General features: G+C 34.8%; 2 pseudogenes; both read left to right on the top strand.

The window, feature by feature from the left end:
* The first annotated feature begins 230 nt into the window (after positions 1-230).
* LOC120201042 lies at positions 231-28921 on the top strand (annotated as a pseudogene).
* A 24827-nt stretch (positions 28922-53748) lies between these two features.
* On the top strand, positions 53749-56632 carry LOC120201025 (annotated as a pseudogene).
* Positions 56633-72089: the final 15457 nt, after the last annotated feature.

Consider the following 72089-nt stretch of genomic DNA (forward strand, 5'->3'; position numbering starts at 1 on the left):
TGAAAGCAGTGAAGCACTAAGAAAACAAATTTGATTTTTCATTACTTCTAAAACCCTAAACAATCTCCTTTTCTTTTTCCCCAACCTCCAACTCCAGTCGCTGAGGTAATCACTTTCCATTTCGAAGTCCAATGTTTTTTTTATTATTATACCGTGATTTTCCAACCAGTGGCTGACGCTTTTTTTTGTGTTATTGTTTTGCTGGTGGAATCCGTATTTCCTTTTCGAAGTAATTCATGGCTAGGAAGATGTTAGTTGATGAAGAAATGGCCCAAACGAATCAAGAGGAGGCTCATTGTGATTTCGACTTGTTTGTTATCGGTGCCGGTCCGGTAGCGGTAGCGTTCGTGCTGCCAGATTCTCCGCTAACTTTGGAGCTAAGGTATCTCAAGTTTTTAGCTTCTCTTACTCTAAGAAAATCGGATTTGTTCGAAAATTTATCAATTTCTTGATCTGTTTGCTTCGTAAATAATGGTTTTCATATATTCCACATGATGATCGATTCTAATTGGGACGTTTTTCCGCGACTTGGACTAATATATTCCTTAAATTAGCAACACTGAAGAATACATGATTTAAAGGGGATTTTGTTTTGGGTCACTGTGATAAATTGAATAGATATTAAGTGTAAGCTAAAGTTCTAAAATATATAAAATGCGAAAGAAAAAATGTAACCATCTTTACTTGTGTTTAATTGCTTACTACAAAACACTGGAGAATGGAAATATATGCATATATGTCAGGGTGTTTTTCCGTTATGTTCTTGTATTTTTCTGGTGCTGTTGTAGGTTCAGCTTAATTGAAATTTTTTAATGGGATGGATTACTTAAACCTAAATATTTTTGCTTTGAATTTCTCAAAATATGTCACTGATTTGTCATTCTTTAAACCTAAATAGTTATTTACTATAAACCATAGATCATTTTGTTGCTCATTTTCTTTTTCATTATTTAAAAAAAATATTAATTGCTTCATTTGTTCTTCCATTTAATTTGATAACCAAACTATTTGTGCATTTTCATTTTTGCTGTGAATTGTGATGGAGTGTTGGTCATTAGCTTCTTGCTCTTGTTCACATTGTTTTCTTGAATTTAGTTCGATCTTTTTATTACTGTTTTCTATAATTTTCTTCTTAAACATTTGTTTTTCCGGTTATGAATTCAATTTCTATATGCCTATGTATCTATTAATTAAACAAATTTCATGTTTTAAGGTTGGGATTTGCGAGCTCCCATTTCATCCAATCAGTTCAGAAGTCATTGGAGGAGTTGGTGGGACGTAAGTTGATCAATTTTTTAACTCTGCATATTTATGCTGCTATGTTTGCATATAATTTTCTCTCAATTTTGTTTATAGGTGTGTTATTCGTGGTTGTGTTCCCAAAAAGATTTTGGTCTATGGAGCAGCATTTGGAGGTGAACTTGAGGTTGAGACTTTGCCACTTATTTCCTTAAAACTAGAGCCAACTCCATAGGTATATAAGAATTATAGTGACTGGAGTGGCAATGGGCAGAAGCTATATTTTCCCCCTGGTCCAACCATTACATAAAAAGTCAGTAAACAGATGGAATAGATTGATGCTTATAGAAAGATGCTAACATTCTTGAATCTTGTACAAATTAATAAGCTGATCTCTCGATTTATCAAGACTGACAAAGCGCATAATAAATTTTCGAAAAATTATCATTTATTTACATTTTTTCAATCAAATATGATTCCAAAAAAATCAGTCTCATGGGCAAACTAGATTTGTTTCAGGCTATAACTTCTCCAATAGGAATATATCCACTTTTCCATGTGCCCTTTGTGTTTCAATCTATAACATCTCCCATAGGAATATATTCACTTTTCCTTGAGCCCTCTTGAGAATTCCTTTCTGGTTTGATGGTTCTCCTTCCTGTTATTGCTCTAATTTTATTTTTGTTGAAAATAAATAAAAATGTCGGAGACAGCAGTAGTAGTCCATTTTATATCGGGTGTTTGTATTTATCATGAAAATATTGTTATTTTGCCATTAATATCTCTTGATTAATATGTTCAGTTAGTCCCCCCCCTTCCGTCCATTAGATTCTCCTTTTGAACATGTTATCTAAATTCTGATGTTTCTGGCATGGAGAAATCTAAGGTATCTAGTCAAGCCAAATTGGAAAAGTTTGATAAATGTATGTTATTTTCTTTCTAGGATGCCCGGAATTATGGATGGGAGTTGAATGAGAAGCTCAATTTTAATTGGAAGAAGCTTCTTCATAAGAAGGTTCTTTGTATCATCCTTCTATTCCATTTATATATACACATGTATTGTCTTTTTCTAATTTTCTTTCACCGTTTGAACTTTTAGACTGATGAAATAATCAGATTAAATGGAATATACAAGCGGTTATTGTCAAATGCTGGTGCTAAGTTGTTTGAAGGAGAGGGAAAGATTGTAGGTCCAAATGAAGTTGAGGTGACACAACTGGATGGCACTAAACTATCTTATTCAGCTAAGCATATACTTATTGCAACCGGCAGCAGGGCACATCGTCCTCCTATTCCTGGGCAGGTTAACACACCAATTCCCTTCTAGAATGATTTTTTATTTTTGATAAGTGTAGAAAACAGACTGTAGAAAACAGAATAGTCTGTTATGTTTTCTTATTTCATTCAGTAGAGTATATTACATATTTATATACAAATAATGCCTCTAAACTAGGAAACTCTAAGTTAGGAAATATACTAATCCTAGAAGATGCAATCCCTTGAAACAAGGAATTGAAAAAACAAAGCATAATTACAGAATCTCTTAATTTAAGGAATTGAACAACTCATTTCTATAATTCCTACAACTTTACATAACCTACACTCCCCCTCAAACTGGTGTATATATGTTGTATATACCCAGTTTGAATGACAACTCATCAAAAGTCACTCGTGGAAGGGCTTTGGTGAAGATATCTGCCAGCTGTTTCTTCGTCGGAATGTATTGTAGTTTGCTCCATTGTTGACCTTCTCGTAAATAAAATGTCTGTCTATCTCAATGTATTTTGTTCTATCATGCTGCACTGGGTTTTTTGCTATACTCATAGCTGATTGACTGTCACTAAAAATCTCAAAATTCTTCTTGTCATCTAAGTCCAGTTCTGTGAGCAGTCTTTTAATCCACATTCCTTCACATATTCCGAGAGCCATTGCTCTAAACTCTGACTCAGCACTACTTCGAGAGACAACAACTTGTTTCTTACTTCTCCAAGTCACCAAGTTACCCCAAACGTAGGTACAATAGCCACTAACTGACCTTCTATCAGTTAATTCACCTCCCCAGCTTGCATCCGTATAAACCTTCACTGTTCTGTCTTGATTTTTTCTAAATATAAGTCCAGCTCCTGGGGTAAACTTCAAGAACCTTAGGATTCTGTTAACAGCTTCCAAATGTTTTTCTCGAGGATCACTCATATGTTGGCTGACAATACTCACTGAGTATGCAATATCAGGCCTAGTCAGTGAAAGGTAGATCAACTTCCCAACTAACCTTTGGTAGGTCTCCTTGTTTACTGGATTTCTAGTCTTTCCTTGCAAAATTTCAAGCCTGACTCCATTGGAGTTTCAACTGGTTTGTAGTCGATCATCCCAGTTTCTGCAAGAAGATCTAAAACTTACTTGCGCTGGTTTATGACCAGCCCTTCCTCGGACCTTGCAACTTCCATACCCAGGAAATACCTCATACTCCCTAAATCCTTGGTTTCAAACTCTTTTGCAAGGTTCATCTTTAGCTTTTCTATTTCTTCTATATCACTGCCAGTTATAATCATATCATCTACATAGACAATTAGGAGGGTTATCTTACCACTCAGTGTAATTTTTCTGAATAATGTGTGATCCGCTTGGCTTTGTTTGAAACCATTCTGTGTCATGGCCTTAGCAAATCGATCAAACCAAGCCATGGGAGACTGTTTTAAGCCATATAAGGATTTATTGAGCTTGCACACAGTTTTCTTAGTGACCTTTCCTTCTAATCCGGGGGGGACCTCTATGTATACCTCTTCTTCAAGGTTCCCATTCAGAAAAGCATTCTTTATATCCAGCTGATGTAATTTCCAATCCATGTTAACAGCTACTGATAACAATATTCTGATGGTATTCAATTTTGCAACCGGTGCAAAAGTCTCCTGGTAGTCGATGCCATAGGACTGAGAAAAACCTTTAGCAACCAGCCTTGCCTTGTATCTTTCCACACTCCCATCCGAATGATATTTGACTGTGAATATCCACCTGCATCCAACAGCTCTCTTCCCTTCTGGCAAATCTGTCAAACTCCATGTCTTATTCTTTTGCAACGCTTTTATCTCCTCTTCCACGGCATTTTTCCACTCAGGAGATTGAAATGCTTCTGTCACATTTCTTGGGATTTTCACACTGTTAATGCTGGCAGTGAAGGCCCTGAAATTAGACTGTAATTTCCCATATGCAACATACTTATTTATGGGATGAGCAGTGCATTTTCTTACCCCCTTCCTAATAGCAATAGGAAAATCATCAAGATCAACAGTAGTAGCATCTTGGGAACCATCATTATCTTCTGTTCCAGCTGCAACAGGATCCGAATCTGGTTCTTGGCAAATGCTAGGCTGACTAATTTCTTCAGCAACATCTTTCCTTCTTCTTGAGTAAACACTGAGTTGTTTCGGTTGGGGAGTTATGGTTTCAGGGTCATTGTTAGGAGCATTTTTGGTAGTGGTGGAAGGTGTTTTACACGGACTAGAGTGTTGAGATAAGGAGGAAGGTAATTCATCAGAGTTATTTAGGTTATTCCCATCATCCTCACTAGGAATTGGGACAGTGCTAGCCGGCTTTGGAGAGACAGTAATAGGTAAAGAAAGGATAGGCTGTAAAGGAATATCGGTTTGGACAGGCTGAAATTCCTTGTAACTCTCCCCCTGAATTTCTGTTCCTGAAAAATAAGGTTGGTTTTCAAAAAATGTAACATCAAAGGAGACATAGGTCTTTTTTGTGGAAGGTGAGTAACACTTTTTACCCTTCTGACTCGAAGAATAGCCCAAGAAAACACACTTGATGGACCTAGGATCTAATTTCCCTCTGTTGTGGATATGAACAAAGGCTGTACACCCAAACACCCGTGGAGAAAGACTTGAGTTTAAATGTTTAAAATGGGGATAAAGCTGAAACAAAACCTTAGTAGGAATTTTGAAATCTAAGGTCTTACTTGGCATTCTATTGATGAGGTAAGTGGCTGTAAGAAGAGCTTCCCCCCAAAGATACTTAGGAGCATTAGCAGCAAACATAAGAGATCGAGTAACCTCTAGAAGATGTCTATTTTTCCTTTCTGCTACCCCATTTTGTTGAGGTGTGTTGACACAAGAAGTAAGGTGAACAATGCCTTTTTCCTAAAGAAGTACCCAAGGGTTTTATTCAAGTACTCACTCCCATTGTCACTCCTTAGAATTTTGATTTTTGAGTCAAATTGGGTTTCAACTTTTTGATAAAAACTTTTAAAAAGAGACTCAACCTCAGACTTTTCTCTCATTAAGAATACCCATGTTGTCCTAGAGTAATCATCTATAAAAGATACAAACCACTTATACCCAGAAATACTTTTGACAGGAGAAAGGCCCCAAATGTCACTATGGATGATGGAAAAAGGTGTTGTTGGTTCAAATTTGGCTGCAATATATGGTTTTCTGGTGTGTTTGGCTATTTGACAAATTTCACAGGAAAACAAAGAAGGATCTTTATTTATAAATAAGTTTGGTAACATTTTGGAAAGATAGAAAAAACTAGGATGACCTAATCTAGAGTGCCATAACATAATTTTATTGGTATTGAGATTAGAAGATAAAACTGGTTTTCTAAGAGCACTGGATAAGGCATGATTTTGAGATGCTTGACCTCCAACGGTGTACAATCCTTTGCCCAGCCTAGCACTGCCAATCACCCTCTTCGAGTTCTGTGCCTGAAAAATACAACCACCAGTACCAAACACAACATTACAACCATAATCTTGAATTAATTTGCTGACTGACAACAGATTGCATGCAAGTTTAGGAACATAGAGGACATTATGAAGTAGTAGATTTTTGTTTAATGTAACAGAACCACTCCCTTTGACTGTAGTGAGAGAGCCATCTGCTATTTTTATAGAGGCTGGTAAGCTGCTTTCACTATATTCCTCCAAGAGATCAACGTTTCCTGTCATATGATCTGATGCACCCGAGTCTATTATCCATTGTACTGAGGAAGTATATGAATGATTACCTTCAGTAGCAGTATAAGCCACATTGGTAGGTTTGGCTATCATACTGCTCAAAATCTGTTGCAGCTCCTCTATTGTTTCTTGCTAAAACTGCTGGAGGAATCATCTTGAGAGGCAATATGGGCCTCTTTTTGAAACCTGGACCATGTGAGCTGCCGATCGGCTGGTTTTCAGTGCAACTTCCAACATTGATCTATCATATGGCCTGGTTTCTTACAATGTTCACACCAGGGGTGATTTTTCCTCTGTTGGTTCCTAGAGGTGGAACTAGTGACAAGTGCAGAAGCATCTGTTCGCTGAACTGGTGGCACCATCAGAGATCGTTGGCTTTCCTCCCTCCGAATCTCTGAAAAAACTTCTCGGACCAAAGGAAGGGGTTTGGTGGCAAGAATCCTTCCTCTTGCTCCATCGAACTCTCCATTCAGTCCAGATAGAAACTGAAAAACTCTCCTCTGATTTGTCTGCCTGTTGTAGAAGTTGCTGTCTTCCTGGCACTTCCATTCATTCTTTTCATATAAGTCGATTTGCTGCCAATACTTGTTGAGAATTCCGAAGTACTGTGCGACAGTAAGGTCTCCTTGTCTGAGATCTTTAATGTGATTCTCAATCCCAAAGAGCTCCGATGTATTGTCAGCACTGGAATAAGTATCTCGCGCTGCATTCCAAATTTCTGCAGCAGTTTGGTATAGCATGAAATTCTCCCCTACTTCAGGAATCATGGAATTTATTAACCATGACATTATCATGGTATTTTCACTCTGCCATGTGTTGTACTTTGGGTCTGTCTCTTCTGAAATCGACATTGAGTCAGAAAGATAGGCGATTTTCCTTCTTCCTGTGATATATAGCCGTACGGACTGGGACCATGGTAGGTAGTTGTTTCCATTTTATCGGTGAAAGAGAGGAATCTGAAAATCAGATTGATAGGGGCTGATCTGGGAAGTGATTTCAGATGCTGAGGGATCCGGATTAGCCATGAAAAAAAAAAATAGAATTGAACAGGAACTGATTTAAAGAGAAGCGGAATTCGGATTGATCGTTCTAACCTGATACCATGTAGAAAACAGACTGTAGAAAACAGAATAGTCTGTTATGTTTTCTTATTTCATTCAGTAGAGTATATTACATATTTATATACAAATAATGCCTCTAAACTAGGAAACTCTAAGTTAGGAAATATACTAATCCTAGGAGATGCAATCCCTTGAAACAAGGAATTGAAAAAATAAAGCATAATTACAGAATCTCTTAATTTAAGGAATTGAACAGCTCATTTCTATAATTCCTACAACTTTACATAACCTACAATAAGAACTTTTTTTTTGATAGGAATGGAAGGCCTCGTTAAAAACCCCCCTTCTTGATTAAAGGAGCTTAGGGGTAAGCTCCTTAATCAGCGGAAGGAGGAAAAGAGTGCCTTAAAAACTTTATTGATAATACAAACTTACATAATATTTAAACACTACACCACAATACATCCCATAAAACTTAACAACAATTTTCTAATAGACCGTCTCGTTGGACCAGAAAATCCAGTGACAGGGCTTTAGAGTCAACCTATCCCTTTCTTAGCTAAGCTATCAGCCTCCCCATTGCTCGCTCTTGGAATCCACCTCACTGAATGAACCTTGCCATTTGAAAGTGTCAAAATCTGATTAACCAAAGACGAGTAGAAAACAGGAGCCAAAGCCGGTGATTTAATCCATTCCACTACCGACTTGCAATCACTCTCAACAATCAATCTCCCAACAGAAACCCAAACTGAAGCCAGAAAAATTTCAATACCCCTTTTAATAGCCTTTAATTCAGCTAGAGGAGGAGTACCTTGGTCAACTTTCTCTGAAAAAGTCAAAAGTGTGCGACACTCCCAATCTCTCAATATACCTCCTATACCTCCACCCGAGCCTCCAAGCCTAATTGCTCCATCAACGTTCATCTTAAGAAAATCAACAGGGGGGGAATCCAACGCAGGTTATGACCAACTTTTGCTAAAGTTAGAGAAAACCCATCTGCTAGAGATGGATTACCAATCAGCAAATCCTCCTGAATATTAACCGTAGGAAACTTGGCTAAAAACCATTTTGATAGCCTGAATCTAACTGTAAAGAACAGAGACATGCTGTCCAGGTTAGAACCTTCGAACACTATAGCATTCCTGGCTTTCCAGATTGTCCAGAAGATAACACCCGGAATAAACTTCCATATCGTCGAGTTTCCCCTCAACTCACCCCAGGAACTAAACAAAGCAGGAGGGTCTTGAGGAAGAACAAGCGAAATATCCCAGAAGCTAGCTATTTTATTCCACAAATTCCAAGCAACAATACATGAAATAAATAAGTGTTGAACTGTTTCCTCCTGAATCTTGCAAAAAGGACACTGTATATCTTCCCCTAAAGAAACTCCTCTCTTAACCAACTCAGCCTTAATTGCCAATTTCTGATGTGCAAGTTGTCATAGAAAAGCTTTCACTCTCGGTGGAGCAAAACCCTTCCAAACTCCTTGTAGCCACAAATCATTACTCCCGACCTCTGAGCCAAAGGTTTTCCTGCATGATTTAACCGAAAACAATCCATCACCGCTAGCAGACCAAGAAAGGGAATCCTCCACCAGCTCTGACAGTTTGACATCCTTAAGTTTTGTCATCAAAGCCAACCACTAGTCCAATTCCCAATCACTCAGATTCCTTCTAGTTTGGACATTCCACTCCCAACCACTCGGTCCATAGCTGCCAAACTCAACAATCTCCCCCCCCTTTATTAATGGAAAGCACATAGATTCTAGGAAAAATTATTTTAAGAGGGACCTCATCATCCCAAACATCATTCCAAAAAGAAATTGATATCCCATTACCTACTTGCAGCTTCGAATTCGATCTAAGAAAGTTCCCTACCGAATCATTCTTAGAAAAATTATTAGCAATGCCTCTCAAGATCCATGAAGATTTCGGAGAAGTAACCTTTCCAATAGACATAGTGTTCCAGCTGACCTTTTGCTTACTACACAACACAGATTTCCAGAGAGAGTTTTTGTCATTGGCAAATTTCCACACCCACTTGCCTAGTAAAGCCCGGTTAGTAAGATTCAAATCAAGGACACCTAGTCCACCACAGTTCATAGGCCTGCAGACCGTGTTTCATGCAATGGTTGATTTGATGCAATGGATTTGGTACTCTACAGTACTATGTAGCATTATGATGAAATTAGTGTTTCATTTATTGCAGAAAATACTTGTATAAACAGATGAAATTAGCGTTTCATTTATTGCAGCAAATACTTGTATAAACAAACATTTCATAGCCGATATACCTGTGATTTAGGATTGAAAATTTATTGTAATTGCTTTTAATTTGTACTCTCTACTGGAAGCCAATTACATCGATGTTAAGTTGGTAGCAAAATATGCCATAGATGCAATATTTAAACTTATGGTGTGTGTAGCTTGAAAGGTAGTATGATTTTCGATAGTGGAGTGTGTGTGGACCTAATTATGATGTTTTGTTTCTCTTATCAAAACCAGCAATTTTGTTTATGGATTGCATATCATTGCAGGGATTCAGATTTGGTTCATTATTTATGAACTTTAGCATTTTGTTTTCAGTTGTTCACAATCTTTCTATTGTTACAGGAATATTGGATTTTTGTTTCTCTGGCTGTCTTCTTGCGCTTCATTGTTTTTTGCTTGCAACTTGCGTTAGAAATATGTCCAAACTTAGTTTATGGACTATTCTGAATAGTTAATAGATTGAGTGTTTTATTAAAGCATAACTGTTAACATTCTCCCTTCTTGTTTCTTAATTCTCCCTGTTTCATGTTTTAGTAGTTGGGCATAACTTCTGATGAAGCATTGAGTTTGGAGGACTTACCTAAGCGTGCTGTCATATTTGGAGGAGGGTATGATAGATTCCTGTTTCCATGTTTGTTCTTGTCATTTATTTAGATTGGTAACATCTCAAGATGATTTATACTCGTCTAGGTACATTGCTGTTGAGTTTGCAACAATCTGGAGAGGGTTGGGTGCTGATGTAGATCTTTTTTTCAGAAAGGAGCTTCCTTTGAGGTAGTTATTCAGTTTGATTTTATTTATTAGTGCCAGATTTTTCTTGTATTTCATAAGAACTCCCAGATCTGATCTACAGTTTCATTTTTTTTGATGTTTTTTTAACAAGTACTATAGTGATTGCCATTGCTTTACATGTGTAGACATGAAGTGTAAAGAAATTTCTGCTTCACACTTTATTTGTACCTCTGATGTTTTCATGGGCATTTAATTTGGAACTTAACATTATTTTAACCTGCGCTTTTGTGTAATTTCTTAAAAGGATTTAAAGATATTCATAATAAAATAATCAAGACTGTTATGAAATAGGAATATAGGATGAAATGGGCTTTACTTTATGTTTATACTTGAGAGTAATAATTTTTTTGTCTATGCTGCAGAGGGTTTGATGATGAAATGAGGGCAGTGGTTGCAAGAAATATGGAAGCAAGGGGAATTAATTTGCATCCACAGACGAATTTGACTGAGGTACTCATTTGTCAATTTTATCAAGGTTTTCTTTTATTCTCCATCACTATCTTCTGCTTCCTACAAATATATGTCCTTATATCTGTGAATTCAGTTGGTTAAAACCAATAATGGCATAGAAGTTATTACAGATCATGGTGAAGAGTTGATAGCAGATATTGTACTCTTCGCCACAGGTAAACGCAACCCTTGTTTTAGACTTTAAAAATTATTTCTCATTCCCTATGCCTGTTCAGTTATTTCTGTTTTGTTTTTCTCTCCTTGTCTTGTAGAATTCACCATTTATGTTAAAAGACTATCCTTTTCTATTCTTGGATGAATGGAAATAAGAATTGTATTATTTAGGACGGTTGAGCAAATAGCAGTTAAACTAATTAACCAAAATTTTTTGGTTTCGACGGTTTATTTGGTTCAGTTTCGTTTTTGTAAATCCAAACTGAATAAGCTTTTTCAAGTAATAAATTGCGTGTATATGTTTAGTTAATTTAATATAAATATGAAATTAAATTCCCAAATATGAAATAAATTGATCAAATTATTTCATTAATTGCACATAAATGTTTAATTTCACAATGATTTATTTTATACGTAAATATTAAAAGAATGTTAAAGAAATTATCAATTTGGTTTAGATGGCTATTTCAGTTTGGTTAAGAAGAATTATTTTGTTATTTCAGTTTTATAATAATGTCATCTCGGTATATTTGATTTTTATGGTTTAATTGGTTTATTCTGGTTTTCGATATATACAAATCGAACCAACCGAATGCAGACCCTTATTGTTTAGTGCCACGGGTGCCCTTTTCAGAATAATAGTCAGCTGCTCACCCTTTGTAGTATCAGTTCTAAATGTTTTAGAGACTGAATGTCTTACTTCATTTATTCAATTTGTCATAAAATTGCCATTTAGCCCTCTTTCTCTCAATGTGTATGTAGTCTCCATGTTAAATGGTTATATTTTAGTCATTCAACAATTCCTTTATTTAGATGATTAAACTTACACGCAGCAGAAATATTTTATTGCTGGTTAAGTGAGCAAAATAGAGTATTGTGCTTGTCATATTTGTTTTACTTGTTATTCTTCGAAGAATTTGAAAAGTAAACGTTCTGAACCATTGATACCTTGAACCTGACTTCTGTATTTCTTTTGAAATTGTTTGTAAAATTTTGAATTACTTGCTACTAATTTGATGGACTTTATATAAGTACTATTCATGGTCCTAATTAATAATTTGAAAGTTTGATTTCTAAAAATGTTCTACATTTGAATTTTGATATGTTTTCACAAACATGGAGAATCCATCATATCTCATTGTAAAAATTGATAATCAGCTTTCATCCTTTTTATTAAACATCCTCTTCAATTTGGTGATAGTAGCGATGAGAGAGAGAGTCTTAGGAGGTCCGTCCTCCGGCGAAGATTGGACGGTGTTTGTAGATTATCTTAGCAAGAGAGTCACTTGGATAACATTAAAGGAAATTTTTAGTCAACATGGGAGTGTTTTGAGAGTTTATATTCCGAATAGTTCTAACAAGCCAAATTATAGAGATCATTCATTTGCGTTCGTTCAGTTTGCGAAGGAGAATGGAATGAAGAAGGCGATAGAGAAGGTCAATGGTACTTGGATTGATAGGAAGAAAGTTTCGGTCTGTGTAGCTAAATATCGGAGGCAGAGGTCCATGCAAGTGGGTGGAAGAAAGTCCAGAAAAGATGAAGATAAGTCGATGAAGGGGGTGAACCAGAGGTGTAAAGTGGGATCTGAGTCTTTCAGTCGTTTTAGGGATGATAGGTCTTATAAGGTTGCTTTAACCTCGTCGGAGGGGATGAGGATAGGTCCGGTGGACGAAAAGGGTAGGGAGGGTCACCCTTGTAAAGATACTGGAATGAGAAATCTTTGGGAGATGCATATTCCTCCTGATGAAAGGGATTGGGTGAAGAGATCATTGACTGGGATTTTCAAACCCCAGTTTGATTTGGAGCTAGTGCTGAAGGGATTGGCAAGTGATGGGTTCAAGTTAAAGGGAACTAGTTGGGGTTATGCATGGAACTCTTGCATATTAACCTTTGATTCGGGAGAAGATTTTAAAGAGGCGTGGTCGAGCAGATTAGAGGAATTGTCCTTCTGGTTTGATTGGATTGATATCCTTTTGAATGATGACGGGGTACCGATGGCTTTCTGTTCGGTTGAGTTAGTTGGTATCCCCTTATTATGCTGGAATGTTTTCTTTACGGAGAAACTTGCATCAAGGTGGGGAAAGCTAGTCTGTATCCACGATTCGACGGTGAAAAGAGAGGACATGGCGGTGGCTAGGGCCTTGCTGAGGGTGGCCAGTCCCTTTGCTGTTCAGGAGTCTGTTATTTTGGGCTCGTATTGGAGATCTTTCAAGGTCAAAATTAATGTGGGGTCGGTTTTTATTAAACAGGAAAGTTTTTCAGTAGGGAAATCAACGGTGGCCGGTGAGGATATGTTCAGAGATGAAGAATTTTCAGAGGAGGAAGAAGACCGGTGCTCTGTTGGGGGTGGTAGACCAGACTTGCTAGCTGAGGACACTAGGGACAGTGTAGACAGATGGTTAGTAGGGGATGTAAGTACAGCTGTAGCAGGTGGCAAAGGGGGTCAGAATTTAATGTTGAAGGAGGGAGAAGGTCAACCTAGTGGGGTAAAGGTGTCAGACTTTCCAGCAGAAGATTTGAATTTGAGAGGGAATTATCAGGGTATTGGGATTAGGAGTAATTTTTCTAATGATAATAATAAGGTCCAATCAGAGGAGTTGAGTGAGCCCATTAGAATATCAACAGCTGGGCCTGTTGTCATTTTAAATCATCTGGGCTGTGGTAAAATTATAGAATCTCGGGTGGAGGAAATAGGAGACTTACAGCAATCGGTGATGGTCGACACAAATAGGCTGGGTCGGGATAGAGCTTCGCCTGAATTCAACTCAAATTGGCTTGCTGGTGATACTAACGTCAGTCTACAGAATAAGTTTAATAATGAGGATAGGGTAGAGGAAAGAGTAATTCGGGATAAAGGAGGTGGCATTGAAGAGGGATCAGAGGTGGAAAGGGTTGAAATTCCTCTTATACTGGCTGGTTCCCAGAGGCGGAGCACCAACAAGGAGTCTATTTCTTATGGTCTAAAAAGTGGTTTTCTTAAGAAAAAGAAGCTAAGGATTGTTCCAACCTGGTCTGGTAGTTCTGGTTCGGAGGGTGAAGTTTCATTTTGTTTCCAGGATCGAGTTTATGAAAGACTAGATAGAGGTCTGGATAGGGAATATATGGATCAAATCAGTGTTAATTCTGTGTCCCCTAACAAATCTATCGAAGCTAGATTGGAGGCTGCTGTTACTAGGGATGTTTGTGATATGTTGGGGATCTCTTTCAAAGGGGGTAATCATGTTCTGGAAAAGGAGATCTTGAAGATGGAGCTAAGAGGGCCTCTTAGAAGCTCTTGACTGATTTTTTCAGGATACTAAAGGTTTGTTGCTTGTAGTAATTATGTCACAAATCAAATTGATGTCATGGAATGTGAGGGGGCTGGGAAAAAGGGAAAAATCAAGAGCAGTTGCTAGATTAGTTTCGAATATCAAACCGATGATTCTGTTTCTTAAGGAAACTAAGTTGAATAAATGCCAAAAGGGATTGTTTAGGAAGTTAAGGGGTAACTTCCTGAAAGGCTCTAGCTTTCAGCCAGCTACTGGTTCTGCAGGGGGTTTAATATGTATGTGGAATGAAAATATGTTTGAAGTTAGCAGGGAGTTTAAACACAATAGATTCTTTGCTTTATCTGGAAAGTTTAGGAGTGTTAACTTCAACTGTGTGGTTATTAATGTGTATGGGTCGTCGGTTGAGGCTGATAAAGAGGAGTTTTTAAGAGAGCTTATGTGTTTTACACAACAGCTTGATTTGCCTGTATGCTTAGGGGGGGATTTCAACGCTTATTTAGATCCCGAGGAGAAGATTGGAGTTGCTCAGAATTGGCATTCATTGGAGTTATTTTCCAACTTTGTCCTACATCTAAACCTGATGGATATTCCTTTAGTTGGAGGGAGATTTACTTGGTGCAATAATAGAGAAGCTTCCACGTGGATTAGATTAGATCGTTTTCTATTAAGTGGTGCATTTTTTCAGGTATTTCCAAAAGTTATCCAGAAATTGTTGCCGAAATCATTATCTGATCATAATCCTATAGTACTTGAAGAAGATCTCAACAATTGGGGACCTAAACCTTTCCGGTTTTTTAACTATTTACTAGAGGATGATGGGTTTGAGGGGCTGGTTCAAAATGTTGTGTATGATTTAAACAGGGAGAATGCACGAAGGGGTATGTTGAGAATTCTTCAAGGAACAAAGAAAGCAATTAAAAAGTGGCCAAACAGTAACAATATGGGGATTTCAGAACAGATATCAGAGATGGAAAACAAGATAAATGACTTGGAACTAAAGTCTCAGGATAGGGGAATTTCTGCACAAGAATGTGGCAACTAGTAGCTTGGAGGAATGAATTGTGGGGTCTGCATAGGAAGGAGGAGAGTATTTGGTTTCAAAAATCAAGAATTAAATGGATTAAGGATGGGGATAGAAATACCAGATTTTACCACATTTGTGCACTTAATAGGAGTATAATGAATGCTATTTCGTCTTTGAAAGTGGCTGGGATAGATATCTCTGATCCCAGGTTGATTAGAGCAGCTATCTTTGATTATTTTAAAGTCAATTATAATGAGATAACATCTCTGGAGGTGGAGGAATGTAACCTGAATTTTGCAAAACTGACAGAGGAACAAAAGGCTGGGTTAGAGGCTGATTTTTCTGAACAGGAAGTGTGGGATGTTGTATTTAAGTCGGACAGTGCTAAGGCACCTGGTTCAGATGACTTTACTATGGGTTTCTTTAAAAAATTCTGGACTATATTGAAGGACCTTATCATGCAGTTTGTTCAAGATTTTCAGAGAGGAAAAATATGGGAAAATGGAGTTAATCATTCCTTTATTACGTTAATTCCTAAGAAGGTGAATCCACAGGGAATTGAGGATTTCAGACCTATTAGTCTTGTTGGCAGTTTTATAAGATTATTTCTAAAGTACTCTCGAAAAGGTTAGTCTCTGTCATTTATGGTTTGGTAAGCCCTTCATAGTTCGCATTTATTTCGGGCAGGCAATTGTTAGATTGTGCTCTGTTGGCAAATGAAGGAATCAAATATTGGAGAAAACTAGGGAGAAAAGGAGTTGTCTTTAAAGCTGATTTCCGTAGGGCCTACGATTCGGTTGAGTGGCCTATATTATTCAGAATTTTGAAGGTAATGGGTTTTGGGGATAAATGGATCTCATGGATTAAATGTTGTGTTTCCTCTGCCTCTATTTCGGTGTTAGTTAATGGTTCCCCTACTGAGGAATTCAATATTAGCAAAGGGTTGAGACAAGGGTGCAGCCTATCCCCTCTCCTATTCAATTTAGTGGGGGAATTATTAAATCTTATGTTGATTAAGGCTGTTGATATAGGTCTGTTTCAAGGGTTCAGCATTGGGAGGGTTGGTAATTCCTTCCAGTTGACACACCTGCATTTTGCTGATGATTTAATCCTCTTCTGCAGAGATTCTCCAATGCAAATTCTAAATATTAGGAGAGTATTGAGGGTCTTCGTTGTTATGTCTGGGTTACACTTAAACTTGTCTAAGTGTTCTGTTTTTGGGGTTAATATGGAAGCTGACAGGGTTCAAGATTGTGCTAAGAAAGCAAGCTGTGGAGTGGGGTCTTTTCCAATGTCTTATCTTGGTTTACCGATTGGAACTAGGAAAAATTCAGTAGGTATGTGGGAACCGGTTGTCTAGAATTTTAATAAGAAATTAGCTGGGTGGAAAGCCAAATCGCTGTCGTTGGCGGGAAAACTTGTTTTGTTAAATCAGTACTTTCATCCTTGCCCATTTTTTTTCTATCTATTTTCAAGATTCCTCACAAAGTGCCTCAGAACTTGAACTCGCTGATGGCCAACTTCCTTTGGGGTGAAGATCTTGATAAAAAACGCATCCACTGGGTGAATTGGAATTCGGTTTGTTAACCAATTGAAGAGGGTGGTCTGGGAATACTTGGCTTAAGGCTGATTAATAGGGTCTTACTTGGGAAATGGGTTTGGAAATTTGCTAATGAAAAATATAGTCTGTGGAAGAATCTGATTTGCAGCAAAAACAATGTTAGCTCTATGTCTCTTTCAATTTCAGAAGCGAATTCACCTTCTGATTCCTGGATATGGAGAGGTATCCTTAGTAACTATGCTAAGAATGATCAGATTGGTGGTTGTTTGAGACAAAATTCTAAGTTCAATGTTGGAAATGGGCGGTCGATTGTTTTCTGGAATGATGTTTGGATTTCTAATTTGCCTTTAAAAAGCCTTTTCCCGAGAATTTTTGCTTTGTCGACGAACAAAGGGGGGATGGTTTCTGATTTTGCTGAGTATGAAGATGATGTGTGGGTTTGGAATATTCAACTTAGAAGAAATTTGTGTGATTGGGAATTGGACCAGTGGATCGCTTTTATGTCATTGATTGACAAGATTTCACTGTCACAATGTGTGGAAGACTTCTTGGGATGGTCTGGAAAGGGGGATGGCATTTTCTTGGTCAAATCATGTAGATTGTCGTTACAAGGTAGGACTGAAGGGAGTTTTGAATGGAAGAAGTGGGTTTGGGATGGTTTGGCACCTCCTAGAGTACAAACGTTTTTATGGCAGATCTGTCATCAGAAAGTGGTAGTGAGAGTGGAATTGAAGAGGAGGAATTCAGATTTCGGATGTTCTTTGTCCATTTTGTCATTCTCAGGATGAATCTATTGCACACCTGTTCCTATCGTGCACTGTTGCCTCGGATTTGTGGAGCAAATTTCTACGGTTATAATATCTCTACGGTGTTGCCTCAAGACCCTTCTTCTATTTTGTGCTCGTGTTCGAACCTAAGGAATAATTCCATTATTTGGAGGTTTATTCCGGCTGTCATCTTTTGGTCTAATTGGAAGGCTAGAAACCAGGTTGTTTTTGAAAACGGCAAATGTGACTCTACTGTCCTATTCTTTATCACTAGATTTAAATTGGCTAAATGGTTCTTGGCTAAATACCCTGGGGTTCGGATTCAGACTGACCTTCTAGTAGGAGATCCCACGCGGGCGGATAAACTAACTTCTCTCTAGTATGAGTACTAAGAAGGTTATTTGCTGGACTCCACCGCCATTGGACATGTTCAATCTCAATGTTGACGGGGCAGTAACGGGAGATGGGATGCAGGGTGGTATTGGTGGGGTTTTGAGAGACTCCTTCAGTTGCACTTTAGCTAATTTTTCCTCTGCAGTAGGGCCTGGTCCCCCTATACTGACTGAACTGAAAGCTATTATGAAAGGATTGGTCTTCTTCTTTTCTTCCGATTGGGCCAACAAGGGGAGACTTATTTTGGAAAGTGATAGCAAATGTGCAGTGGATTGGATTTTAAAACTGCAAACTGCCCCTACTCTTTTCAGTCAATTGGTGGAGGAAATTAAAGTTCTTGCTACTGCCAAGGGCGTCGTTCTTAGATGGGTTTCTAGGAGTTGCAATATGGAGGCCGACAGGTTAGCTAAGCAGGGGATCGGTTGAGTGTTGAAGGCTTAATGTTGAACTTCAGGAACTAGTTGATGTTGGGTTAGGCGGATGGGTTTTTGTTTCCCATCGCTATTTGTATTAATGTCATGTTTTATTTTCGAGGGTTAGAGTGTTATGTCTATCCTGTGTTATTCAGGGTCAGAATGTTAGGTGTATCTTATGTAATCCTGGTTTATTAATATACTGAGGTGCTCTTTTCCTCCCTCAATTAGTTGCCATCCTGAGTCAACTATGAGGGAGGTTCCTAACGAGACCTCCTATTCCTATCAAAAAAAAAATGTTTTCACAAACTTGGTGCACTGATGGCCTGATATTGAGAATATACACCTGTTGTTTTGGGAGATATTTTGATTTTTTTTTTCATTAGTTTGCGAGTGATGAATATTTCTTTTTTGTTTATTATAGGCAGGTTACCAAACTCAAAGAGGTTGAATTTGGAAGCTGTAGGCGTTGAACTTGATAACACAGGAGCTGTGAAGGTTACTTCTTATGCCATTTCTTATTCTTCTGTCTTATAATCGAATATTACTAAGGGTGTACTTGAAAAACCACCAAGTAATTGAATTTGGGTGCAATTGCCTGTAATTACATAGGTGTAGTATGTTCGATTAACCATTGACATTGGCAGGTCTCATTGTATTGAGTGCAACTAGAGCACCCCAATTACACTCTTCATTTCAATTCTTATGTGTTACCACTCCACAACAAAATGGAGTAGTTGAACATAAAAATGGTAACATTCTAGAAGTAACTGGACCCTTGCTATTTCTCAAACATATTCTTAAAAATTACTGGGGTGAAATTATCTTAATTGCTACTCTTATTAATCGACTTCCCACATGTGTTCTTAACATGCAAAGTCCAATTGATGTCTTTAAGTTTTTTCTAACTTTTGGGCATCTCATAATTTAATTCCTCGTGTTTTTGGGTGTGTTGCGATTTTTCAAGTTCATTCTCATCTTTGGGGAAAATTAGACCCGTGGGCCGTGTGCTATTAAATACATTTTCATTGGATATTCGTCAATACAAAAGGGTTATAAATGTTATCACCCACCTTCTAATTTTTTTATATTAGTGCTGATGTTACTTTTCTTGAAGATGATTCTTTTTTTAGTCCAATTATCTTCAGGGAAGACTTTGATTGAAGATAACACTGTGAATACAACTTTCCTCGATCTTGGTTATTTTTCTAAATTTACATCTTTGCAGTTAACACTTGTTCCTGAGTCGATTCATGAGTCTGTTAGTGAGCATGTTCTTAATGAGTCCATTACTCCACCAAATAAGTCAGTTATGATGAAAGATAAGGAAAACCAAAGAAATATTCAATTGCAAGTTTACTCCAGGAAGAAGACACCAATTTCTCAACCAATTAAAGTACAATATCTCATTTGTACTATTGTTTTTTTCACCAGAAATTATTTCCAAGCAAATACATTCATCTACTCATGCCCGCTTACCCGAAATCACCTCCAAGTCAAATGATGAGTCTGTCGAACCAGAAAATGAGAACTCAAACAATGAAGACTTACCCATTGCCCTTGGAACAAGAACCTGTACTAAACATCCACTATACCTTTTCACGTCCTACTAAAACTTATCTCAAAACCATAAAACTTTCTTGACCAATCTAATGAGAGGCGGGAGGATGCTATGAAAGCAGAAATGGCAGCCCTTGAGAAGAACAAAACATGAGAAATAGTAGAACTATCAAGTGGGATGAAATCAATGGGATGTAGATGGGTGTTCTCTATAAATTATAAGGCGGATGGCACAGTTGAAAGGTACAAAGCAAGGCTGGTGACCGGAGTATACACTTAAACCTATAGCATTGACTATATATCTTGAGACATTTGCTCCTGTAACAAAAATGAACACAAGAAATTCTCGTCTTTGGCAACTAATTTTGAGTGGTATTTACAACAATTCGATGTTAAGAATGCATTCCTCCATGATTTTGAAGAGGAAATTACATGGAAGTTCCTCATGGTTTTAAATCTAAGAAGGAAAAGGTGTGTAAATTGAAGAAAGATTTTTATAGGCTCAAACAATCTCCATGAGCTTGGTTTGGGATGTTTGCTTAGTCAATGATCTCACTGGGATATAAGCAAAGTCAAGGTGATCACACTTAGTTCATAAAATACTCAAACACTGGAAAAGTTACAACATTTCTAGTGTATGTAGATGACATCATAGTTACGGGTGATGACAATGAATGAATGAGGAACTTGAAAGAATTTCTTTTGAAGGAATTTGACATCAAAGAGCTAGGAAAGTTGGAACACTGCCTAGACATTGAGGTGGCATGTTTGAAGCAAGGAATCTTATCCCTCAACAGAAATATGTGCTTGACTCATTGAGAAACTGGGAAGATGGATTGCAAATCAGTTGAGACGCCAATCAAGTTTAATCATGGTTATGTGATGCACCAGAAAAACCACTGGTGGAAAGAGGGTCCTATCAAAGGCTGTTTGGAATGTTAATTTATTTGACACACACTAGACCAGATATAGTCCTTGCAGTAAGTGTAGTCACCTAGTCTATGCATAATCCGGAAGAATCATATCTCAAAGCAGTAAATAGGATAGTGCAATACTTGAAAGGTAACCCATGAAAAGGAAATTTGTTCAAACCATAGTCACATGGATCGCGGTACGCTCTGGTACGGGAACGTGGAATGAGATCGCAATTCGCTAGGTCTCTAAAATTCGGTACGAGGAGGGTAGACTTATTTCGGATCGCTCCGATACGATGTACCAATTTCTTAGGTTGTTATTTTTCTACCCTACACAAAGGTATTAAACAAAAAGTACAAATTACCGGTAAGCATTAATGCTTTGAAATTGAGTTCCAAGTCTATAACTAATGGGCCATTTGTAATTTATTCATTTTCCCGCCAAAGCCCAAATCAGAGTTTGTGAATTGCTCATTTCCCCCCTTTACTTTGAAAAGACCCCTGCCAGTTTGCCTGATACTTTACAGCAGATCGTCAAACTTGAAAGCTTCTCAAGCACTCTTTGAAAGATTTTAAAAACTGTTTTTTTTTTCATCGTCAATATCTGAAAATTCAATATTTTGGGTCATCAATGGAGGAAGATACAACCGACGCCCAGATTCCGGTGGATTTCGACGGCCTCCACCGTACGCCGGCGTCGAAATTAAAAGAGAGATGTCACCCGAAGCGTTTCCTCACCCTTGTTTCAGATCCAAGGTTAGTTTCGCCTAATTCATTATCTTCTTCAGCCTTAAACCGACCCGTCGTTCCCCCATTTCCTCTCCCTCAAGCTCCTCTTTAACACTCGACGAAACCTAAGCCTCCATGGCATCCGCCGTCCTACGCTCCGACGAGGAGCTAGGACTCCATCTAAACCCAAAGTTCGTATCGAATCGCGATTTTGAAACGACTGGAACGCGTTTGTACCGCATTGTAGATCATGGGCTGTTGAGAGATTTCTGTAACTATGGTTCAAACATCAAATGAACCCAGGCATTAAACTAGAAGCATATATGGATGCAGATTATGCAGGGTCTTTAGTCAATAAGTCAACATCTGGGTATTTACTGTAGTTGTAGCCGCATAACATAATTGTTAGAGTTTTATTTTCTATTTATTTTGTATTCTACATCTTATCTAATTAAGACATTAGATAGAATATTAATTAGATAAGTTAACTCCTAGTACGACACTAAGTTAGAATTGTATTCCTATTATAACTTTCATGTAAATCTGCCTAGATAGGGCCTTACTCGTGTAATCGTTTTCTAAGTGAAAAGATACAGAGTATTCAATTTCTTCTTTGTTCCATGAACCTTGTATATTTCTACATGTACAATCCTAGGTGGAAATCATATAACCTAGAGGAATAAGAAGCATATTGTAATAGCAAGTTCAAATGTTGAATCAAAATTTAGATCGATGGGCTTTCAGAGCATGTGAGTTACGCTGGGTAAAGATAATCCTAGATGACAAAAGAATAAAGTGGGAAGGACCCATAAGGTTTTACTGTGATAAAAAATCAGCTATCAATATTGCTCACAATCCTGTTTAATATGATCAAACAAAGCATATTGAAGTTGATCGGAATTTCATTAAAGAAAAATTGGACAGTGGTCTAATTTGTACTTTATTCATCTCTACCAAGGATCAGTTGGCAGATGTGCTCACGATGGGGTTGACAAGCAAGGTTTTTAAAGAAATTCTAAACAAGCTGGGAATGACATTCATTCACCAGCTTGAGGGGGAATTTTAGAATCAGCCTGGTAGAAGTCTTGTATGCTTAGGAGTTTTCTTATTATAAGAAAGGATAATTCTTTGGAGTCTTTGTAATCTATATCTCTAGATAGTATTTTATCTTTGGCAGAAAAGTTTTATTAAAAGTCAGTAACTCAGTTTATTTAAACTGATGTAATCTCCTGAATTTAAGAATCAAAATTTTCTTTCATTACCTCTTTTTTTTATTTCCTTCTCTTTCAGTTTATTTCCTTAGATTATAGCAGTTAGCTTGTATGATCATGAATCCATTGTGATTGATCTTACTAGTGCCACGCATTTTGATGTTGTGTTTCTTTCTTTCTTTCTTTCATGTTCCTTTCTGATAATTTATTTTGACCAGTACCAGATAGGATATGCATTTTTACTCCTGATATCGTTTTAAGAAAGCATGCCTTTAGAAAGAACTATGTGTAGCTTTGGAACTTATTTATGTAAAGCTGAAATAACCTTCTTTAAGTTACATTGTATGTGGTGCATTTCTTTTTATTCATGCACTTTGTTCATTTTGTCCATATTTTGTATCAATATATGAAGATGACTTATTTTTGTATTTTTGTCGAGAAAGGTTTGTTGGTTATTTGGTTGACATAATTATGTTAATTGCATTATTTATGTTCTATTGCCTGAAAATAACAGTGGCTTGACCTAGTTGAAGTTTTATTACAGTACTGAGACCAATCTAAATACGTTTGCAGGTGGATGAGTGCTCACGCACTAACATTCCCAGTATTTGGGCTGTTGGTGATGTTACAAATCGGATGAACCTGACTCCAGTGGCCTTAATGGAAGGAACTTGCTTTGCGGCAAGTGTTCTGTCTGAAGCCCTTTTGTTTTTTCTTTACCTAGCCTCTTTTTTTTTTTCCACTGAAGCAGTCACATATGATCACTTGAGCCATCACATTTATTGTTATTTTTATGCAATTACATGTTTTTTCATATTCCTTTTTGTTTTTGGGAAAATGCTTGCAGAAAACTGTTTTTGGTGGAGAATCTTGCAAACCAGACTACAGCAATATACCTTGTGCGGTTTATAGGTAATGAGTTATATCTTACAACGTGCCTCTGGTTTTGCTGTAGTGTGGTGTCTGTATGAATAATTTAGATTAATATGTAGGGTAAAGTACACAAATGGTCCCCGACTATAGAGTGTTGTTTTGTTGAGTTCTTCGACTATTAAAAGTTATAAAATGATCCTTCGACTATATGGCGTTGCTTTGATGAGTCCCCCGACTATTAAAAATTATAAAATGGTCACCCGACTATTCATATGTTCTAAACTCATCATTTTCCTTTAAACAATCGATGCAGTCTGAGCTAAAAGTTAAGTTGTTGACTGAGATATTCTAAAATATGATTTTAGAATCTCAAACGACTATCATATCTCAGTCAGTATGTTAACGTCCAGTTTAGACGAATGTCAATTTTCTACAAAGAAAGGATGAGTTTGGAACATATGAATAGTCGAATGACCATTTTGTAATTTTTAATAGTCGAATGACTCATCAAAGCAATGCCATATAGTCGAAGGACCATTTTATAACTTTTAATAGTTGAAGAACTCAACAAAGTAACATTCTATAGTCGGGGACCATTTGTGTACTTTACCCTAATATATAACATTGCAGTCAATAAAATCATGTTTTAATCTCTTTCTTCCGAGGACTATCGCACTAAGGGGATTGTTCAAATTTTTTTGTTGAGTGCATCATTTTATCTTGGACCTCTTCACTTTCTCTAGATTTTTAATTTGTGTCAGGAGCTAAGTGATACCAATTTAGTTGGAGAATTTACAATAATATCCTAATAAAATTATTATAAATAACTATAAATTGTTTGTCTTTTTATTTGAGATAATAAATAATTATATTTTTGTTCTTTTTACCTAAAAAGCTACCCTCCTTTCTATTTGAAGAATGGTTTTGAACTTTTTAATTTGAAGAAACCTACCAATCATTATAATGTATCGTGCATTATTTCCAATGTTTTTAAAACCGGACCGGACATTGAACCGGTGAAAGTACTGGTTCACTGATTCATTAGTTCAACTGGGTTCAACCGCGGTTGAACCGGATTTTACATAAAATAATATATATATTTTTTAATTTTACATAATATTCAAAGCAATATTAATATATATGTAACACTTTTTTTAAGTTTACAATATTAAAAGGTATAAAAATATCACAAGTCATAACATATATAAATTAAAAACCATAAAATCAAGTGAAACAAAATGATTCAAATCAACTACAACATAATATTTAAGGTAAAACATATTAAATAATAAATATAATTATATAACTATAATCAAAAAAATAAAATTGGGGCTTAAAAAAATCATAACAAATGATGTCATTTGGTTTAATTTTTTTTTTAAAAAAACAATCCCACATGGCTAAGAAACATAGAAGAGCATCCCAACTTACTTCTATAAATAATAGAGGTAATTTGACATTCAAAATCATGGATCCTTTTGGTGAGTACAAAGCGAACTATTCTTTCGCTTCAATTGAGCTCAAATTTTAGGCTTCAATCGAACTTCTAATTTTTTTTTTAGTTCGAGCCTTTTCGAGTTTAAGTTTTAATATTATATTTCGAGTTCGAGTTGAACTTGATAATTTTTAGCTCGTGAGTTTTTGAATCGAGTTAAGCTTACTTTTAAAGTTTTCGAGTTCGAGTCGAACTCAGCAATACTCGAATTTGACTTGGCTCGTTGAACAAACGACTTCGTTTGGTTTAATTTTTTTTTAAAAGAAAAAAAGTGAACCGGCGGTTCAAACCGGTTTTGCCGGTTTTCAGCCGGTTCATTGCCAGACCGGTTTTGTGAGGTAACCGGACCGAACAGGCCACCGGTTCATGATTCAACCGGTTAAACTGGCCGGTCCGGTCCGGTTTTGATAACCATGATTATTTCTAAAATAACTAAGATGCGGTTGCACTCGCTTTTGTTGCTGTGTCAAATTCTAGTTATCTTTTTATGGGGCCAGTGTCCTACTTATTGCTTTGCATTCAACCTTTCTTTCTCATAAATTAATTGCTATGCCCGTTTGCTACTTTGCAGCATCCCTCCACTTTCTGTCGTTGGTCTCAGTGAAGAGCAGGCAATTGAACAGGTAAATAGTGATGTTCTGGTTTTCACGTCAACCTTCAATCCAATGAAGAACACCATATCTGGGTATGATGATGATTTTGAAATGTTATTGCACAGACAAAAAGAAAGAAAGAACGAAAATGTTAAGCGGTACATAGTGGCATTGATTTGGTGATATTTTTAAAAAGGAATATTTTATTTTTCTATGAAATTCAGTAAAAGTAGTGCATTGACAATAATATTGTTTCCTAAAATAGTAATTGAAGAATACTTAGTCAATACCTATAGGCTACTGCTGAGCAGATCCTAGATAAATATGTAGCCATCTTTGTCTTAGCTTCTCATGCCCTTTACTTCCTCCGATAATTTCATCTATCAAATAGTTTGTATAACATATGCTTTCTTTGCATCTTTTACTAGAATATGTGGAGTCAATAATTAGATCTGGACTTGGACACCCCATGATTTATAACAAGTTTTTTTATATTAACTTCAAAGATCAAAGTGGCATACCCATAAAAGTTAAGGTGTTCAACATGGACAGTTTAGAGTAAATTGAAGAGCTATTATAGTATAGCTTTGAGATGCAATTTGACATTCTATGTATAATCATATTTGTGGTTTCATAATGTGGGCATGGCTTGCTAAGTTTTAGGTCATGAAGTTGATGAAATAAAGGATTAAGTTTTGTAAGATTTGATTTTGTTTTTTGGTTCTCGATTTTGGATGTTCTTGGGGTTATTTGGTTTTGCCTTCTTCTGTAAGTACCTTGTCACCTAGTATATTTTTCAAATAATCTATTTTATCTAATATGGTGCCGATTAAGCATCCAATATTTTTCAATATTAAGCATGTCAAGTATGTCCTTTACCAAGATCATTTGATCACAACCACATTAAATTCTTGTATATACTAATAATTTTCATTCTTTGTGATTTTTGAATTTCTCCTCGTATGATTGTAGACGACAAGAAAAGACAGTCATGAAGTTAGTAGTTGATGCGGAGACTGATAAGGTACTTGGAGCATCTATGTGTGGGCCAGATGCACCTGAAATTATGCAGGTACCATGTCTGTTGGTTCTTTTGATGTACAATATGTATGCAGTTGGTAATGTGGTCTAATTTTGCAAGTGAATAGTGTAACTCTTGTAGCTTAAGAAAATTTAACTGGATTTGAGCTAGTCCATTCAGTCTTTCACTGAATATTTTCTTATCTGTGAACGGGTTTGCCTTTTTTTACTTGATGGAAAATTCAAGTACTAGAGAATATTGAAAATCCTGATGACAAAGAGGGATGATTTTCTAGGTCACGGTGAACTTCATAGAGACCTTGCTTGATCCTATTATTTATGTTATACTTGTACTTGGGATTTGAGTGTTGGATATGGGTCTGTGTCCGGCACGGGAGTGTCTAATTTTGTTTTCAAATTTGTTTCATGCTTTTTTTGTGTGTGTGTGTTGTGGTGGGGGGGTAACATAGCTATTATTTTTGGAAATATTATGCAAATGGTAACGATTAGATGGGCCCGTTTCCCTTGTGTATAGTTCTTCCTTGCATAAGCTACATCAGGGAAATAGGTGGTGTTTTGGGCTGCATTCAGGGAAAAGGTGAACTACACTGCATATTATAGACCTAATAATCATAACTCTAATGTTCTAATTTTGATTTTCCTTTTAGGGTGTGTTTGGTGGGAGAATGTGAGATTCCCATGGGAATGGAATCCACATTCCCCCGTTTGGTTGGCCGGGAATGTTATTCCCGGTAATCTTACATTACCAATAGTGGATTTTTGGGGTATATTACTGGGAATGTCATTACCTCCCTTTCCTTAGGTATTGTTGGATTACCGACGTTTTGGACTAAAATGCCCTTAAATTTTTTTTGCTTTCAAAAATATCCTTATTCTGTCATTGAATAATAAAAATTTTACGAAGGTTAAATTATAAATTTATCCTTAAACTATTTTAGATTTATAAAAAAAAGTCTATAATTAAAATTTTATATGAAGTTCGGGGGTTAAAATAAAATTTTACCCTTTCATTAAACATTTTTATATTTTCAATTTTGTAAATAATTTTTATGAATTTAAATTTTTAAAGAAAATATATAAATATTTTTCAACTTATTAAAAAAACAAATATATAATAAGGACAATTTGGTCAAATATACATTCCAATAATCTTTTATTCATTTAACCAAACACGGTAATCTTACATTCATGCTAAACCAACCAAACACAAAATGCAACATTCCCAGTAATCCTATTCCCTGGTAATCTTTTATTCCCAATGGTAATCTTTTATTCCCACTGATAATCTTACATTCCCACTGGTAATCTTACATTCCGTGAACCAAACGCATCCTTAGGGCATCGCCTTTGCACTAAAGTGTGGAGCGACTAAGGCACAATTCGACAGCACGGTAAGTTCAACTTGTCTAAAATCAAGTCTTCTGTTTTGTCGTTGCACTCCAGTATTATACTTTGGATTGATTCAACATCAAACTACATTTGCCATTTTAAACCTATTCGGTAAAGGTGTTTCTTTAGGTCGAATTAGTTTTTAGCTAGAGCCACTAAGTAGCAAATTGTTTAACCCGTATAAACATACTTGTCATGATTATTATTTTGCTGAATTGATGTTTGAAGGTGGATAACTGGATATGTAGATACTGTTTTAATCATTTTCAAAGCATTAAGCTAACTCATTGGCTACTCGCTGTTTCTTTCCCAATATGATTATGATTCTTTTTATTTATTTATGGAGGACAAGATTTTCGGACTTCATTTTTTTTTCTTATAGGATTATCTCCCCCTGGCCATCCCAACTCATTCCCATTTGTAAAATTTTCTTATACAATAAACCCTTATAAAATAATGCGATAGTTGCTAAGAAAAAGTAGTATTTTGAAGATTTTAATCATCAAAAATGTATATTATGCATTGATGCAGTTATTTTAATACGTTGATCAAAGTGAGATTTTGTTAACTGATTATTGAGGATTTAGTATACTGTATTGTATTTTGTCAATGGATAAAGTCTTTTGAACTGTGGTTACCACAGGTGGGCATACATCCTTCGGCTGCTGAGGAGTTTGTGACCATGCGGTCTGTTTCGAGGCGTATCACCGTCGGTGGGAAACCGAAGACAAATCAGTAGACTGTATTCAGTCCGGTTTATACAGAAGCAAGATTTTATTACATAAGGTAATAGATGGTTGGGTGAGGGTTGTGATTTGTATTCACAATAAAGGGCGTATTTTGAGTTTGTATTAGTTGAAATGGAGGCACCAGCAATGGATTTGTACCGTTTAAGGAGAAAAATTATTTGGACTGTGTGGGTAGGACTTTTAAAAGGTAGTATCCATCATATACTGGTATTTTAAAATAAATGGTGAAGATAGTCAAAATGACAACTAACTCAGGGTTTGTTTGTAGGAGCAAATAACAATGGTAACTACATTTTGGAATGTTAAAATAAATTTTTAAACGAGTTTGGAACATATGAATATTAATAATTAGGTGATAATTTTATAATTTTTAATAATCGGGGATTCAACAAAACATACTATAGTTGGGGGTATTTTATAACTTTTAATAGTTAGAGGATTTGATAAAGTAGTGTCTTATAGTTGAGAGATCATTTGAGTATTTTATCTTAAAGATAAATATAGATTAATATTAATTTCAAAGAGATAATATCGTGTAATTCATTGATAATATGATCTTATTCAAGTATATGGTTGTTTTCATGATCTCCCATTTTATTGATATGGCATGCATATTTCAAGGGTTAGCAATTCAAATTATCAAATTTGATATTTGGAATATATTTAATATTTTTTTAATAATTTAATAAATATAAGTAATTATTTTAATTTTTAATATTGTTTACTAAATTTTATAATATTTTAACATAATAATATTTTTTTAATAATAAGTCATTATTTTATTTGTTAAGTAGTAATATAATATTTTATATTATTTTGAAAATTTTAAACATTAAAATTGTAATTTTTTATTAATATATTAATCTAACATAAATTCATTGAATTGAATCAAAATTAAGATTAAACTAAACAATAAAGATTAGATTATAACTATATGGAAAATTATACACATGACATACAGAAACATACTATTAATGTGATACACTAAAACACACTATTAATTAAATTGTTCTTTTTAAGTAAATATTTAAAGGGTAAATTGTACATTTAGTACATAAAATTATCATTTTTGTTTCGTTTTAATACCTAATTGTTTTTTCAAAATCATAACTATTGTTTAAATTAAATTTAAATTTGGTAACCTACCGTCTAAAATTTAACTACAATGCTCGTGTGGGATGATATGTCAATTTTTTAGTTACTTTTTAATTTCTACATCTCCTTTCTCTTTCTTCGTTATTATTTTTTTAATTAATTTTACCAACCAATTAGGTGATGACACGTGTCACACCTATGAGGATAAAATGAAAGAAATCATTATTGCTCTCAGCATTAATTAGATCCGGGACACTTGCATGAGATGCAAGGCACTAAACCTTTGAGTTAAGCTAATCATTTAGGCTAATTTTATCCAATTATATATTTAACTTATATAACAATATCACCATAAAATAAATATTTTCTTCTTGCAAATAAAGAAAACACAACATTTCTTTCCAAAAATAGCATAAGCACAAGGCAAAACACATAAAACGAGAATCATCGAATAAATGCAAGAAAATATTATATGCAACTAAAAATGACCCAAAGTACAAGCAATAATTGTTATAAAGGATACAAAATATACGACTTTTAACCAGTTATCAAACTTCTTTAAATTCGAATAATAAATAATCTTTTATAATATAATTTAAAATAAAATCATTGTCTTGAATTATTATTGATAGTAAGAACCACAATCATTCTTATTCATTTTTAGTGTGCGGTTCAATTCACGTTGGCAGTAGATAAAATCACATTAGATCCTACAAGCCATAAGTGACCTCTAGCAAGACATTATGACTACCCAAGTTAAATAAAAAGCTCATGATATGAGACAACCTAAAATCAACTTATGATATGAGACAACCTAAACTCAACTCATGTCATAATCCTTTTATCTCACGAAATCTTGGTGGAATATAAGGCATGGAAAATGTCAACCTTATGTAATTATATCTTTAGTTTATCGATACCCAATTGAATTGACTAAACAACATTAATCTCTATCAACTCATTTGAGTATGACCATGTATTTCTCAATCTCAATCATTGAGGGCCCCTAAGATATCTCTGTTATGATAAGAGGGATAAATTTTGTCTTAATCACTTACATCTTACTATATGATTCTTGTCATGTTCAAACATAACCTTTATAATCGTCTGATTAAAGATAATGTTCGATTATGTCAAATCATAATAATCATCATATTGAAAACCGTAGTAATATCAACTATAAGGATTTAATGACATAACTGTTAAAGATTAATATATGACATTGATTCATGTATTAATCTCAAAATGAGTTGATCCAATATTTATTCTCAATAAATATATATGAATTTGATCTGAATCTCATTCACATATTAATCTCATTCACATCTATCAAACTTCATACTAATAATTTTTTATCATCGTTCTCATAATAGTAGCCGATTAGGGATATTTAGAATAATTATTATTCAAGGAAAAAAGGCGTGCAAATGGTAATAATAAAGTTTAGTAATCAAAATAACATGTCCATACAATAGGTCTAGAGCGCAAATGCTAACAGTATATGTATATCCTTCTAACTGTAATGATAAATAGACTTTTGAAGTTTCATATTTCCCGTCTTATAATCACCCATAATAATATCTCATTGGTCTTAAATAAAAGTAGTTTGAGAAGAAGAAGACACATCGATATAACCTAAATCTTTATGATTTGTTTCAGTTTTGTGAGCAAGTATCCCATCATGTATCAATCTACTAGTTCCAAGCTTCTTAAGGGTGACGTTTTCTGCATCTAATTATTTTTGAAAAAAATTCATCTGATCTATGTATCTTTTAATTTGAAATCATAATTTAACATTTTTTTTCTCAATTTTCACAATCAAAATAATTTTATATGTGACAAGCTTCACAACTGTTTAATTGAGTTATTTACACTATCCAACCACTCTTTTATGGATTTGATTCTTTGTAAATATCATAATATTTTTGTTGTGAAACTTTAAAAGATTTCTTATTTTTATATGCCAACCAACCATAAGTTCATTATCAAATATATCTGCTGTAATGCTTTAATATCAGTCATAAAAACGGAATGTTTGGTAAATTATGAAAAATATGAATGCTCGTAACAATTTTCACAAAAGAAAATAAAATTAAATAACATAATTTTTTTAAATATAAGAGATTGAAAAAAATGAAAAGAAAGTAAACAACACGCCTAGCTTCCTTCTAAAACAACTTGTGATTGTGGATTATCCTCATGCAGTACGTACGTCTGCGATTGCGGTGGGAGGGGACTGAAACGTCTGAAGGCCGAAAGGTAGTGTAACCCCCTCAGATCAATGCGGATAGCCCGATCCGATCTGGAGTGTCACATTTGGGCCACTGGAGCGACCCACCGTAAAAATAGCGGAAATTTTAAAACTTTTCTTAAAACATGTCGAATCATAAAATGATTTATTATTATTCAGAAATAAAACAAGTTTTTCAAACTCAGATATAAAACAAAATACAATTACATGCCCTCTAATCACATATATGCCATTCATACTCTAATCACATGCCCTCTAATCACATGTACCAGATTATGCTACATGACATGCAGATAAATGGAAAGCCATATAATTTCCTTATTGAATCAGAGGTATAACCGTTGAGGAATAATCTGGGGTTCCATCAGTAGTTCATCAAGTTGAAGCCAAGAAGATCACAGTTCATAGGAATCATTCAAAGTATGACATTTTCAGGAGATCGAATAGGATGTCTAGTGTGTTCCAATCAAAACCAGTGAAAAGATATAAATCTTTTAAAACCATAGTTGAACCCCCAACCAAACTCCATTATACAGTTCCCCAGAACTGTATCCATAGGGCTTGCCCTCAGCACACAGCAAAAAGGGGAGCCAACCTAAGGATATACCTTGGATCTACCCAAGGATATCGTTAGATCCGTAGGGTTACCTTAAGCACACAGCTAAGGGAACCAACCTAAGGATATACCTTGGGGCCTACCCAAGATATCCTTAGGTCCGTAGGGTTACCTTATACACGCAACAAAGGAAACCAACCTAAGGATATACCTTGGGACCTACCCAAGATATCCTTAGGTCCGTAGGGTTACCTTATACACACAACAAAGGAACCAACCTAAGGATATGTCTTGGGGCCTACCCAAGATATCCTTAGGTCCGTAAGGACTTACAGTCGGATCAGGGCTGTGCCTCCATACTCCAGATTCCTATCCATATAAAAATCCAGTAGAAATCAGTTTTATCCGTAAATCATAATACCTGGATCGTGATCCAGTAATATGTCATATCCATGATCATGAAATAAATCGTATATCAAATTTCCACCTGTACACCATAAGTAGTCAAATGATTAACCCAAGGGAGTACCTTGGGTCTGAAAGCCTACCCAAAGATCCCCTTAGGTCCGTAAGAATTTTCCAGCTTGATCAGAGATGTACCGCCAGTCTACCCATATAATATCCAGTAAAATAGTTTGAGTATAACCAGCGAAACATAAAACCATAATTCATAAACCAGTAGTTTCCGTGATTCCATAAATCAGAAACAATTTATATTTTCGATAAAACCATAATCATAAATCACTTACCATGTTGCCATGGTTCATAAACCAGTAAATTAATACTTGTACTAAACTCATTTCAAAACATATAAAACTGTCATGTAATTTATTTGGAACACACTAGAGTATCCACGTATATTTTTCAGAGGCATTTATCGTTATCAATAAGGACAACATGAAACTTGAGCAATTTGATCGGATTCCAGGAACAAGGTTCTATTGAGGAGAATCGATTACTAACTGATCTAGCCAGACATTTAAGGTTGATACTTTAGAATCCCACTATATTTTCGGGTGCATCAGGAAAGTGTTCCATAATGCCCAAAGTGATTTGAGCTAATAAAGGAGAAACAAAGCTTCAAGACATTTACAATCCATGTTAATCGATCGGTTTATTGAACAATTCGAACTGAACAATCTCTCAGAACTAATGCATGTCGACCGTCAATTTACTGCCTTTTCAGAGTATTTACTCTTTAATACTAACAATTCTTGTCTATAAATCATCTTCGTAATCATCGCTGAATAGATCTTCCAATAGTCTTTATTTCATTTCCATATTTCAACGATATCAGGAAATACATACATACTTGATTCATGTTTTATGACCTATAAGGATAATTCATCATGTAAGTTCAACAGTGTTCCCAAACTCATCCAATCACCTATTTAATCCTCAGTCATTGAGGTTACTCATTTCGTTTATCAGTCAAGTCTATCCCGGTTACTTCAGAGCTTTCCAGATAATCTAGACGTTTCTGAATTTCAGATACATATTGTACTTCCGTTTAATTTAATTTGGTCTTCGTGGTTAATTTGTCTAACAAACATCCATTTCTTATTATCGAATGCGACCTAGAGTTGAGCTGAGCTGAGTACTTTCAAAATTATCATCGAACCACACTTGAGAAGATGAACACACATTCAAGTAGCATCTATACATTTCAGGTACTAACATATACACTAGCATTGATTGCTCGGCTTAATATGTGATCCATAACTTTTAAGAGCAGTACCATATCCATGTTTATTTGGATTCCTTAATTAATCCAACACTTCTACTAATTTTAGGTCATAAGGGTATTTTGTTCATTCTGTGCTCAGTTTCATTATATTCTTTTCAGAGCTCGATGATATCCAATCATTCCTGAGCTTGGTAATATTCTTGAGTCTTTTTCATTACAGGGGTATTCTGGTCATTTTATAGATCTGGTGTATTTCAATCATTTCCTTCCATCCTGTCTTTTTATTTAATTCCAACTTATCATTTATTCCAGACCTTTCAAATAATTCTGACAAAAGAGCACCCTCGATAATTTATTCTTAACTCGGAGATTTTCAGGTCAATTGTCTTCTCAGAAGTTACCAACAGGTTATCAGAAATTTTCTGTACAAAGACAGGATCTTAACAATTAAATCCGTAATTCATTGAGTTAAGTACAAAGTACTTTCTCATTCAGGGTCAACTCGAGCTATTTTTACATTTCAAGGGCATTTTCATAATTTCTTAACTAGATGAATTCAGTATTAACTCTTAACGAGCATACTTATAATTTAGAGATCCTATGGTTAGTTGTTTCCTCGAACATTCTCTGATCTTGAAATGATTCCTTAACAGACTTCTAGTATCTTGCATAAATCCTTTTGGGGTTAAAAAACGGTTATCCATAATTTCCAAGTAAAACTAACATTTCTTATGCACATCAATATATTTATCAGATCAATATGTCTTTTTAGATTTATTAATCCACTTCCAGGGACAATTCTTGTCATTTTCCAATATAAGGGTAATTTCTTAATTTTACCTAATCGAAATATTCTCATAATTTCCCATCCAAGTACCTTTAACATATAACCTTTGATGATATAAAATATAAGTTACAAATCCAGGGCTGATTTCTTTATCACTAATAACAAACTTGTAATTTAATTTTAACAATTCCTCAATTTCTTATATTAGTCATTCGATCTGTATTCAGTTACAGAATTTCTACCACATTCATATCGAGTGAATAAATTATTCAACTCCACAAAAGTGACTAACATTATCTTATTCATGCATTTACCAATATCAACATGTTCCATAAAGCATAAAGAGGTAGTAAAGTATTACCTCAATTTTCATGCAATACTAATCGACCATTAAATTCCATTCGAACGCCCTCGATCTTAAAATCCTCTTCCAATATTTCCTCCGATCCATATCAATAGAATGATAAATCGAATGATAAATCAGTGAAAAACAGCTTATCGAGTTCGAATTTGGTGAAACGGACTTCGGATTCGAATTCAGGACGTCGAAAACATAAAATATGACTTTTTGAAAATTTGGAATTTTCGGTTAAAATGAAAGTCAACGGGTTTGACTGACAATTTCGAGGCCTTCGGGTCTGAATTTCGAAAAACGAACTATGGAATCAGATTCGGAACGTCGAAAAACGTTAGGATAAGTATACTCAATCAAAGTCGAAGATCGTTTAATGCCCGGTCAACGCCAGTCAAAGTTCTAGTCAACTGTGGTCAACGCCGGTCAACGGTCAACGTCGGTCAACGGTCAACAGTCGACCATTTTACACAAGTATCACCCTAACAGAAATTAATTACAAAATTAGCCACCTTCTGCAAATATTTACGAAACTAACACCCAAATTTTACACAAATAGCACCCAAATAGAAATTAATTACAACCAGACGATGCCCACTCTCAGGGGTGGCGCATGCGACGCGTGAGCAGTGATAAGGTGTCGGAAAATTCCTGGAAAAATTCCTAAAAATTATTTTAAGGCATTTTGAGGCACTTACAAATCTCGGTTCACAATTTTGAACGACGGAGAGCTTGATTCCGAAACGTCAGAAACTTTGACGGTCTCACCCCTCTACGTGCCGGCGACGACGGAGAAACGGAGAACACCGATGGACTCGAAACGATGCAAAGAACACGATGGTGCAGGAGGTGTCGTAAACGGATGATCGGATCATCGTGAATCGACGAAAAACCAACTAAAATTGAGTTATTACTGACGATACTTCCGACTGAAATTAACGACGAACGACGACGATTCACGACGAAAGGTTTGAGTGGTTTTGTTCCTCGGTCGACAACAAACACGATGGTGGTTTCAATTTGTCGATCGGAGGTTAGATGATGAGTAGTTCGGAGTTGAAAGGAGTGACAAAGCGGAGGGAAACTGGGAATGTTTTTGCAGAAATACACGAGGAAATGGGTTTATAATATCTCCAAAAGCAAAATGGTTAAACTATGAGTTTAGCCACTGAATTTCCTGCACTTCTTAAAAAGGTCTGCCAACTTTGAAATTTTACAATATAATCCACCGTTTCTTTCAAAATACTAATTAAATCTAATACTTTATAATTTCTATAATTTAGCCCCTAAATTGGGGTGTTACAGGTAGATTCCATGCCATCTTAGTCATACTATCCGTAATCTTGTTATATTCTCGAGGCACATATTTGAATAACATAAAAAGTTATATGTAAGGTATTATTTAGAGAAAAATTTCGTTATAAATCACCTTGATACAAGTAATGATTTAAGCTCAATCACTCGACAAACTCACATGTGTCATGATCTATCCAAGGAAATAAAGAAAATAAAGAAGCAAGTCAAAGAATTGAACCACCTAAGTTTAATTAGGAGAGGAACTCAGCACCCAATCACTGAATTTTAATCCTATAGATGGATAAAAATGAACATAAGGTAGTATCTATTTAAAGATTTTCAACCCTTCAATAATGAAATCTCATACACATGTGATGTTCGAATCCGAGGACCTCAAAGGATAACAATAAACCCCTTAATCACAGAGGCCATGTTATGGATTGAAGAGAAATAGAGAAGAATACGAGAATAGAGATGATAGATGACGAGAGAATTCAAAGAAAAGGAAAGTTCATCATTCATTTCATAACTATTTTCCTTTGCATTGCTATTTTATTTACATACAAGCAATAGAATCTGTTATTCCAGCTGGCCTGTCCTTGCTAACTAATTCTGTTATCTCCACAGGACTTGGGCTTTACTGGCCCACCCGTGCTTCACCTGGATCTATTGGACCAAGCATCTGAGTTTGCTGGATCTGATGGTTTGGTGTTTTAATATCTCCCGTGCGCCTCACGAGCTCTTATCTCAGGTAATTACTTCTCAATTCAATCTTAATCCCTAACCCTTGTTTATTCATTTCCCCCAATTCTCCCAATTCTTCCCTCTCTCGTCCTTCGTCTTCTCCCTCTCGCATTCCTTCTCCAACTGTGACAATACCCGCCCCATGAGTCGATCCTTGTCCCTAAGGATCAAACAACAAAAACTATCCTCGAAGCACCGAATAATCCTCCCAGGTATCGTGCGTATCGTCCAACGAACCAACAACTGTGTAATTGGTTTATTCTGTCGATTTATAATCCTTATGCCTAATATTCTTCTGGGTTCGATTTTGAACTGACCCTTATCATCAATAACAAGAGGATCAGTTGAATTTGCTGTTGGGTCTCCAACATGCTTCTTCGATAGGCTAACATGAAAGACTGGGTGCAAACGCGAAGTATATGGTAAGTCTAATTTATAGGCTACTTCTCCAATTTTTCAATAATTTTATAAGGACCATAAAACCTTGCTGCTAATTTCAAATGTTTTCACAGGGCAAGAGAAGATTGTCGATACGGTTACAATTTCAGGTAAACTAAATCCCCAACTTGAAAAAATCGCTCTAACTTGTTTTTGTCTACTTTATGTTTCATTATATTACTGGCTTGCTCTAATTGAACTTTGACCAATTGTCTGATTTCTTCCCTGCTACGCATTAATTCTGCTATTGCATGCACATTAGTCTCTGTATGCCAAACCATTATAAGAGCCTTGTAGCCATAGAGAGCCTGAAAAGGTGTTAGTTTTAAGGCAGTGTGGTAGGTGGTATTGTACCACCACTCAACATGTGGTAACCATTTAGCCCATTATTTGGGTTGATAAAAGCAAAGACCTCTTAGGCACTGTTCTAAGCACTGGTTCACCTTTTCTGTATGTCCATCAGTTTTAGGATGGTAGACAGTACTAAATAGGGTCTTAGTTTCTAAGAGTTTCATTAGTTCTGTTGAGTTAATCGATCGACAGAATTGGCCAAGAGGGGGGTGAATTGACAATTAAAAATCTGGTGGAAGCTTTTGCAGAAAATTGAAAAGATTTGCACAACGATTTAGAGTGGTTCGACTTTCTCAACCAAAGTCTACGTCCACTACCTTAGCTATCCACACTAAGGATTTTCCAATAAATTCACTAATTTGTTCTTTCTTTTGAGGCCAAAGAGATAACCTTACAACACCCTCAAGAATATACCCCAATTCTTGAGAATACTCTTTCTCAAAGAGAAGATTACAAATTTGCAAACTTACAAGGAAATCCTCACAAGGTAGATTGTTTGCACAATTCTAGAACAAAGAAAAGAACACTAAAAAATAAATACAATTGAGTACAAATAGTGTTATTGAAAGCAAAATGAATATTGAATGAAAAATTGGCTTGAAATGCTCAAACTTGAGGTTTGATGCTTTCTCTTTGATTCTCTCTTGATTCTAGTTGCTTGTAGTTTCTTTTTGTTGATCAATGGCTTCTAAGCTTGTTTAAATACACCTTCAAATGATTCTGAACGTTGGGGATGATTAGTGGAGTCAATGGAGCTGTATAAGTGTGAAAATAATTAATTAAAGCAGTTGGGAGCATCAGTATATTGATGCATAAAATGCATTCGATGTTTTGAAAAAGCCTGAGTGCATCGATGCATGGTCTTGTGCATTGATGCATCAAATGCACTGAGTGCATCGATGCATGGTATGTGCATCGATGCATAAAATGCATTCGATGTTTAAAAAAATAATTGGTGCATCGATGCATGGATTGGTGCATCACTTTGAAAAATTGATTTTAGGCTTGATTTTGGTTCAAAATACTTTGTGAAAATTGTTTAAAAAATAGTTTAAGTATAAAACACAATTTTACACATTTAGTAAGGTTTGAATTTGAACTTGAAATACTTTGAGTAATAATTTGATATTCGATTAATTAAATCGAATATACTTATAAAATCATTTGTAAAATCTTAAAATTCATTTATTCTTTATTTGTTATATCAAACACAAAAATGTTTTCAACAATCTCCCCCTTTTTGATATAACAAAACATTTGTGTTATTTTAAGATTTTCTAAAAATTTGAAATCAATTTTGAAAAATTACTCCCCCTTACTATAGCACTTCTCCATTTTAACACTTAATATTTCTCCCCCTTTTGTTAAATCAAAAAGATTTAATAACCGATTTAAACAAGGTTTTGAAAAACATAGCCAATTGAGTAAATATACATATATATATCTTAAGCTGCTAAGATCACAATCAAAAGAGAGATTAGCCATTAGTTTCATAAACAATATTCATAATTAAATGTGAAATGGCATAATTGGTCAAAATGAACTAATATGATGCAAAAATTAATAATCATTAAGCTCAAAATAATAAAGATAAAATCAAACTAAATATATATATCAAGTTTAAAAACCACAAAGCATCCAAATTATATCTTCAAACAAATTCAAACAATCTAAATAAAAACAATAATCCCCAAAGTATTCAAAATGTTTTAACAATAAAAGTTCAAAGATGATCCAAAACAAAACGAGGTATACTCGTCCATAGAGGGATCGGGAGACGGAGGAGGAAATCGGGCTTGAATCTCAAGAGAGAGAGCATCCATACGTGCAAGCATCTCCCTTTGAAATTCCATCTGTCGACCTTCCAAAGAGTCTAAGCGTTGATTTACTGCTTCGTGAGTAGCAGTCAAACGGGATTCGATGGAAGCATACCGTAGATAAAATGTCTCTAAAAACGAACGAAAATACGGAGCCATTTGATCCTCTTGTGGAGTTGGTTTCGGTGCAGGCTCATCATCTGGAACGTGATCGTCGATATCTTGCATAAGTTGTTGAAACTCAGGATCATCGTCAGCAGCCGATGCCGGAGGAGGAGGAGGAGCACGAGAAGAGCTAGGAGCAGCTCGTGAAGAACTAGCTCTCGGGGTTTGCTTTCCGGGTCAGAGAACCCAAAGACCGGTTTCCTAATCTTGTTTCCAATCCGCTTTCTTCAATGAAGTAAGATTGATTTGGTTTTGGAGTGGGATAGGATTGTCGAGAGAGACGTCTAGACCAAGTTTGATAAAGAGGTTACTAAGAGGACATCCATAAACTAATGTTTCGACATGTTTTGAAGGAACAATGTTTATGACATCAACTAGTTGATTGAAGATAATGTGGGGTAGATTGATTTTGATTTTATTCTTGAGACAGTGCATCCACCACAAATCCCTAATACGAAGAGTGGAGTACCTAACTCCGGATGGTCTAAACCACCAAGAGATCATCAGATGAAGAAAATGATCGTGATGAGATCGTAGAGTACTGACACTAGCGTTTGGAACATAGGGGTAATCTACAGTTTCATTCTCATTATATATCCCATCATCATCTAACCCAAAATGGAAAGCTATAGTCTCGGGGTCAATATTAATATATTGGCCTAAAAGATAAGATCTAATGGCTATAGTTCCACATTGAGTTTCATTTTGAATACATACCGCATTGGAATAGAAAATGCAGACTAATTGTTGATAGACGATAGGTTTGAGCTGAAACAATTTATTAAACTTCCAAGCTTTAAGAATCGGAAGGTATTCAAAGTTTATATCTATCATAGCTTGAAGAGAAGGAATACGCTATTCCCAGATTCTATAAGTTTGAAAAGAATTTCTGTACCTAGAGTACAATTCGTCTCTATGATGCTCAGGCATATTAAAACAAGATCCTAATAGGCTATTAGGAGGTTGAGGAACGGGATTAGGAGGTTGGTTTGAACGAGAACGACCCGATGAAGTTCTAGGGTGTTTGGGATTAGACATGGTTTAGGAACCGGAATAAGAAATATAACCTACAAATTGAAACACATGTATGCAATTTAATCAATCCCAAAACTCAATTGAGTCCTTAATATCTCAAGGTTCTCTAAACCAATCCTAATGGGCACACTTTTGAAAAACTATTTAGAAAGCAGTGTTTGAAAATTATAATATGTATAGTTTTTCATGAAAACAACATAATTAAATCAAAAACATCAAATTTAAAATTGATTTCAGATTTTCAAATTTTTTTTATTTCGAAAATACACAAATTAATTAAAAATTTATGAGTTTTTGATGAAATTAGTTGTAAAAACTAGTTTGTAATTATCAAACTATCAATGCCCGATATAATGTTCATCCTAGAACTAATTAAAACTAGTCCTAAGATCATAAATCGATAAAATAGAATTTTTGAAATATTACCTTGAAAATTTTGGATTTGAGAGGAATGCGATGCTGTATTGCACGATTTGATGATAAATGCAGGATTAGGAGTTGAAAAACTTAAAGATTCCGACAAATTTTCGTTGATTTAGAGCAAGAGAAGTGTTTAGAGAAGAAGAGAGGCGTACGACTATAGTGAGTTTAGTTTTAGGATTTGAAGCAAATGAGAAAAATAAGCCTTTTAAACCCAAAACCCGATGGATGCATCGATGCATGACCCTGTGCATCAATGCACATTCAAGGCATGCATCGGTGCATTAACATGATGAATCGATGCACATTCAAAGGGATGCATCGATGCACTGTTAAGTGTATCGATGCATGAAGCAAAAAAATGTCAAATATGTTTCAAACACTTAAAATGCTAAATTAATTAGCTCTAGTGGTATTGGCAACTCATATATTGAAAATTAATCATGTTCAATCAATTAAATTAATCCTTAAGCTTCATTTGAACATAAAATTAATTTTCTCTAAAGAACATAAACTCCCCCTAACTAATAGCAATGAATGCAATAAAAAATTATCATTATATTTTCATTTTATTATTATTTTTAAATGCTAAAATCATTTTAAACACTAAGTGAAGATAGGCCAGTTAAACCTAATTCTCTCCTAAGTGTCCAAAATCTTTCTTTGTCTAAAGGTTTTGTAAAGATATCCGCTAATTGGGGCAAAATATCAACAAATTCTAGAACTACATCTTCTTTAGCGACATGGTCTCTAATAAAGTGATGTCTAATTTCAATATGCTTAGTTCTAGAGTGTTGGATGGGATTTTTAGTGAGACAAATAGCACTAGTATTGTCGCACTTGATAGGAATGGTACATACTTCAATTCCATAATCAAAAAGTTGTTGTTTCATCCATAAAACTTGCGCACAACAACTACCGGCTGAAATATATTCTGCTTCAGTGGTAGATAATGCGACACAATTTTGTTTCTTTGAAAACCAAGAAATCAACATATTTCCAAGGAATTGGCAAGTACCGGAGGTGCTTTTCCTATCTAATTTGCATCCTCTATAATCCGCATCAGATAAGGCATGCAAGCTAAAGCTAGAGTCTCTAGGATACCAAAGTCCTAAACTAGGAGTATCCTTAAGGTATCTAAAGATTCTCTTAACAGCTAGTAAATGTGATTCCTTAGGGCATGATTGAAATCTAGCACATAAGCAAACACTAAACATAATGTCCGGTCTACTTGCAGTTAGATAAAGCAAAGAACTAATCATTGACCTATATAATTTAACATATACACATTTACCTCCTTCATCTAAGTCAAGCTTTGTTGATGAGCTTATTGGAGTGTTATGTGGCTTCCCATTTTCTAGCCCAAACTTCTTGAGCATATCTTTAACGTACTTAGCTTGATTGATGAAGATACCATCTTTTCTTTGCTTGATTTGGAGTCCCAAGAAAAATGAGAGCTCCCCCATCATGCTCATCCCAAATTCACTTTGCATTAGCTTATAAAATTCTTGGCAAAGAACATCATTAGTAGAACCAAATATTATATCATCAACATAAATTTGAACTACTAATAAATCTTTACCTTTATGCTTTAAAAACAATGCAGTGTCAACCTTCCCTTTTGAAAAACCTTTTTCAATTAAAAAATTTGACAATCTTTCATACCAAGCTCTAGGAGCTTGTTTTAAACCATAAAGTGCTTTTGTCAATTTAAGAACATGATTTGGAAATTTTAAATCTTCAAAACCAGGAGGTTGTTCCACATACACTTCTTCCTTTATAAAACCATTTAAAAATGCACTTTTAACATCCATTTGATGTAATTTAAATTCATGAAAACATGAAAATGCTAATAACATTCTAATTGCTTCCATCCTAGCTACGGGAGCATATGTTTCATCATAATCTATGCCCTCTTCTTGAGTATAGCCTTGAGCAACAAGTCTAGCCTTGTTTCTTACTATATTACCACTTTCATCAAGCTTATTCCTAAACACCCATCTAGTACCTACAGTAGATTTATTACTAGGCCTTTCAACTAATGTCCATACTTTACTTCTCTTAAATTGATTTAACTCTTCTTGCATAGCCATAATCCAATGTTCATCTTTTAATACTTCTTTAATATTCTTAGGCTCTATGCATGAGATAAATGCAACATAATTACAAATATTTCTAAGAGAAGATCGATTTGTTACCCCTTTTGATGGATCACCTATAATCTCACCATCCTTGACATAGTTGTACTCTCTTGGGTAAGATACTTCCCTTTCTTCAATGGTTAGATTCTCGAGAGGATCTTGAGTTTCCTCATCTTTCGTTTCTTCCTTTGATGATGGTTCTCCAACGTCATGTTCACCATCATTTATATTTATAATACCTACATCATCATTCAAACAAGAATCCTTCCTCGGAAGGGGATTATCATCGAAAACAACATGTATAGACTCTTTTACAACTAAAGTTCTTTTATTAAATACTCGATAAGCTTTAGAATTTAAGGAATAACCAAGAAAAATTCCTTCATCACTTTTAGCATCAAATTTGCCAAGATTGTCTTTACCGTTGTTTAAAACAAAACATTTACATCCAAAAGGATGAAAATAGCTAATAGGCTTTTTATTTTTGAAAATTTCATATGGAGTTTTCTTTAAGATTGGCCCAATCATTACTCGATTTACAACATAACAAGCGGTATTTGTGGCTTCTGCCCAAAAATATTTTGGCAAATTGTTTTCACAAAGCATGGTTCTAGCCATTTCTTCTAAAGTTTGATTTTTTCTCTCAACAACTCCATTTTGTTGAGGGGTTCTAGGTGCTGAAAAATTATGACTAATACCATTAGAATTACAAAAATCAGTAAATCCAAGATTTTCAAATTCAGTTCCATGATCAATCCTAACACTAGTTATAGAGTAACCTTTTTCGTTTTGGATTACTTTTGAAAACGTGATGAATTTTTCTAATGCTTCATCTTTAGTAATTAAGAATAGAATCCAAGTATATCTAGAATAGTCATCTACCAAGACAAATGCATATTGTTTTCCACCCAAGCTAGTAGTTATAGTTGGCCCAAAAAGATCTATATGGATCAATTGTAATACTCTACTAGTTGATACATCATTAATGGATTTAAAGAAATTCGCTTATGTTTTCCTTTAGCACAAGCATCACATATTTTATCATTATCAAATTTAAGCTTAGGTAACCCTCGAACTAATTTTCCTTGAATTAGCCGTTGCAAAACACTCATACTAGCATGTCCTAGTCTCCTATGCCATAACCAACTATCATGCTCATATTTAGCAACTAGGCATAAATTAGTCATATCAATAGAGTCTAAATGCACCATGTATATGTTTCCTATTCAATGACCAACAAGCATAATTCGATTAGATGCAATGTCAATAACTTTACAACCATTAGTTTCAAACATGACATTGAATCCTTTATCACATAATTGACTAATACTCAAGAGATTATGCTTTAATCCATTCACATATAAAACATTTTTAATTTGTATGGAAGTGGTATTACCTATAGTACCTATACCTTCGATGTGACCTTTTGAATTATCACCAAAAGTCATTTCTCCTCCATTTTTGGCGTTAAGCTCTATGAACCGGCTTTTGTCCCCGGTCATGTGTCTTGAGCATCCACTATCAAGGTACCATGAGTTTGAATTTGATTCCTGTGCCTTGTAGCAATGCTCATTTTCCTATAAACATATATTAATTTCTAATTTTTGGTACCAAAATTCTTTTGGGTCCATATTCATTAGTTTCCAAAATCCTAGTCCCCTTAGGTATCCATTTGTGTAGGATATCTTTATCTTTAGTAGTAATGAGTCCTTTAGGAACCCATATACTTCTAACGATTTTTCCATTAGAGGTTCTTCGGGGACCTCTATGATTGTAGTTTTTAAAACTTTTTCTAACAAAGTTGGATTTTGAATTTTCTCCATTTTAAAACGTTTTGTTCCATCTTTATCAAAAGAAGTTTTAAGATCATCAATTTTCTTTTGATGATCATCATCGACCTTTGAAAGTAAATTTTGCAAATCCAAAATTTTCTTTTCAAACTCTTCTAGTTTGATTTGCAAATCTTTGATTTTACTTTCAAGATCGTTGTTGGTTTTGGATATGAGTTTATTTTAATTTTTCAATTTTTAAACATCATTTTTATATTTTAAAAACAATTTCTCATAATCCGAATCCAACCCATTATATTCCTCTAATAGCTCATCATAAGATAAATCATCAAATTCAGATGAGTTAGAGGTTACCTTAGAATCTTCCCCGAATGCCATCAAGCACAAGTTTGCTACTTCTTGTTCCTCTTCATCAGAACCCTCTTCATCGCTCCATGTAGCCACATGAGCCTTGTGCTTAATTTTTGATTGACCCTTTCTTTTCAATTACGGGCAATCATATTTGACATGCCCAGCTTTTTGAATTCATAGAAAATGATAGGGTCCTTTTCTTTTGGTTCATTTTGAGGCCTTCATTTCGTTTGAATTGTCTTCCTCGGTAAGATCTCATCATTTTTCTGAACCGTTTGGCAAATAATGTCATTTCCTCGTCATCGTCATCTTCATCCGAGTCACTCTCACCTTTTGTGGATTTGAGAGCAACTCCAATATTTTTCTTCTTCTCATTCTCCTTTGGTGTCTCATCTTCAAGCATCATTTCATGAGTGAGGAGGGAACCGATTAGCTCTTCAAGAGTTAAGGACTTTAGGTTCTTAGCCTCGATGATTGCAGTCTTCTTAGATTGCCATGATTTTGAAAGTGAGTAAACTAACTTCCTCATAAGCTTTTCGTTTGGTATGATCTCTCCATATGATTTGAGACCATTGACAATTGTTGAGAATCTATCCGTCATAGCTTTGATATCTTCATTTGGTTTCATCCTGAAATTTTCATAGCTATATGTTAAAAGACTAATTTTAGATTCTTTTACCTCGTCGGTGCCTTCATGAGTGACTTGTAGTTTATCCCATATTTCTTTGGCGGTTGTACAAGATGAAACTTTTCCATATTCATCTGGTCCAAGAGCACAAAATATGATATGGATTGCTTTGGAGTTGAGCTGGAACATTCTTGTCTCTCCTTCACTTCATAATCTTGGATGAGTGAGAGGCTTGATATATCCGTCTTCTACAACATTCCATGCTCCTATGTCACTTGCTTGAATGAAATACATCATCCTATTCTTCCAATAGGCATAGTTAGCCCCATTGAAGAAAGGAGGCTTGTTGACGGGCATCGAATCGAGACCGGAGTCGACATTTGAAGTAGAGGCCATTGATGACTTGACAATCGATGTAACTCTTCTCGAATCGACTCAAGAGGCGATTAAACCTTCAAATGAGTGAGGCTCTGGTACCAATTGTTGAGTTAATCGATCAACGGAATTAGCCAAGAGGGGGGTGAATTGGCAATTAAAAAATATGGTGGAAGCTTTTACAGAAAATTGAAAAGATTTGCACAACGATTTAGAATGGTTTGACTTTCTCAACCAAAGTCTACGTCCACTACCTTAGCTATCCACACTAAGGATTTTCCAACAAATTCACTAATTTGTTCTTTCTTTTGAGGCCAAAGAGATAACCTTACAACATCCTCAAGAATATACCCCAATTCTTGAGAATACTCTTTCTCAAAGAGAAGATTACAAATTTACAAACTTATAAGGAAATCTTCACAAGGTAGATTGTTTGCACAATTCTAGAACAAAGAAAAAAATACTCAAAAATGAATACAATTGAGTACAAGTAGTGTTCTTGAAAGCAAAATGAATATTGAATGAAAAATAGGCTTGAAATACTCAAACTTGAGGGTTGATGTTTTCTCTTTGATTCTCTCTTGATTCTAGTTGCTTGTTGTTGATCAATGACATCTAAGCTTGTTTAAATACACCTTCAAATGATTATGAACGTTGGGAATGATTAGTGGAGTCAATAGAGCAGTTTAAATGTGAAAATAATTAATTAAAGCAGTTGGGAGCGTCAGTGCATCGATGCATACCCTAGGTGCATCGGTGCATCAGTGTAAAATTCAAATATTTTGACTTTTGGACTCTCAGTGCATCGGTGCACTAAGAGTGCATCGATGCATAAAATGCATTCGATGTTTTGAAAAATCCTGAGTGCATCGATGCATAAAATGCATTCGATGTTTGAAAAAATAATTGGTGAATCGATGCATGGATTGGTGCATCGGTGCATCACTTTGAAAATTGATTTTAGGCTTGATTTTGGTTCAAAATACTTTGTGAAAATTGTTTCAAAAATAGTTTAAGTATAAAACACAATTTTACACATTTAGTAAGGTTTGAATTTGAACTTGAAAAACTTTGAGTAATAATTTGATATTCTATTAATTAAATCGAATATACTTAGAAAATCATTTGTAAAATCTTAAAATTCATTTATTCTTAATTTGTCATATCGAAATACAAAAATGTTTTCAACAAGTTCTCTCCAAAAGAGACTAGTGAAAGTCTTATCTCTGTCTGAAATTGCCATTTTAGGCTAGCCATGAAGCTTATATATATGGTTAAAATATAATCTAGCCACCTCAGCTGCTGAGTAAGGATGTGACAGAGCCAAAAAATGACTATACTTAGTAAACTTATCAACCACTACTAAAATACAGTTTTTCCTCAATGATGTAGGCAACCCTTCTATAAAATCCACAATGATGACCTCCCAAGCTTGTTGAGGAATAGGTAATGGCTGTAACAGTCCTAGTTTAGCAACATGTTCCACCTTAGTTTGTTGACAAATTGAACAAGCTCTGATATAGGTTGCCACCATAGCCTTAAGTCTAGGCCAATAGAAATAGGATCTAATTCTCTGATAAGTAGCTTGACTTCTAGAATGACCACCATAAGGTGAATCATGTAATGTCTGAAGAATTTGTAGTCTTAAAGTTCCAGCATTTCCAATATAAACTCTATCCTTAAATCTAAGGATGCCCTATGAATATCTCCAATTAATATCAACAGTAGGATTCACAGTTAACTTAGAAATCCAATCAGCAGCCAATAGATCTTCTTTATAACTAGCCTCCACATCTTGAACCCAGCTAGGAATGATTACAGTTGTACCCATAGCAAAACACTGACCATGATCCTCCTATTGCCTAGATAAGGCATCTGCCACCACATTGGATCTTCTCTTTCTATATTGAATAGTATAATCCAAACCCAAAAGCTTAGTCAGACTTTTCTTTTGAATTGTAGTAGTTAACTTCTGTTTAAGAGATAATTTAGAGGTTCATGGTCAATTTTAATGACAAAAGGATTTCCCTCTAAGTAATGTCTCCATTTAGAAACTGCCAGTAGAATAGCAAGATACTCTCTTTCATAAATAGAGAGGCTAGAATTTCTAGGACTAAGAGCCTTGCTCAAATAAGCAATAGGTTTGCCATTTTGAGATAGGACAACACGTATACCTCCTGAACTTGCATCTGTTTCTAAGCAAAAATTCTTGGAAAATCTGGGAGAGCTAAAATTGGAGCACTACTCATAGCTCTTTTAAGGTCTTCAAAGGCAGTCAAAGCTGCACTAGTCCACTTAAAGTTGTCTGTTTTAAGCATTTGTGTCAGTGGCTTGCTGATAACACCATAGTCTTTAATAAATCTCCTGTAATAGCATGTTAATCCCAAAAATACCCTCAAAGATTTTAAAGATTTAGGAAGAGGCCAATTCTTCATTGCTTCCACTTTACTAGGGTCAGTAGCAACTCCTGCAGCTGAAATAATATGTCCCAAGTATTCCACTTGGGTTTGTCCAAAAAAACATTTGGAGAACTTTGCAAATAATTGATTAGCCTGTAACACCTATACAACTTTCTGTAAATGAGCAATATGAGCTGCCATAGAACTGATGTAGACTAAAATGTCATCAAAAAACACGAACACAAATTTTCTAAGGAATGAACAAAACAATTCATTCATTAATGCCTGAAAAGTAGCTGGGGCATTAGTAAGGCCAAAAGACATTACCTTAAATTCATAGTGGCCTTGATGAGTTCTGAATGCAGTTTTGTGAATGTCTGCATTTTTAATTCTGATTTGTCAGTACCCTGATCTGAGGTAAATCTTTGAAAAGTAAACAACACCATATAATTCATCTAATAAATCCCCACAACAAGAATATGAAATTTATCATTAATAGTCATGTTGTTTAGTTGTCTATAATCCACACAGAACCTCCAAGATCCATCTTTCTTCTTAATTAATAGGCATGGAGATGCAAATGGGCTCCTACTAGGCTGAATAATAGAGGAAGACAACATAGTAGCAATTTGCCTTTCCACCTCTGCCTTCTGGTTAAGTGGAAATCTGTAGGGCCTGAGATTGATAGGAATTGAATCAGGCTTAAGAGGAATACCATGGTCATGGTTTCTTTCTGGTGGAAGGCCTTTTGGCTCCTCAAAAATAGCCTTGTATTTTCCTATTTGAGGCTGAATAGCTACAGAAATAGGTTTAGAGTCTTCTGTCATAGATAATAATACCACATGTCCCAAAATAACAGAGTCTGAAGCTATCATTTTCAATAAAGAAGCCCCTGAAATTTGCTGCAAAAATTGAGATGGTTGCTGACCATGTATAACAATTTGTTCATCCTGATGAACAAAACTGAGAGTCATTTTGTTGAAGTCCATCAAGATTGGACTGAATAGTTTCATCCAATCTACTCCTAACACCATATCACTCCCTCCCAATTGTAAAAGTTTGAAATCATGAACAAAAGAGTGCCCTTGCATTTGCCATTCAACCTTATTACACCTTGCTAAACTATAAAGTTGTTGTCCATTAGCCACTATAATAGCCAAAGGATAAGGTGTATTCACCTGTATACCATCTTCAGCCCACTGTGGTGTTAAAAAACTGTGGGTACTACCACTGTCAATTAAAATGTTCAATGGTTTGCCTTGGATACTGCCATGAATTCTTAGTGTATTATGACCAATACACCCAGTGATAACATTCATAGATATTTCTAGGCTCTCTTCTTCCTGTAGGACTGGTTGTTCTGAATCAGTAGGTAAAGTATTTGAAGGAAGAACAATCTAATCTTCAATCATCATGTTTAATTATTTTGTTTTACACTGGTGTCCTGGGACAAATATCTCACCACACTTAAAGCACAAATTATTTTGTCTTATGTACTCTAGTAAATTCTGTTTTGGTTGCAAAGTGGTTGAACTCTTTTGTGGAATTGGTAACTGATTTGGCTTAAAAATAGGTAGAGAATTTGGGTAGGGTGGGTTTCTAAAAATTGTCCTCAATCTTTTACTTTCAAATTCAACAGACAATTCATACAGTTTAGCTTGCCTGTATGCTTCAGACAGTGTCTTAAGATCTAGGGCCTTGACTCTATGTTTAATGTCATCTCTTAATCCACTGATAAATAAAGAGACAAAGAATTCTTCACCTAGAGTAGGGTTCTGCAAAAGCATGCGAGGCTGTAGTTCTTCAAATCTATCCTAATACTCCTCCACATACCCTTTTTGTACTAGTTTTGTAAACTCTTCCACTATATCAGCAAAGTCCTTATCACATAACCTATGACATAGATCTGCCTCAAACTCATGCCATGTAACATGATGTTTTTTCATAATATAGCCATCAAACCAAATTATAGCTTTTCCTGTTAAGTACATTGTAGTCACTTCTACTCTTTGCTCCTCAGCAATATTACATAGTGAAAAGTACTTAAGGCATTTATGTATCCAACCTCTTGGGTTACTACCTTCAAAAAAAGGTAGCTCAATTTTAAGTCTGTGCAACATACTCCCTGAAGTATTAAAAGACCCCCATGTGCCTCTTCTATCCACATCTAAGCCCACTGTATTGTTCTTAACAACATTGTTCTCCCCCACTTGATTATCATTTTTAAAGCTAGTTATATGAGCAGGCAACTTAGCTGGCTTAGATTTTAAAATTCCAGGCTCATCAGGTTTATAAGTAAACCTATTTTTATCATTAATCACTGTAACCTGTACAACTTGCTTCCCACTAATGTTAGATGAATTAGGGGTCTGTACATGTTCCTCATCAGGTTGATTTTGATCTCCTTTTTGGCCAGTCAAAATCCTCAAAAGCTCTTCCATGTACCCTTGATTTGTAGCCATTCTAGACTCCAAGGCAGTGATACGCTCCTCTTGATTTTCTCACCATTTAGGAATCTTAGTTTCATCTTGAGACTGCTTAACCAAAACAGTCAATTCTTCCAATTGTTTTTGTAGTGCTGCAAAATCTGATGATTCAATCATTGTCTGGTTTTTCTTTGGCATTACAACGTCAATGGCCAGGAAAATTCAGGCTCTCGATACCAATTTGTTATGGATTGAAGAGAAATAGAGAAGAATACGAGAATAGAGATGATAGATGACGAGAGAATTTAGAGAAAAGGAAAGTTCATAATTCATTTCATAACCATTTTCCTTTACATTGCTGTTTTATTTACATACAAGCAATAGAGAATCTGTTATGCCAACTGGCCTTTCCTTGCTAACTAATTATGTTATCTCCACAGGACTTGGGCTTTACTGGCCCACCCGTACTTCACCTGGATATGTTGGACCAAGCATCTGAGTCTGCTGGATCTGCTGGTTTGGTGTTTTAATATCTCTCGCGCGCCTCACGTGCTCTTCTCTCAGGTAATTACTTCCCAATTCAATCTCAATCCCTAACCCTTGTTTATTCATTTCCCCCAATTCTTCCAATTCTTCCCTCTCTCGTCCTTCGTCTTCTCCCTCTCGCTTTCCTTCTCCAACTGTGATAGGTCGCTTGGCCATATGTCATTCTTCTGGTGTGAATTTTCCTGTAATCTGCCTTTATGTTCCATTTTTTGTAGCCTGTGGCCATATGTCATGCTTCTGATGTGTCTACATTGCAATGAATCACATTCATGAGTCCAATTGCGCCATTTGTCGATGCCCATACAATCATTTCCCAAGTGTCTGTCAGTTGCTGTATTTTTTTGCTCCTGAAGTTGTGTCCTATAACTTATAAGAGAAGGGAAAGGCAAGTGAGAGGTACCTTTCTTCTTTCCCCCTTCTTTAAGTGCTAAGTATTTTTTAATAAATTATTAGTTTTGGCTAGAAAAATGCTTTATTATTTTTCATAAAGCCTAAATGAAGTTTTTGAATTTCGGATCGTAGAACCGTGGTTATTGTGCTATGGACTTAATCGCTTCTACCCAGTAGCCAAAATAATAGCACTATGACAATTCAACTTTGCTCCTAAATACTGCTGATACTTGTATGCTGTGATGATGTGAATTACTAACGTACTAACCTGCTCGTAAAATCACATATTCTTTTCATAAATTTGTATGAAATAGTCTGCAAGGAAATGCTTAAGATGCATAGAAGATAGAACTTTTAACCAAAGTCCTCTTTGGTCGTTTGGAAGACTTTGTTGGGAATGAATTTTACATATCAGAATAAAATACTCAGTGAGATGATATAATCTCACTAAGATGTTCTTCTTATATAGTGGGGAATTTTTTTTCCCATAGACTTCCACCTCCCACTGTCCCAGCCTCTTCAAGAATTGGAAATGATTTATTTTTTGCTTCCTTGTTCAGAAGAAGAGAAGAGATCTGGCCACTTTTCACTTCAATTTGATCAAAATTTAGTTGAACCAAAGCTTTGTGAGAAGTCGGATATTTTGGAGAATAACCAAACCCTTTCTCGTCTCCAAGTGGACGGGCATTCAGAAAGTTCTTGTAAGGATTCAGAATCATCCTCATTCAGAGATTCGCCAAAAACATCTATGCAGGATGAAAAGAATATACCATTAAACTGATGCCATCTTCGGGGAGCCCTGAAGTTGTTGCAAATGATCCGAACCAAGGAAAGACTTCACTAAGTAATGATTCTGAACATAAAGTTCAAAAGGTGGTTTCTGTTGCAGATTTAATCTGTGCTGCATGCAATAGGCTTCTTGTTCGACCAGTTGTTCTCAATATGGCCATGCTAGTTGACATTTCGTTTAACCTGATATATCAAAAGTCAAAGGATTAGAAGATATTATTGTTGACTGCATGCTTTGGTCTCTTCTTTGTTGCAGTATATTGTGAATCTTGTTTTCTTATTCCAGATGATGAAATGCCTAGGTGTCAAGTTTGTAAAAGCTTGCAACCATGGATTTCTTGGAGTATGTTTAATTCTACACCATTTCTTGGAGAAGCAATTTCCCGAGGAATATTCACGACGACTCAAAGAACACAATTGTCAGTTCCTGCTCTCAGAATCATTTATGATGTTTATATCATTTAATTTGGACATCAGTTACCTTAGGGTGCTTGCTCTGATCATTTTTCTATTGTTTCATGCCTTATAAAATGATTTTAACTTGAACTGTATTTTCTTTTTTAAGTTTCTTTTGGGAACTTTATAAATAGCTATTAACTAACTAGAGGTTAAGGTTAATTGTAATTTTAGCTTGGAGGTTTCCTTTTTTCCTCAAGTAAGAGGTTGTACTAACTTATGAGTTATTATAAGCATGCAAAAACACATTTAAAATACAAATTTTCTGTATTCTAAAAGTTGTCCTCATCAAACCAGATGTATGACTTACCTTGTGCAGTCATCATGATATTTATCAACTAGACTCGGTTGTGTTCAATTGTTTCTTGGTGTTAGTGATAACTCTTTTAAAAAAATTATTTCATTCCTTTGTTTTTTCTATTTTCTTGTTCTTAATTGCAACCACTTTAATGGGATACAAAACCCACCTACCACACAACCACATGTTTATACGCATGTCTTAATGACAACATAACTGATCTTTTGGTAAATCCATAGTTCATTTCCCCAAAACAGCAAGTAAGCATATTATACACGCAAATGCAACGATGATACAGGCGTGGAAGAGCAAAATAGTTAGTTAACACCTTCAGCATGTAGCTACTTTTGCCGTTCTTGACCGTTTCTCAAATACACATGCATGTGCGCACACACGAAAAATTCTTTAATAGTTGATCTTTTTTTAGGAAAAGGAAATCTAGAGGTTGTCCTTCGTTTCCTTTTCTTTCTTAACCTCACAACTAGGTGTGTAAGTATATATATTCTTAGTGTCAATGATACACTTCATAGAGCTTATTGCATCTTTGTAGTTTAACTCATTTCTGCTATTGAGCCTAGGTTCGACACAAGCTCAACGACATGCAAACCGGGCGACATAAATTTCTACTGATGTATACTCATCCTGGTTTTTTGGCAATGGGCCAAAAGTTCACGTTGGATGGGCTGTGATTATTGTGGGGTAAGTTTAAATTAGAAGTAATTTGCAGTGTATTGAGTTAATAGGTTTCTAGAAGAAGAAGAAACATTAATTATAGACTTATAATATACCTTTTATTTATTTCATTGGTAGTATGAAAAGAGCAACTCTGCTATTAGAAAATGTGAAACAACCATGTTTGTTATTGTAATTACAGGTAACAATTAGAATGAGATCTACAAATAGTCATTTTTATCATTCTGTACTTATATCATGTTTACCAATTTAAACATAGAAGTTCTTCTAGGTTAAGTTGTCATTCACTTGTATCCTTGCATTTTTAGGGCTCCGGTATGCCTTTACCGAAAGAAAGGAGATCAACTTGTTTATCATATAGACTGATTTTTTTGTCACTATGAAGTTCAATTCCTTTCATTGATAATCTGTTTTTTATTTGTATTTCTCAAAATGAATTTGGACTAGGATTACAAGAAGCCGTGAGAGTAAGTAAACCTTTATTCGAAAATTGAGGAATTTTCTTTTTTAGTTTTTAAAACAATTACAAATAATAATGATGAACTTCAAGAGAGCTGAGGATAGAGGATGAAAGAGGATTTCCTGAATTTAGTATCTAATAAAGATGTATCAGAACAATATTCTCATGGATCAGAAAGTCGAATGTGAATGTGATATCTTCAATACCTATATTCGAATGTGTGTTGGACAACGGTAATTCTAGGAAAATTAAGTGTCAAAACATTCGTCTGTAGTCGATGCTTACACCCGATTCCAAATAACATACTGTAACCTGCCAAGTCACATTCGGAGCAAACCTTGGAAAATCTTTTTATCATATTTGATGCCACCCTAGAGTAGATATGGGTTGGTATACATTTTTGCAATTGCAAGCTTTATGGTTGTTTATTGCTGTGGTAAGAAAAGCACATATGAAGAATTCCTGTTTCTTACCTGTGTATTTCAGATGTCTCCAATAATCGGGGAGAGATACAAATGCAAAGACTGTGTCGAGAAAATAGGTTTCAACCTTTGCGAATCGTGCTGCAAATCTCCGGCTAAGATACCGGGCCGATTTAATCAGCAGCATAAACCATATCATCATTTTGAGATTATACAAACATCAAGCATAGGCGACCTTATGCTCAGGTTGAACTCAGAATAATCTGATGATGATGGCAGCTCACATGCTTCGGAACATGTGGATGGTGCTTCTCGTACTTGGAGATTGTCGGCTGGTGTTCAACCGGACGAAGGTAATGATGGTTCACAAGAACCTGAAGACATTTCTCCTTCGATTTTTTCAGTTGATGTGTCATTGGATCAGGAGGGCGACCCTGATGATCCAAGTGGTAATATATCATCAGGTAGGACTTAAGTAGAGACGATTGTGAAGGTTTTTAATCTATATTCCACAATCGTAATAAATTATTGTTTACCTTTTGTACCTTACATGCCTTTACCAGAATCCTACCAATATAGAGCTGAGAATTCGAATTTTAGTGTTCTGTTTGTCCAATTGTTTAAACGATGATTTGAATGGTAAAAAAAATCAGCATGACATTGCCTAAACATGCAAAGAATAGTCAAATTCGATTTCCATTTTTCAGCCATGACAATGCCTTTTATAATTAAGATTACCTTTGCAACTTGCGGTTGTAGACAACAATTATGTATAAGCCGATGGAAATGCTCCACCATCATCACCAGTGGTGGAGCCACAGCTAGGTGAAGGTGGGCATGTAGCCATTATAATATTTGAGTTTTATTCGATTAGTTATTTATTTTATTGATAATGTTTACCTTAAAATTTTATTTATGTCCATCTCATTTAAAAAATATATTATTAATAAATGTGTATCTACTTTTAAAAATATTTTTAGATCGATCGGTTAGTGGGTGTTGATTCTGAAAGGTCAAGAAGCGAATTCTAGGTTTGTCCCAACCAGTCGCCGACAGAAGGTGCTGATTCTGAAAGGTCAAGAAGCGAATTCTCGGTTTGTCCCAACCAGTCGCCGACAGAAGGTGCAACAGAATCTGTAGGAAAATGACTCGCATCTCTTCAATCCTGCAAGTTAGTTATTCGTGAATGAGAGATGGCCTAATTATTCCATACAAATCGATTCATATAGTGTTGGAAAATATGATAATGTTTCAAAATAATATATATATACATATATAAATAATATAAAGATTAATTTATATAAATAACATGGAATAAAATGAAAATAGATTAAATTATACGAAAGAAAAAATTGAAAGGCAAAAATATAGATAAAAATAATATAAAATAATTAAAATTACATCAATAAATAAAAGCATAAGGATTAAAATATAAATATCTTAAATTTATTAAAAGCACAAGGATCTACTCATGAATCTAAGAGTTTGGATTGTGTCTTATACGATGTCATTTTGAGTCTAGATTATTACATCCAAAACAACATCTTATTACATCGTCCATAAAAGGAAAATTGTAATTTTTTATATATATAAAAAACAAAGCCCTCTCTTTGTGCTATTTTTAGGGTATCGAAGGGGATTCACTGTTCCCGTATCTTTTCGTACTTTTTATTAATATCCTCTCTAGGATGTTAGATGTGATTGCTACTGAGGGTGTCTTTCGTTTACACCCTAAGTGTAAGCGGATTGATCTTACGCATTTGTGTTTTGATGATGAATTGCTAATTTTTTTCTACAGTAGATGTGGATTTTTTTGGTGACGGTTATATGTGTCTTGCAAGAGTTCTACAAGTACCATGGTTTTAAGTTGAATTCCCTCAAAACTGAAGTGTTTTATTTGGATATGAGTGAGGAGGAAATATGTTGTGCTCATGATATTATTGCATTTCACATGGGGTAGCTTCCTATGCGCTACCTCAGAGTTTCTTTGGTCACTAGAAGGCTCATCGAGAAGGACGGTGCGTCATTATTAAGAAAAGTTGTTGCTCAAGTTAGTGGTTGGTCTTTTAGGCTTCGTATGCTGGTAGGCTGTAGCTTATCCAAAGCGTGCTATACAATGTTCAAGCATACCGATGTAGACATTTTGTTTTGCCGAATGCTGTCATTAGAAGATGGCACAAATGTGCTCACGATTTTTCTGGAAGGGTGGTGATGAGCAAGCTCGAGGGGCTAGGGTCAGTTGGGAATTGATTTGTAAGCCTAAGATAGAGGGAGGGCGGTTTGGGCCTTCGCGAAGTGGATACTTGGAACCATATGAGCATTCTTCATCATATTTGGGTATTGATGAATAAAAACAGTTCTCTTTGGGTGCAGTGGTGTTGAAAGGGAGATCGTTTATGGAGTTCCATGCTCCTAAAATGTGTAGATGATTTTGGAGCAAGCTACTTAAGTTGCGAAGCATGGCTAGTTGTGGATACAATCAGGAAAGTATCAAGTCAAGAGGGTGTGATAAGTAGTGAGAAGGAGATGCGAGAAAGTTCAGTGGGCGAGGCTCATTTGGTTTGTCTTCAGATTCCTATAAACGATGTAATTGCTTGGTTTGCGTTGCTGGACAAACTGCCTACAAAGGCCAAATTGTTGGAGTAGGAAATTAAGGTCGAGGGAAGCTATTTTTTGTGCTTGGATAAAAGGGAATCGAGGGACCATGTGTATTTTTAGGTGTGGTTACTCGAAGGAGGCATGAAATAGGGTCCTTGCATTATGTCACTTAGAGAGGAGGATTGGTAGTTGGGCACAAGAGGTTTTCGGGGCGATTGCTAAGCTCAAAGGCAAGGCTTTCTTTTCCGTTCTATTAAGAATTACTTGGAGTGTGTATATCTGTCATGTTTGGAATGAGAGGAACTCGGAGGAGTGCTGCTGAGTTGATTTTCAGAATAAAAGAGGAGGTTCGATTGTAGTTGACGGACACTTTTATCCTCCAAGGGGGCTAAAGACTAGGTTGTGTAATGAATAGGATATTGGTAATTAGGGGTTTGGTTGGTGTATATGGATTGTGGTAATAGGTTGATTGGTTGACCTCTTGGTGGTGGTCATTGGTTTTTATTATAGCAGACTCTATTTTTTTAAGGGTAAAGTATAATAATGGTCACTAAATTTTTTTGAAGCTTTCATTTAGGTCCCCTAACTTTTAAAACTTGCAATTCAATCCCCCAATATTTAGTCCGTTTGCAATATGGTCCATGACGTTACACTGCCGTTAGAAGACGTTGACGTGGCAGTGAGATCACCGTTTGCAGCTATGAAAATTAGGGTAAATTATATAAATGGTCACTAAACTTTTTAGGCGCTTACATTTAGGTCCCCTAACTTTTAAAACTTACAAAAAAATCCTCAATTACATTCTAAACCCCAAATTCCAAAATAATTCAATTACATTCTAAACCCTAAATTCTAAAATACTTCAAAATAATATTGAGTTAACCAAGATTTCATGTTAACCAAGATTTTTTTTTGATTTTTTTTGATTTTTTTAATGTTTTGATTGAGTTGTATTCAGTGAAAATTGATTGTTACTATTTGTAACACCCATATCATGTATACCTATCCGTATATAAGATACAGAGGTCACATTACTTTATAAAAATGTTTGTCATTTTAAAACCCGTAAAAATTTGTATCAATTTGATCAACTACAAAATATGATATTTCTGAAAGCAACATACTAAAACTATCACTTAATTACATTCCAAAATATTTGCCATAGTTTAATTACATGCCAACTAAGTTCTTAAATTGAATAAGATTGCCATAATATTACTGATGAGTTAACCTTTAATTGATGCAAGCTGCTGCTATTGCTACACTCCTTACGCAACTAATCCTTGCCTTTACCTACGCGTGAAATAAACACACGTTAAGTAATTACTTAGTGAGACATAATACTGCAATGATATTACAACTTATACAATAATGTCTTATGAATACTGAATAAAGAAATTAATTTCTTCATTTATAAAGACTAGTTAAGCCATTCTCAGTTCAACCATAATTCTTTCATACCATCATGGAAATTATTCATATTATACCTATCTTACTTATCCTTTAGTATATTTTCCCCCATTTATTCTTTATTTGCCATGTATACTTTAAATGTGAAAGTACTATACATGTATTGCACCTAGGTGCTAATTGATCATGTATCTTTTATATTTTCATTTGGGTATCCTCTCATGCCCATTATGTTCGTTTATGCTTTCCTTTATAACATCCCTTCATACTAGTTATGCATTGTTGTACCTTATATATATAGATATATAGATATATATCATCATTTCATATCACTTATATGCCATTTATATCACATTTCAATTTCTTTATTCTTCTACCCCAAAGTATTTGGCTTTTCATTTAACTTGCATATTTGACACTTTTCTGTCAAATGCACAGCTAATCCATCATTCTTTCATTCAACAGTGTTTAACCTTTCATTTTTACTCAACCGTGTTTAACCGTTCATCTAACTGGCATATTTGGCACCTTTCTACCAATTGCACAGTTAGGCCATTATTCCTTAACTCAACGGTATTAAACCGTTCATCTAATTGGCATAATTGGTACCTTTCTACCAATTGTACAGTTAGACTATTATTCTTTTACTCAACGGTATTAAACCTTTCATCTAATTGGTATAATTGGCACATTTCTACCAATTGCACAGTTAGGCTATTATTCTTTTACTCAACGGTATTAAACCGTTCATCTAATGGGCATAATTGGTACCTTTCTACCAATTGCACAGTTAGGCCTCAAAGGCACCTAGCCTTTCATCTAACAGGCTTATATGACACATTTCTGTCATAAGCAAAGTAAGCCTTAAAGGCATTTAGCCTTTCATCTAACTGGCTTATATGACACCTTTATGTCATAAGCACAGTTAGGCCTTAAAGGCATTTAGCCTTTCATCTAACTGGCTTATATGACACCTTTCTGTCAGAAGCACAATTAGGCCTTAAAGGCATTTAGCCTTTCATCTAACTGGCTTATATGACACATTTCTGTCATAAGCACAATTAGGCCTCAAAGGCATTTAGCCTTTCATCTAACTGGCTTATATGACACCTTTCTGTCACAAGCACAATTAAGCCTCAAAGACACTTAGCCTTTCATCTAACTGGCTTATATGACACCTTTCTGTCATAAGTACAGTTAGGCCTCAAAGACAGTTAGCCTTTCATCTAATTGGTTTATATGTCACAATTCTGTCATAAGCATAGTTAGGCCTCATAATCCTTTATTTTAGAGCAGTCTCTACTATAATAATCATTCAATATCAATTAACCTCTTCAATAATTATACATTCTATGATTTATACCCATAAGTCTAGTGCATTAATACTACAATTTTACTATCATTTACATGGATTACTCATCCACTAATATTATGACAATTTACTTTCTTATTATAAACTTCTAACAATTTCACATATATTTCCCATACGGAAATTCATACAATTTATATTAATTTCTTATTTCGCACACATAGTGCCCATATGGAAATTCATACACTTAGTAATTTCTTAGTATTTTACACACTAGTGCCATTTGGTAATAACCATACATACATTAATAATTTCTACATTATTACTATTATAGCATGTACATACATAAGTAAATGCACTCACCTGACTATCCTGCTATGTATCCAAAAGGTAAGGCTGATTACTCTGGTACTTTGCCTTTGCCCATTGTTTTGCTTGTTTCGGGAGCTTGGTTCCGATCTACTAAAGCATCCATAAAATATATACCATACCCAATGTTAAAATATTTCCTAACCATTATACTTAACAATACTTAAAAGAACATATCATTAACTTTCTATACCAATATCAACCTATTTTAACATTTCTGGCTCTATAGTATCGATACTACTACCCTAGTACCGATACTTCTATACTATGGTAGCGATACCCCTTCGGGTATCGATACCAAAAATTGGTTCGATGTTTCTTGGTATCGATACCCTTACCATGGTATTGATACTACCCTATTATGGTACCGATACCAAAATTAGATTCGATGTTTCATGGTATCGATACCCCTTATCATGGTATCGATACTACCTCATCGGTATCGATACTGATTGAATCAGTATCGGTACTACTCATCTAATTTATCTCATTTTAGCCTATAGTATCGATACTGTTCTTAGCAGTATCGATACCCTTGCACAGAATTTCCAGTTTTTAACTCGATTTTCATCCCAATGTGGTTAATTATCGTTATTTTTACCCCATACAATATTATTAAACTCTTCCTTAACTATCCATACTAATTTTCCTTCATTTAGCTACTTAAAACATATAACATCCTTCAATATCATTTAATTCTAAGAATCACATCACATTTTCTAACTTGTGTTCAAACTCATCTAATGCTTCTAATCTCTTATTTACTACTTTAACAAGTCAATTCTATCAATAAACACTCTATATCAACATATCATTTAAAAACTCTTTTTCTTAAATCTCTAATATTTCCTCAATTTCATAGTTTTAATCTCATATAACTTTTCCTTAAGCTTACATATCACATAAGGTTGCAATAACAACCCAAAATCAAAAGGATAAATTGATTAATTGAAGTTTACCTTGTGGAGCTATGGAGGAGAGAAAACCATGGGAAGAAGAAGAAGAGAAATAAGTGTTTTCACTTTCCTCTTTTTCTTAAATCCCTAATTTAATTGGGTTTTAATTTTATTTCACCTAAAAGACCAAAATGCCCTTTCAATAAATTATCTCTTACAATTTGGTCTTACTTAAGTCATTTCTTATTCTTTACCAATTACTCAACTTAATCCTTCAAACTTTAATTCCTTTCAAATTAGTCGCTGACCTACTATTTGGGATATTACAATTCTCCCACTTAAGAAAATTCGTCATCGAATTTAAAGACTTTATGCGCTTACCACAATACCTGAACCATATGAATCATTTTATTACACGTTTTCTGGCTTTCTCTAATCCAGATATGCATTGATTCTTTTTCATGATTCACTTCTAATCGAATCTCTATATCCTCATAACCCATTTTCCATTCATGAATCAAGATTGATTGAAACAATTTATAAAATACTTGATATTCAACTTTTCCTCTAATAGTGCGTCAGACATATAAAGTCTCCCATAATACTACAAACATCTGTCTAACCTAACCTCCAAAAGTCCTTAATTCTTCATTTTCTAGTTATAACATTCTTATTCAGAAATTTTTCATCTTTCTTTTGTAATATAATAAATGATCACCTCGTACACCTTTAGAGGTTATGAACATCTTTTCTATCTCATGTTCACTCTCTTTAATTTCCACAAGTATTTAAGGCTCGTGTGATTAGCACCACTATAGTATCGCTCACTATACCGATAATGATGTCAAATCTTTTGAGGCAACTCGACTACTGTCGACTCTAAATCACACGTAGATAATTCTTCTTGATTCTTGTGATACTAAATCATAGAAACATGCTCAATACTCTAATAACCAACTACCTAGAATTCCATCTCTCGATCTATAGGTAACCCAATATATTGATATAAAAAGACATCTCTAATTTCCCAATTTGATGAAATTATCAGACAATCCTACTTTTCTTATTTGAGTATCTATTACATTAGTCAAACCTCATTCTCTTCACAATCATTATCAATGTCACTTTAAACAATGATCTTAACTCATCAATTTTCAATTCCATAAGATTCACCTAGAACATAGTCCCTAGAATCTTTATTAATTGCCTACTACCTTTCCACTCATACTTTTACCATGAGTCATTAAGGTTTACGTCTATAATTTACTCAAGATTTGTTCTACAGAAATTCATCTAGCTCTAGCCAACCTTGTACTAGTGTATGAGTGCATAGATCAAGGGTTAACTAATACCAAAATAGGTTCATCTAAAGATGAAAAGTACTTGTTAAAATTTTCGGATCATCTCGATCCTTATTAGTCGTAATATTATAGATTCTGGCGACACACCGAGTATCTTGTCGTTGCAATGATTCATCTCGTCCCCTTGATCTTTCACTTCCCCTGTTTCTATTAGAGGTTTCCACAGATCTTTCAGATTGCACTAAATTGTTCCCAGATTTCTTTGGACAATTTCGGGCAAAGTGACCTGTCTCACCACATTGGAAGCAAGCTCCACTAATAAGTCTACATACTCCCTGGTGCACTCTTCCACATGTCTGACATACTATTCTTTCTCCAACTGCTCTACCTGAGCTAGCAACCACCAACTGAGACTATTTTGTTTTCTATGAAATTACTGCAGAACCCTATTTATCCGAATCTCTCAAACTTGAGCCCTTGCCTCTCTTAACATAGTGGGGACTTGAAGGCGTTCCAACCCTTTTCCCATATGAAAACTATGTTCCGCTGCTAATGTCTCCTCTTGTGCTCTCTCGATAGCTTTGGCTCTATTAATAACTTCTTGCAAGTTAGGAAAACTCAAAGCTAACATCATTTCTTTTAATTTTTCCTCAACCCCTCAATAAACCAATCGCGTCAGGCCTTATCATTTGGAACTACTTTTGTAGCAAAACGACTCAACTTATTATACTCAGTTTTGTACTCGTGTACTGCTCAATCATCTTGTTTCAAATTTTGGAACTTTAACAACATTGCCCTTTTGAGCTGTTCACCCACATACTTGTCCTTAAATTCTTACAGGAAGAATTTCCAAGTGACTTGCTCCGGTGGTGCATACATCATAGTGTTGGACCACCATACTCGAGCTGATCTTTTAAGTAAAGATACAACGCCTCCCAAATTTTCCTGATATGAGCATTGCAAGCTTTCAAGTATTAACATCACATTATTTAACCACATATCAGCCTCCATAGGACCCTCACCTTCATCTCTTCGAAACTCTGGAGCTCCCAAACTCTTCAGTTCCTTTGGGATCAACATTCTAGGTGTTAGAGGAGCAAGAGGAGGCGGAGGAGGTCAAAAATGAGTCAACATAATGTTGAGAACTTGCATAAAAGCTCCATACTCTGGTACCTGTATCCCTTGATGTGCAGGTGCACTAGCATTTTCAGATGGAATATGTTGCTCACTATTAGCTTTGTAACTTTCGCTACCAGTTACTTCTCTCATCTCTTGTTCCCCCGCTCTACAAGAGTTAGAAGATTCTGACATCTATCAGAACATACATAATAATAACATTTCAATTAGTAAGGAGTGTCATCAATTAAACTTTAATGACACCATATCAGTAACCTTGACAATCTTAATGACATGTAATCCCCTTTTTCTCATTTCAATGAAAATCAGTTTCGGTCAAGAATCGACTAAACCTGTAATACCCCAGACCCGTATCTGACCCGGATACAAATATGAAGTGTCACATTTGACTTTTTAAAACTTATAAAATTCATAATTAAGAACAAATTTAAGGTTTTGTATCAAAATTAAAAAAGCATAAACCTATTTAATAAGACAATCATTTAACATACATTTCTACATAAAATCTTAATAATTTACATAAATAATGTAAGAGTTTATAAAATTTATCAGAGCATTTGTAAATTAAATGATTAATACATGCCAACAATTATAATATTACAAAACACCTACATTTAATTTGTTCCGATCTGACTTCAAAAGTGTATGCTATCCACACTAACTTTACTCTTCTTCTTTCTTCAAACATACACGTGAGAAAAATCACACGCTAAGTCGATGACTTAGTGAGAAAATACTAATAGTGCTAACTTATTAACATAAATCTTATTTGTTTTAATCAAAATTTTTTACAAAGGACTCTCAATATTTTTCATATTAAAAGTATACTTATGAATAGTTTCACTTTGTATATCTTTGTTCCAAATGCCCAAGTATACTATTGAGAACGCTAGGTATTTGAGTACACTGAGGTTGTGCAGTAATACTGTCACCACAGCTCGTAATTTGCACCGAAGTGCCACATAATTGTCCCGAAAGACCACATAGGTTTGCACGGAAGTGCCACATAGGTTTGCACTGAAGTGCGCCGAAGGACCACATAAAACCCTCGACTCTTGGCATGCCAACTATACCTCTAATCCTCATACATATACTTTGGGCTACTAATCACATAATTATGTTCAATAATTATTCGAATTGTTTCTTATTCACATAGTTTCTCTCTCATAGAGTCCTTTCACATTTATGAGTTCAAAGTTCACATCTTCATAAACATATCATCATAAAACATAGTTTGTATAATGTAAATGGAATAAAACATTGAACTATAACAAAAAATAAATATAAAGTTTTCGATAAAAAACACAGAGGTTGGCTTATCAAAAGCCTTCCTCAATTCTATTACAAAACCGAGAAGTTGCACTCATCTTTGCCTCACAGAAGTTCTAATCCAAATCTTTAACACATTTCGATTTGATACTGAATATGTCGAGTCGTCGAAAATTGAATACGATCAATCACTATATAAAACAATCGAATATCAATATCATTCTTTGAATCGATGATATCAAATTATAATAAATTAGAATGCAAGAAACCCTACAATTCCATTTCATGTTTAGAAGTATCGGTACTACCCTAACAGTACTGATACTTTCCTTCAAGGGTATCGATACTTCCTCATGGTACCGATACCGAAATAGCATTCGATGTTCAAGGGTATTGATACCTTCTCAAGGTACTGATACCAATCTGGCATTCGATGTTTCAAAGGTATCGATACCATCCTTCAGGTATCAATACTACCCTTACAGTATCGATACCTCTTCAACAGGTATCGATACTACCCTTACAGTATTGATATCTCTTCATCAGGTATCGATACTACCCTTTAATTTTCACAAATTTTTCTCTTGAAGTATCGATATTGTTCTAACGATACTGATACTTGAAGCCCATAATTGCCATTTTCACTTCGAAAATCACCCAGAAACCTCTTAAATCTCTCATAAACATCATACCTTAAGCCTTTAAACTCACCCTTATACTTCCAAACCAACTTGTACCCATTTATTACTCCCAAACATCCCAAATTTCATTAAAACACTTATTTCTAAAAATCATACCATGTTTTCAACCAAGCTATTTTGTAATTCTAATACTCCTGTAACACCCCCAACCCGTACCCGACCTGGATTCGAGTCCGAGGTGTCACATTGACTTTTTCAAAACATTTACTTGTATAACATAGTGAGTAATTTAAAACTTTTATACATGTAGCTTATTCAAAAGATTTCCAGAACTATTCAGAGCTTAAATGTTTTTGCAAAACCGTTCAGTGCATATACAATTCAGACATTTATTTACATGCCAACCATTTTCAATGTACATAATACATCTAATTTAAAACATCTTTCTGATCGATCTTCGGTAAGAAGTAACTGACCTGTCTTGCTCCATTGCTCTCTATATTCTTCTCGAACCTACGTGTGAAACAATCACACGCTAAGTCGATGACTTAGTGAGGCAAATAAAACATATAATAGAAATCATAAAACATTCCATATAACAAAACACATGAACATTTAATACTAACTTATCATACAAAATCATATAACAATTTCATACAAAATCACACACCTTTTTATATAACAAATACACTCATGTACATATATCATCATCTATTTCTTAGCATTATCATATATATTATCATTATCTCTATCATTATCATCAAATTATTTATCATGATCTGTACTTATCATTTTTTTATATCATATCACTCATATATCATTTCACCAAAAGCATATACATTATATATATTGTATTTATGTTATCTCTTTGATTAGCCCATGGTACACTTGTGAGAACTATCGATATGTGAGTCTATAGAGGTTGTGCACTAATGCTGTCACCACAGCTTGTATCATTGCACCGAAGTGCACGTAGAATTACACCGTAGTGCCCTATAATAATGTCCATAAGGACCACATATCATTCCTTAAGAATCATATACATATACTAGGGATCAAGTATGTGTCTTACAAGACTTCACACATATTCCACATAATATATATATATCCCGAAGGACCGCGTAGAATTGCACCGTAGTGCCATATAATAATGTCCATAAGGACCACATATTATTCCTTAAGAATCATATACATATACTAAGGACCAAATATGTGCCTCAAAGACCTCATAAATGTTCCAAAGAATATACATATGTCCCGAAGGACCGCGTAGACCCTCGACTCTTGGCATGCCAACTATACCCCTAGCTCTCATGACACATAACATGGGCATTATCATTTATTTCATTTCAAATATTCACATAAACATGTAATTCACTTTCACATATCACGTATCACATAGCTTCTTTTCATATTATCACATAGTCACATAGTTCACTTACACGTAGATCATTTCCATATAATTCACATGTCACATATCTCATGTTCTTGTATTCATATAACATATAATCACATAGATTACTTTCACATCACATAATTCATAGTTATGATTTCATATATTTACCTAATTACAAAGCTAATTCACATATACATGTTTTCATATAATTCCTATCATTTCTCACCCAATCACATTTATTCATGTAAACATACTTATCATATCTTGTTCACATATGATCATATACTTCATATAACATATAGAAACACCTAGAACACTTTCACATAGCTTATATCGTATTTCTAAATATATATCATTTAATAGTATTTTTATTTAGGTAATAATTTAATCTATTTACTTAATTCAATTTCATAATTTCATTATAATCTTTTCATATAGCTCCATAGATATTTAGCATATAACTTATCTTGTATATTCATATCGTCCCTTAACTCTCATTAAATCAAAAAGCTCTATTACACTAATTCCCATAACGGATCATACCACTATGTACTTGTCCAACTCATGTTTACCTAGTTCATATCACTTCTCATGAACTCACTCTCATCATCTTTTCCTATTCTTACATATTTTATCTCATAACCATGTATTCACATAGCCTTATATTTCATTATCATATTACTTATATTTGTTCTCCTATGACTCTTTATAAACATCTATTTTCATTTCCCTACATCTCTTGACTTATCTTCTATATTCATATAATTTCATAACTTATTTTATATTCTCTCATTAACACTTAACCGTATTTTTACATAAACCACATAGCACATACAAAACAAAACATATCAATTCATATAATCAAACATACATACACTTCATATCGTTAACATACTTATAATCAAGACTTAATGAGCTATTACTATAAGAATAGACTTATCACAAGTCCAATTTCCATATAATCTTATACAATAAGATGCACTCACCTGGGCCTCGTTGTTTTGAATCAATCCTAATCCTTAGTTTGTTCCGGAAAAAGCTTTCATTCTATATCTACATAATAATACATTAATACTTATCAGTATACTGATTGATATATTCGAAACTATCACTCCTTAGGCTCAGAGAAAAGCCAATTTCATCTTTTAATGAAGGTATGCATCGATGCACTACTGATGCATCGGTGCATAAAATGCATTCGATGTTTTTATTTTAAAAGAGTGCATCAATGCATTACCAATGCATCTATACACCTTCAAATAATTTCTGGGTTTTAACCTTGATGCATCGATGCACTATGAATATGCATCGATGCACTCTGCCCAGAATCCTCTTTTATGCCCGAAAATCCACTCTTTTCAGCTTAATACTTCATATATCATCCCTTTCTTATTTTAACTTACATACTCATATTCAAACTCATTCCTATTCATTAATCACCTCTTTAACATCAAAATCCTATTCTCCATATGTAATTCAAGAATTACACTAAATTTTCAACATGTTCCAAATTCAATTCTATTGCTTCTAGCTTCTTAATTATACCCTTGACAAGTCAAATCCATCTTTAGAACTTCAAAAACCTTTCTATAACAAAATTTCATTTCTACACCCTTCATATCATTTCCTTTCTAATTCTCTATTCTTGATGTTTAAAGCTTATAAGCTTTCCTTAAGCTTATATAATACTCCAAGAATCAAAATCAACTTATAAATCCAAGAATTAAACAGCTGAAATTAAACTCACCTTTAAATGAGGGTTACGGGGAGAAGAAGAAGCTGGAGAAGAAGACTCTGGATAATTCTCTCCTTTCCCACGTGGTTTCCTTAAAAAGGGAAAATAAAAATCTTCTCTTAGAAAAGACCATAATACCATTGTTACTTTCCAGCTTTACTACTAAATCCATAAACTTTTAACTTATTTCAAAATCAAGCACATAGTTTTCAAAATTTGCAATTTAGCCACTGACCCTGAATTTCAGGATGTTACAAATCTCCCCTCCTTTAAAGAAAATTTGTCCTCGAATTTTCACTGAACATATCAATAAGAACATATCTTCTAATGTTCTCATACTACTCTTTCACTTAATCTTTCCTTCCTTTATTTCTTCAGTTGCCTTTTTCCTTTATACATTCATGTACTGACACTTATCATATAAACAGTAACTAGTAACTTTAATCCATTTATGTCTTCTCTCTCCTTCCTTTATGCATTTTCCTTTGACCATTTCTGAAATTTCATATAATGTCACTAATCAATAGACGGTAACATCAATTTCATCACTTAACATCATAAATTCATCTCTAAATACTTTATAATAACCAAATTCATTTTCCATCATCATTTAACCAAGAATCGACCTTAAATCTTCTTAAATACGATTCAACATACACTTTAAAGAATCTTTTCACATCACCTTGCACACTTATCTTATTTGTATATCAAAATTGTCATATGTACTTCCATATTTATCGTATCTGATCCTTTAAATCAATCCCTTTCATTTCTTTATTCCTTATTCCTTATACATAAATCATATATTTCCTTTCATGTTCACATACTCTTGTCTTATCACTTATACTCATCTTTATGTACCAATCTTCATTGCATCCTCATTACTCTGATAACCCATTTCTTATACATAACTTCATTCTTTATCATTTCTTATACTTGTATTTTCCTTCCTGAAGGTTCCATGCAAATACTTATCTCTGTTTCTACATCATAGCTATATGCTCAGAATATACAACTATATTCAAATTCACATCATAATCAATTAACTCAACTTTATCTTTTCCTTCAATCTTATAACTCTATCACCTTTACTATGACAACTATCAATAACATCTGTTCAATCTAGGGCACAAGTCCTAATCATCATATACATCCGAAATTTCGTTGTTCAAACTCAACATTATGACTTTCTTTGTCTTATAAAATAATTATCGATATACATTCTCAAACTCTTCTTATCAATTCTCAGCTTTACTCAAATATAAACTGTATCCAGATCCATTCCATATTTGATTATCATATCCCGACAATATCTTACATTCTTATACTTCCCGTACATTCCCATCACATATTCTTGTTAGCCAACGCTAACTTTTTCCGTCTTAACTGCAAACCCTTATCATATAAACACTCTGGCTTATACACAATGTTATCCCTTCATTTCGAACTCATAAGCTGACTTATACATCTTATACGCTTGTCACTAACATACTTATTCTTGAATTCTTCTACCAAATCTTACTACATCATTTGATCTTTTTAACGCTCTTATGGTGACATTTGTTCACCATATTCTATCTTATCCACATACTAACAAAACTAATTCATATAACTTTTCCGATTCAACACAATAAAGATCTTCTATCACTGTTCTAATATGATTTCAACTTTCTGAAATCAACCTTTAATCTATAAGACACTTTCTGAGGTTTCTGCTCTTCATCCTGCCTGGCAAGGCAGGTGAATTGCTATCACCATCAGATTTGTCAGTTATCGATTTACTTTACTTTGACAATTCTATAATCATTCTTACTATCTCATACAAATCTTATTTATTAGCAAGACAGTATACTCCTTACACTATCAGATCAGAAATTTCACCTTTAGTTGGCATGTACACATTTTTAAACCTCCTTGACTTCGATTTAAGCCTAGAATCGGC

The sequence above is a fragment of the Hibiscus syriacus genome, unplaced genomic scaffold, assembly GCF_006381635.1.
Source record: "Hibiscus syriacus cultivar Baekdansim isolate YM2019G1 unplaced genomic scaffold, ASM638163v2 tig00006753_pilon, whole genome shotgun sequence".
Classification (NCBI taxonomy): Eukaryota; Viridiplantae; Streptophyta; class Magnoliopsida; order Malvales; family Malvaceae; genus Hibiscus; species Hibiscus syriacus.